Source organism: Pinus tabuliformis, chromosome 9, assembly GCF_031772625.1.
Source record: "Pinus tabuliformis cultivar Carrire ecotype Pingquan chromosome 9, CPIR1, whole genome shotgun sequence".
NCBI classification, from domain to species: Eukaryota; Viridiplantae; Streptophyta; class Pinopsida; order Pinales; family Pinaceae; genus Pinus; species Pinus tabuliformis.
Window position 1 is genome coordinate 1490807892 of NC_142307.1, and position 72089 is coordinate 1490879980.

At 37.2% G+C, this 72089-nt stretch overlaps 1 protein-coding gene across 1 annotated transcript; it reads right to left on the reverse strand.

The window, feature by feature from the left end:
- Positions 1-24450: 24450 nt before the first annotated feature.
- LOC149154251 (LOB domain-containing protein 23-like) lies at positions 24451-26453 on the reverse strand. Its single transcript, XM_089440693.1, has 4 exons — positions 26350-26453; positions 26074-26253; positions 24796-25087; positions 24451-24748 (listed from the first exon to the last, which is right to left on the reverse strand). Exons 1-4 carry the CDS (start codon positions 26356-26358, stop codon positions 24702-24704), a joined length of 528 nt encoding a protein of 175 aa, XP_089296819.1. The 5' UTR covers positions 26359-26453; the 3' UTR covers positions 24451-24701.
- Positions 26454-72089: the final 45636 nt, after the last annotated feature.

The window sequence follows — 72089 nt, forward strand, 5'->3', positions numbered from 1 at the left end:
CATACCCATTAGGATGGTTGAATGATAAAGCACAACTACAAGTGACTAGACAATGCAAACTCAAGTTTTCATTTGGGTCAGAATTTGTAGATGAGGTTGAGTTAGACATAATTCCTTTGGATATATGTGGAATTGTTTTAGGAAGCTCTTACTTGTATGACAGAAAAGCTATCTTCTATAGAGCTTAGAACAAGTATCTACTTGTTAAAGACGGAATCGAATACTTTGTAAGAGCTCATAAGCTCAAGAATAATTATACTCTCATAAACTCAGGGCAGATGAAACGAATGATAAATTCATGTAAACAATTCTTACTAATGGTTGTAAAAAAAAGGAAACCTGATAAAACCAATGTATTTGAGGGCTGTAATGCTAAACAACAAGCTGATTTTAAAAAGGTTGTTTTAGAGTATGATATCTTGTTTCAAGAACCTAAAGGTTTGCCACCCAAAAAGGAAATAGTGCATGATATTAATTTGCAGCAAGATGCTCCATTGCCTAACATTGGAATGTACAGGTTGTCCGGTTTAGAGAATGCTGAAATCAAGAAGCAGGTGCAGGAGTTGCTCGAGAAAGGGTTCATCAGACCTAGCACATCACCATGTGGGTCACCAATCATTTTGGTAAGAAAGAAAGATGGCTCGTGGATAATGTGCATTGATTACCGAGCACTGAATAAGATAACAATAAAAAATCATTATCCCCTTCCTCGCATAGATGATCTTTTGGATCAATTGAAAGAAGCTGTCTATTTTTCCAAGCTAGACTTGCACAGTGGATATCACCAGGTTAGGGTTGCAGAACAAGATTCATGGAAGACTACTTTCAAAACAAAGTAGGGATTGTATGAGTGGCTGGTTATGCCTTTGGCTTAACTAATGCTCCTGCTACTTTCATGAGAATGATGAATGATGTACTCAGACCTTTTCTTGATGATTTTGTTATTGTGTATCTCGATGGCATTCATATATTTAGCAAAACATGGGAAGAACACTTAAAGCATGTTAAGCAGACACTAGATGTTTTGAAAAGAGAAAGCTTTATGTTAAACTCTCAAAGTGTGAATTTGGCAAAGCATCTCTGAATTATTTGGGTCATATAGTAGAGGGTGGTGAATTGAAGATAGTTCCCTCTAAGGTGGTAGTCATTGTAAACTGGCTTAAACCCAAATCTGCTATAGAAGTTAGAAGCTTCTTAGGGGCAACACAATATTGGAGAAAGTTCATTTTTAACTTTTCCTACATTGCAGCTCCCTTACATGCTTTAACCGGATTGAACAAGGCGTTTCAGTGGGGGAAAACAGCAGAAAGCCTTCGACACCTTGAAAGAAAAGATTAGTACAACACCTGTACTAGCACTACCTGATCTTCAAAGACCATTTGAGATCCAAACAGATGCCAGTGACTATGCCATGGGAGCAGTGTTGACACAACACGATAAACCCATATGTTATCATTCTGAGACATTTAAGTCTGCAGTAGTTAACTATCCTACATATGATAAAGAATTGTATGCATTAGTACAGAGTGTGAAAAAGTGGAAACATTATTTAATGGGCAAAGAGACAGTAATACATACTGATCATCAACCACTTCAATATCTACACTCCCAAACTAAGTTGCAACAATCAAGACACTATAGCTAGATGGGTTTTCTACAATAGTTTCATTTAGTCATCAGATATGAAAAGGGAATTTATAATAAAGTTGCAGACATGTTATCTAGACCCATTATAAATGCATCTACTATACTTAAGCATAACTTTGTGTTACATGAGAGTTACATTGAACAATATGCTCAAGATATAGATTTTAAAGATGTATATGCAACCTTAAGTCAAGGCAAACGAGTAGAAGAATTGTATTATCATGGAAAGGACTGACTCTTATATCATTGTGGGAAGTTATGCATTCCACAAACTGAAAGAGTAAAGATAATTCGAGGAGCACACACTTCTCTAATATCAGGTCACTTTGGGGTAAGTAAAACAGTTGCACAGCTGCAAAGATTTTGTTATTAGACAAAAATGAACGAAACAGTTTCTAGATATGTAAGAGGGTGTACTATGTGTGCTAAAAGCAAGCCCAGAAATAGAAAACTAGTCTTGTACACTCCATTACCAGTTCCTTCTCACCCTTGGGAAAGTGTTTCCATGGATTTTGTTGGAGGACTACCTAAATCGAGGAAAGGTCATGATTATCTGTATGTTGTTGTGTATAGGTTTAGTAAAATGTGTATGTTGATACCTTGCAATAAACAGATTACAGTTGAACAAACTACAAAACTATTCTTTAAACATTTATGGGTTCATTTTGGATTACCCACTTCCATTGTATCTGATCGAGACACCCGATTTGTGGGGAAGTTTTGGTCAAGTCTGTGGGAATTGATGGACACCAAATTGAAGAAGAGCACAACTTTTCATCCACAAACTGATGGCTAGACAAAAGTAGTCAACGGGACAGTGATCCAGTTGCTCAGGGGATATTGCAACAAACATCCTAAGCTTTGGGATGAACATTTGTGTTATGTGCAACATGCTTACAACAGAGAAAAACATTCTTCTACACAGAGATCTCCTTTTGAGACCTGTTTTGGTTTCACACCAAGGTCTCCTTTAGATTTTGTCTTTGGTAAAGACACCACAGTTGAGGGACACAGTGATGTGGACAAGGCAACTAGGTTCTTTGAACAAATCCAAGAGATCCACTAGGCAGTATAGGAACAGCTGGAAAAGTGCCAAGACAAATACAAGGCAAGGCATGACAAGCATCGAATGGAGCATCGTTTCCCAGTTAATGACCAAGTCTAGCTGTATAAGGACGGGATGCAAGGTGAAGGTAAAAAGCTAAAGCCTATCAGGTATGTACCTTTCAAGATACTTGAGAAGATTGGTGAGAACACTTTTCACCTTGATCTACCAGCTTGCATGCACATCTACTCAGTCGTAAATGCAAATTTCTTGAGATTGTTTGAACCATCACTAATTGAGGATCACGAAGAGCAGAGTCAATTGCCTTCTATTGATGACCTGCTACCTGAATATCTTAATGAATTGCAGGAAGACATAGTTCTGGACAGGAAGGTGAGGATGATGTGTAGGGGAGATGTTGAGTACCTCAGAATTGGGCTCAAGGGTTCAAAGCCAAGCAATGCAAAGTGGATAGAGATTGGACAAGTGAGACAATTGTACCCTCACTTAGTCCATTCTTGAAAACCAACTTTTGGTGGTCTAAAAGCTTTTTCAGTGGGAAGGCCGTGATCCGAATTGGATCCATGAAAATTATCAAAGTGCCATGACTACATCAAATTAGGACAGACTTCGAATTTATAAAGAAAGAGCTATCACAAAGACCTTTGGACAGTGGCAGTTTGCAGCCAGCAAGGAACGACGAGGACCTCGGTCAAAGTGCGCTGACCGAGGCCCATGGAGACCGTGCAGGAGGCAAAACTGGCAGTTAGGAAGCCTATATCAGGAAATGGAGGCCATTTCTGATGCGCGATTAGCACTTAGGGAAAAACCCCTTGAGAAGGAAAAACCCTGAGCGCTCGATCGCATGGGAAGCTAGGAAACAGTAGGGAAAGCGCTAACGTAAAAGGCGGGTCTCGCGCTCCCAAAACCGGCGGCATATCAAAGACATATTGGGGTGGTAAGCAGATTTGGCAGAAAATGAGCGATTCCATTCATCGCATGACATGTGTTTGGCAGATGAGAGAGAAAACCACCTCTCATCGCGGGCTAACGGTTGAGCAAGTCAACCACGCAATAAGAGTGAACATCGTCGGATCTGGGAGCTCCAGATCTAATGGTGGAGATTGCGTCTGATGAAAATTTGGATTTGACAGGGGAATTAAGCACGACATATAAAAGTCTGAAGTCCGATTTGACCATTGAGTTGGCAGATGAATCATTTCACATTGTAACCGAAATACCGAACCGTTGAGGAAGAGCTGGTGCAGTTCGTGAGAAGACAAGTGGCCACTTCCCTATGAGACATTGGCGATAACGCAGAGGTAGGGAACTCCAAGCGAACAACAACAGGTGATCCGAAGAGGTGGAAGAGGAAGCGAAAAGTCAAGGGCAAATTGGCTTTAAGCCATGAATAGACAATGAATAGAACAGAAGGGAAGAACCAGAGAAGGGAACAGTGGAAAAAAAGACGAAAGAGACAATGAAGTAAGAGGTAGAAAAATAGAGAGCCGAGCTGACCTGTAGCGTAAGGCAGCATCGAGCAGACAGAAGGCTTGAGAGGTTTGAGCAATCCCTGTGAGGATCTATCAGGAATTGAGTACCACATTGGGCTCCTCCCATTAAAGACTAGAGAGGTCGAGACTTGGTAAGGAAAGAGTTTGTACACTCTAGTGGCTTGGGGAATCCAAGAACCACCCTACTAAGAATCCTTTGTTTTATGAGACTCAAGTTGAGCTCCTCATTGTAAATCTTTGCTTTAAAGATACAATAAGAAAAGGCCACCACTGAAAGCTGGACTGGAGACATAGCCCTAGAGGATAGGGTTAACTCCTTATTAAACTTTTTGTGTTCTTGTATTTGCTTACTGTGTTTCTCTTACTAGTTTCCATTCCAGTGCCTATGTATTTTGTAATCTAATCGATCTGTTGCCTAAGATAACATAGACACATACCAGCACATGAGTATGTAATACCTTCATTCATTAATTAATTAACTAAGGTCACTCAAGAGTTATTTTTAGATCACAACTTGTAGGTCACTTTTCATCAAATTTTCAGACTATACCCACTACCATCATTTAAGCCCAATACCAAATATCAAAACTGAAACTGATCACTCAATCATTGAACCAAATGAATCAACCAATCATTGAACCAACTGAGACCCAAATCAATCAACGTATTCTCAAATAACCAAAGCAGTTAGATCACTGTAACTAGAATACCAATACTGAACCCAAACACTCCATCAAGTCACTGAACCAACTGAAAACTATGATTAATAAAATGTTAGAATATATATGCTACTTTACATTAGAAAATCCACATGTATATGCAGCTTCTTTGAATCAAACCTAGGTACATATGGTTAACATCTTATGTTAAATACATTCTTTTTTGGGGTAAGTTGCATTGCCTTTTAAATTGCATGTTATAAGATAATACTGATAATCTTAGGTAAGTCTCTCACTAGGGAGATCAAACCAAATGAAAAAAATTACTCTTCTTAGAGAGGAAAGAGATAACTGAGTGCTAAGATAATTAAAATTTAAAATAAAAAAATAGAGTAGATGGCCTAACCACCCATGGAAATAAACAACAGGAACAAAAGACTGGTAAAGTGTAATCATGACATAAACTATGCAAAAGGATCAAAGTTCCTAAATGGGAAATTTTTTGTCCTTGGTAGTGCCTCCCATTAATGGCAGAATGTTGAGATGACATTGAATGTGATTCATCCATCAATCTAGGTATTTCATGTGACAATGTAGGTGCTCAACGAAATGGAAGACATCTTCCCGATGCTTGTGTCGATCCAATAGGGTTCTTCCCAATAGGAACTTCATGTGTTAATGGAGATCAATTGTGTACATATATTAAATGAATCATCCCTGAGTGTGCCCAACTTCTGTTAACCAATATTCCAACTCAGAAAGGACCTTCATGTCAAAAATTTTGAGCCTATGAGAGGGGCCTTCACCCTTAGTATGGTTTAGCTCTTCCTAGATGGGTCCCGACATGAAATCTCAAAAGCAGGAGGAAGTTTCCTCAAGGTGGCGATGCATTGATCCATATTGGATCATTATATTTTTTGTCATCCATATCGATGAATTCAAAGTGGAAAAAGTGGAGGAATCAACTCATGGGACTATTTTTACGATGGGACCTGGTTTGGTAAAACAGGGTCTAAAACCTTCTAGGAGTGTTTTGAGGCATCAAACAGAATTTTTTAGTACTAAATATTTACCGCATTATTGTACAAATTTCCATGTTATTCTACACACAAATATCTTTCCAATGGTGCAAGAAGTGCGTTAATAAGAATTTGTATGCAAAAGTTATGCCACTAGGAAGTTGACCTCCCTGTTTTCACACCTATAATTTGGGAGGATGTCATGTCAAACCCCATTATTCATGGAAAGGGGGCTAGCCACATGTTTTTGACGTAAAATACTCTAGAAGGGTCTATATTCTAACTCTAGTTAAGAGTTGATGTAATCAAACTTAACCACTAGTAGGCTATCGGGTTGTGTTATAATCGAGCCACTAGGAGGAATAGGCATTCCATTCTTTCGAGATAATTTTGTTCCATAGCTGAGAAAAGATAACCAAGAGAGATAGGAGGTAGAGAACATATAGATGATATGTGAATTGTAGCAGCCCACAGGCCACAGGCATTACTTCTTTGTACATGCAACCATATTTCCAGACAGAGAAAGAGAGTGAAGCGACCTCACCTTCCTGCTCGGTTTTCTCCCAAAAGGGTTTCCCAGAGCTTATTTTGCGTCTTATTTGTGTGTGAATTTATTTTTCATTCTCTATTTTTATTCATGATTTAAATTCATGTGAAAGCAATCATTACAGTTAAACTTATAGATCTAGAGTTTTAATAAAACTATAAAAATGTAGAAATTCAGAATTTTAATATATTATTATCAGATATGTTGTGATGAATTGTCCGGTGGAATATCCATGATAGTTTACGAATCATGCATACATGTGTTACCTCAATGTGATCACTCTTGATAATATGTTGGATCCTTGCAAACATAAGCACGTTGACAAGGGATGAAGGAGGGGTCAAAAAAGAGAAGAAATCTAAGAACCAAGAGGGGGGGGGAGGAAAGCAAGGGTTGTAGAAGGTCGAGGGAAGCCAAATCACATAAGCATGGGGGGAAGGGACAATGAAATAGGAACCAAAACCAACATATGCCACTAGTAGTGTCTAAAATAAGAGGGAAGGAATATTGTAGGAGAGAAATAATGCACATATAATGAAACTTATGAAGGACAAACACCAATGACATAAACCCATGGGTGAAGACTTAGGTAGAGGAGTGAACAAAGTAGAGATGAGTTGAGTAGAAAAAAGAGGGATACATAAGGGAGGTGATATGATACCAAAGGGCGAAAGAGGGGATGTAGCTCCAAAGAAGGTTACTATGCCAGGAGGAGACCAACAAAATTGCACCTAAAGCCTACTACCAAGAACCTTGAAGTAAGATTTGGAGATGAAAAACTTGAGAAAAAAGGAAACTGGAATTCTTCCTAAAAAGACATAGGAAGGTAGGAGAAAAATAAATTAAAGAATGTAGAGAGAATGGAATCTACCATTTGTGTGCTAGTGCCATGGAGATAAAAATGAAGCATCTCCCAGAATTGGTAATTTCCCAATTGTGGAAAGCGACTTTTGCTAAAATATAGAGCAGAGGAATGGGTCAATGGAAAGTAATAGGTGAAACAACTACATGCCATTGTTTTCAAGATTGTAGAGTTAAATTGACCACCTTTTGATGCAGAACTAAGCTCAAGTGAAGCTAAAATACTTGGACCCATGGTTAAAACCACCTCTCGCTCGAGATATGCATGAGTAAACGCCTAATTAACATAATGAGCACATGAGATACAACTAAGAGTAGAATGCAGGGTGCTCAAAATAAGATGGCTTGAATGATGGTTCGCATGTGTTGAGAGCTATGCATTTAAATTTACAATGGGGGTGTGCTACCATGTCCCCCAATCATTTGGCTAGGTGGGTTGGTGGCATCCCTCCCAACCTACTTTTGTCTCAGTAAGCACCCCATTTTGGGTTTATGTTAAATGCATTAAGGTTAATGATATAATTAATTGATTAATGTTGTTATATGATGGGGAAAAATTGATGCTAAGAATATGTCTAAGGGTAATTAATACTGCATGAGAGTACTTGTTTAGTAAGTGATGGGAGAGGATTGAACACATTTATGAGGATTTTCTTAGTATAAGTAACACTCATTTATGAGCATAGTAAAAGGAAAGCTTACGCCTATCATTTTATATATGTATGTGACCCATGTAAGAGCTAAAAATGTCCTAAGTTTCACTAATGAACCTTGTGTTTCATGTTTACATTTTACCATATCATAATGGTCAGGATGTGAGGGAATCGAGGCTAAGGAGGGTCGTGACAAGGACCACCTCCACTAGAACCATAATTTCCATCACCAAAGTTGGCTCTCATATTATGTTTTGTGGAGGAAATTTAATGAAACTTTAAGAAGGCACCAAACAATTGAGGTGTAAGTAGAGTACCCTCCATCAAGGGTAGTCAACCTAGAAGGATCAAGGGACTTCAATAGAGGACCTAGAATCGGGGAAGTCAATAGGGAGATCCAGAAAATTAAGCTCCCACAATTTTCTATAGGTTCCAATGAAAGAGTGGAAACTTTATTGGCAGGAATGAAAACACGTTTTCCACTAAGAGAGTATACTTCCTATTTAAATGCTAAGATAATGATATTTTAGCTCAAAGATAGCGCACTGAATTGGTAGGGTAACTTTGAGTGACAACTACACCTCACTCCCAACATTGTCACCTAGGAGTTATTTGAGGAAAGGTTTAGGAAGAAGTACCTAGTAGCTTATTACAAGGAACAACAAATAGGATCATTGCATGCTTTGGTGTCAAGAAACCACACAAGAGAAGAATGTGAGATAAGATTCATGGAATTTGTTATGTCTCCTACATGGAAACTAGTCAACATAAGGAATATTTTATTGTATGTAGATTAAACCCTAAGATTAGGGAAACAATTCATATGTGGAAATCATCCTCAATTGATGAAGATATTGAAAATTCTCACCATTTAGAAGATAACTTGGACTTGAAAGGGAGAAACAAAGTTGTTTTTCCATAATGACCAAGGTTTCTGGGGAAGGCCCCTCAGACCTTTTCTATGGGAGGAAGATTGAGGCAACCTCCATATGGAAATAGGGTTGTAGCAAGAATAATGGAAATGAGGATTTTGATGGTTTCCAATGCAGCTGACAAGCAACTTCAGGGACTTGTGCATGCAAGTAAAAGTGAGATGTGTGGAGCTCCAAGTAGATGTAGGGGTCCTAGGGGAAGGAGCTCATTTTAGAGGGCCCAAAATAATTCTATATAGATTATATGATGCATCGTTTATTTAATGGGACATGGGGACGTTAGTACCAACATGATTTCCCTGAGTTACAACCTCATAACAGTCATATAGAAGGAAACACACCTGTGTAAGGAGTAGGAAGCCACCATCATATTTATGCAGTAGTTGATAACCACCAATTCGAACACCAATCTGCCATGGTATAGAACTTAGGTAAGATAAATCATGTGAACATTAAAATTTTGTTTTATTTTTCTGATACAAATAGTTTCATTTAACCATTTAAATTCAAAAAATGTGGGTTAGAATCCTATGAGCATGGTGACTTTAAACAAGTCGAGATGGATTATGGGGTAAGATAAGTAGTATGACCTATGTTTAACCAATGTCATTTAAAATTTTGGGTTTATACAACTAAGTTGAAGGCATATATCATTGCACTAGGGATGTATGATGTAATCATTAGAATGGGTTGGCTAGAAGCTCATCGATATTTGCTAGATTGTTAAAAAAAAAGGTGATATGTTTAAATAATGAAGGTAGATCAATGGAGATTTATGGTATCAAGATAGGAGTGTCCCTGTAATTAAGATCAATAATGAGGGTAAAATTTTGCTTCATGTGAGGCTGTAAATTATATGTAATTGAGGTGGTAAGTGACATGAAGGGACCCTCCCTAGATCAACAACCAATTCAGTTAGAATTTGGTGATGTTTTCCCCAAATAGTTTCCAAGATTACCCATTGATAGGGACCTTGATTTCATAGTCAATATAAAAATTGGTGCAAAGTTAATAACCAACACCCTACAAGATGAGAACTCCAAAACTTTGTGAGTTGTAAATGCAATTAAATGAGTTGTTAGATTTAGAACTTATTAGACCTAGTATTTCACCTTGGGGTGAGCTGTTGATTTTTTTCAAGGGGAAAGATGGTTCCTTAATATTGTGCATATAATATAGGGAATAGAATTTAGCCACAATAAAGAATAGGTACTTGATACCTAGAATAGATGATCTCTTTGATCAAAGGAAGGGAGCAATAGTTTTCTCAAAAAATGATTTGTGATTCGAATACCACGAGTTAAGGATGAAGGAAGGTGATATCCCAAAAACCACCTTTCAAACTCGACTTGGGCACCATGAGTTCATAGTAGTGCCATTTGTTTTGACCAATGCACCAGGAGTGTTCATGAGTCCCTTGAATGACATGTTTCAAAAGTTTTTGGATCACTTTGTACAAGTCTTTCTAGACTGTACTCTCGTGTATTCCAAAAATGAAAAGGAGCATGATGAGAACTTGAGGGTTGTGTTGACATACTTAAGGGAAAATAAGAATTGTATCACAAATTGTCATAATATTCCTTCTTTTAGAAGGAAACTCAATACCTTAGGCACATTATTTTAGGAGAAGGATCTCAATTGACCCAAAAAAGGTGAAGGCCATAATGGATTGGCCAATGTTGAAAATTGTTCATGAGTTGCATAGCTTCATGGGGCTAGTAGGTCATTATGGGAGGTTCATGGAAGGGTTTTCAAACATTGTGAAACACATAACCAAACTACAACTCAAGGGAGTTATGTATGAATATATAGATGAATGGAACATTGTGTTCATTGAATTAAGGATATTACTAAATAGTGCTCCAATCCTTCGAATGCCTGACACAAAGAAGGATTTCATACTTTACACAAATTCTCCAAAATAAGGAGTAGGACATGTGTTGATGCAAGAAGGGGGGTAATAGCTTATGCATCTAGGAATTTGGAGAAATATGGAAAGTTGTACACTACACATTACTTAGAATTAAAAACATTGATACTAGCCTTGAAACTTTGGAGACACTACCTTATTGGGAGGAACTTTGAGCTAAACAATGATCATGAGAGCCTAAAGCATTTCTTAGTCAAAGGGATCTAAATGCTAGACAAATGCGATGGCATGAATTAATCAACGATTACAATTTTTGGATTTCATTCATCAAGTGAAAAGAGAATATGATAGCTAATGCACTAAGTAGAATACTTTGGATTTTCTCCATAGTACCCTTGGGGGTGAATTTCAAGGAGTATGTGTTAGAGAAACTCTTTGAATATACTTGTTATATAAAGGTTACATCAATTCTCTAACATGGGAAGTAGATAGAACCAAAGTCTGAGGGATATGCTCTTAAAACAAATGAATTGTTGATATTTAAAGTTAGAATGTACATTCCTAGAGAAGAGAGTATATAAAGAACCATACTCGAGGAGTAACATCGAGAACTTTACTATGCACATCCTAGCATGAAGAAAATGTATGAAGACATGAATAAACTTTTTTTGGGTAGGCATGATGCGTGACTTGGTCAAGTTTGTTGCCAAGTGTGTTGAATGTCAACTAGTGAAGGATGACCATCACCACTCAACAAGACTCCTACAATTAGATGACATTAATATGTCTAAATGGGAGGTCATTTCCATGGATTTCACTATGGGTTTTCCACTCACATCACAAAGACATAATTCCATATTTTTTAAGATGATAAGTTGACCAAAAATTCTAGTTTCATCCTTGTGAGAGACACTTGTCATTTCATTGATGTGGCATGAGTATTCATGAGTGATTTTATCTAACTACATGGGTTACCCACAAAGATTAATTCTAACATTAGAGGAAATTTCAGCCTAAAAGTGGACTCTAAGGAAAAATAATATAATAATAGTTAAAATAATAAAATAAGAGTGATGAATTTTTGAGGGAAAAGAAGAAAATTCTATTTTTTTTAATTGTATTTTTGGCTTATGTCCTTATAGGTTTACTCAAATTTCAAGTGTAGACACTCGTTGTATGTTGAATTAAATTCCACATCCAACGATTACTCATTATGCCTACTTTTGAGAGGATCCACAATGATAGAATTTGAAGATACATTTAAAAATTACGTTGAACAAGTCTTTTATATGTATCTTCAATTTTTATTAATGTGGGAATTCTCAAAAGTATGCTTAATGGTTACTTGTTGGATGTGGAATTTAATTTTGTATCCAACGAGTGTCTACAATTGAAATTTGAGTAAACCTATAGGGAGATAAGCCAAAAATACAATTTAAAATAAAAAAAAAAAAAAAAAATAAAATAAAACAAATAAATAAATAAATAAATAAAAAATTCCCTCCAAAATATTCACATGTACCTCTTTTTAAATTTAAAGGACTTTTATTGATTTACATATTATGACATGGAAATTACATGAAAATTTCATGGGCACTTTTAGGTTGAAATTTCCTCTAATGTAGGTAATCTCGGTTTACATCTATGTTTTGGATAAGTTTGCAGTAAGAATTAGGGATGAGACTAAACTTGGGTATTGAATATCATTCAAAAATAGATGGTAGACTTAAAGAGTAAATTGGATTATGGAAGACATTTTGAGAATGTATGTTATGGATAACTAGACTTAATGGGAGAGGTAGCTACCATTGGTAGAGTTCACCTACAATTACGGCTACCACACTTCCATCGAGATGCCTCCTTATCAAGCTCTATATGGGAGACCACGAATGACACCACTGAGTTGGGAAAGGTTGGAGGAAAGAGTAATAGTATGATTGGAATTGGTTCACGAAATGGAGGAGCGGGGAAGGAATATTAAACAAAGGTTGAAGGAAGCACATGATATAAAAATGAGTTATGTGGATCCACATAGGACTAATAGAAGTTATGAAGTTGGAGACAAAGTTTTTATTTGTATCCAACCCAATAAGAACACCATTTAGTTTCTAAAACGGATGAAGTTGTCACCCTTATTTATAGGACCATTTAGGATCAAAGATAAATTGGATTAGTTTCCTATCATCTTGTACTGCTCCCCCACTCACATAAAACAAATGATGTTTTTCATGTATCTGTTCTATGACATTATGTGTCTACTGAACCTCATAAAATTAATTCGAGAGAATTACGGGTCTCAGATGTGGGAACTCTTTGGCATATTGGCCTGTAGAGTTCAACAACTTAGGTATTGATTGGTGGACCAGGTTAAGGTCTAGTGGGAGAAGTATATCCCATGGTTTGCTACCTGGGAGGGTGAAAAGACTATATATAGTGACCACCCCTCACTTTTTGACCATATGAGATGTCAATTTTGACCTAGATAACTACTCATGTTGAGGACCTACTTGTATTTTTAGGATGTTTTGTTTATGAACACTATGTAAAATTGATGAATTTTGATTGGACATATTGACTTAGTTATCTGAAACACTTGATGAATTTTGTTTATGTTGATTAAATATTTGATGAATGGCTTATCTGATGTATCATTTATCTAATGTAAGACTTATTTGATTTATGATTTATCCAATTTATGATTTCTTTCCAACATCTCAATATCAATTGAGAAATTTTGATACGTGGATAACGGATCTAATAATATGATGATTAGAATGACATTTCCTTGTATATAATTTTGTTGTGTATATGCTTGGATGATAACTAACCTAAAAATTAGAAGGGAGCTATGTCATAGCCAAAGATCTATGCTAGTAGCTAGTGGATTTTGAGACAGCCAATGAGGAATAGTATGATGTAGGTTGTTCTATTATATTTTTTATTTACTTGATATGCAATATTATGACATGGGGTAAGGTGTAGATTGCAAGTGACATGACAACCCGACCAAATGATTCGACAACAAGCATTCAAACCAATGTTGCAATGTGGTTCATGCTAGGGTGTTAACCTTAGTTCTTTAAGGAGGGTTCGAGGCATTTCCCACCACGTAACCTCCAAGCCTAGAATTGAGGGAGGATAGCGATGGAAATGATCCCCTAGGCATGTGATGATGATTGGTAGTTGTATAATGGGGTATTTAGGTTGATATAGTTAACTTTTCTACCATTTTGGTTCTATTAGTGTTTAAATCAATATAGTTGATGTCATCATATATTATAACAAAGGATGGATATAATGGGAGTGGAAGTAGGTTAAGGAGGTTAGGAGGTTATAAGTTAATTGGGGACTCTAGAATTACTTAAATCTACTCCAATCCACTATAAATTATGGCTTGATTTACTTAAATTTGGTTAGTACATATTTTCCCTTGTTTTTTTATACCTTATTGTCATACCGTATCCCGACTGTTCATATCCTATGTACTTTAACTTTAGAATGATTTTTTTGGAGGGGTGTATGTAATGCCCACTCCTTAATCCAATTACCTTATGTAAGTTTGTTAATGATTGAGTGTTTTATCTTTGATTACTTCTTAAAACTATTATTAGTATACTTGCGAGGCATGCATGTGCTAGCTACATACCCATATCTCACATAGATATATTATTATCCTATGATTAGTATTATTAGTTAATTAATTGATTAATAATTAATCATGATCGATGATTACTTAATGATTATTATGATTAATTAAATGTTTAATTAATTAGGATTCTCATGAATCCATTTTGATTTGATGGATTTGTAAAAGTAAATACTATTAATTTATTAATTTATTGTTCTTTTGACTTGATACGTTTGAATTCCTAAAATTGATTTTGGGATAAATTAATAGGTGGGGAATGGAAGGGGCCATTATGGTTGATTAGTGGCTTAAGAGAATAAGATGGCATAGGTAACATTCATGAGGGAGAGATAAGTGCAGCAAAATGGGAAGGAGATGGGTATTCTTACAGGGAGCTTTGGGGGAAACTTGGATAAGACAACAAGGGAATTTTTGTTTTTTTTTGGCACGTGGGAGTGTAGAGGTTTGGCTGTCATTGAGAGGTGGTTTTTGGTGTTGGACACTAGAGGGGTGTTGGCACATGGATCTGAAACACACTACGGTTGTGATTTGGAGTTTGGGTCAGAGGGTTAGGGAACCTATGGAGGTTCCTTAGGCTAGGAATTCAAATAGTCATTCCTAGTTGGTAGGGCCGCATATTCAGTTGAGTGATCGAAACAAGAGCACAACTAAGCCACCATAACTAGGTATTCTTCTCACTTTTGTCTAAGTTATGTAAATTGTCACAAATCAAATCATTTTACATGTTTTTAATGTTGCACACACACACACACACATATATATTTGTTAAATATGTTGCTTTTTTTATATGTGATGAAATATTGGAAACTTTATCAAATTAAAGGACTAAAGAATAATCCTTGCAATTAATGTTGTATTTTGTATTAGTTTATTATGTTTAAAGGTGTTTTTATGACTTAATATTATGTGTATGTTGCAATATGGAAAAGGATGTTGTGATATCACATTAAGTTTAAGAAAAAAACACATTATATTTTCTTTCTAAAATTTTTCAAACAATAAGTTAGCAAACCAATCAAACCAAGCCTAATAGGGGACACAATGGGAGAATTTAAAATGGGTGTGGGGACTTGGGAGGATTTTAAGAGGGTTGAATTGGAGGAGACAATGGAATTCTAAATCTTCCCATTATCTCCCACCCACAAGGGCTTCATTGGGGGAGCAATACCATACCACGTGCATTTATATTGGGGGATATATATTGAGGAAAAAAAGACATAATATATTGAGCATATAATAGGGGGCAAAGGGTTTTTATATTAGAAGATATAAAAAATGGAGCTCAAAGTTAATAAAAAAATATAAAGGAGTTGAAAAAATGTTAATGAAAAAATGGATACCTACAATATCTAGTGAAAGTAGGGGTTTTTAAATTGGAAAGGTGTATTGGGTTCATATTGGTAGGGGGTTAAATAATGTGGTTTTTAGAGGTATTTTCCAATATGTAGTCAAATTAAGGGTATTGTTTAGTTTGCCACGAATGCACGTGTTATGTCACAGGTTCATTGAGTGAAGCCCTCATGCTCCCACCACCACTCTCCTTAATGGCCACCACTCTTTAAAATTCTCCCATTGTTTAAATTTTCGCATTGTTTTCCCCCACCACTACCTCATCACCCATTGCCCCTTAAAATTCTCTCATTGTTTATATTATTTCATTTTGTCTCCTATCAGCCCCCTTAATTCCTACAACCTTTTATTCTTCCAATGTTTCTTACAGTGTCATCGTCAATGTCTTCTCCCAACCCCACCCTCAATGTACTCATTCTCAATATAAAATTCTCTGATTCTCTTCCCCCACCCCCACCATTGAATGTGTGAAGCTGGAAGTAATATTCTTTTGTATTTTTCTTGTTCCACCCCCAACCCCAATCTACCTTTATTAAGGGAAGGAATGGATATACAACTAAGTCACATGACATGATGACGTGAGACGTGGAGGACATAAAAATACGAGTATACTACATGTGATACAATAAGCCCTAATAGGATATAGAGGAAACTTTATATACTATATATTAAAAAGTATCACAAATTAGTGAAATGCACATAAAAAATGAAATATAGAAAAAGATTCAATTTAGAAAATAAAACAATACATGATGATAGAAATGAAATCATACAAATAATGCATATAACCAAAATAGAATTGAATGCAATCAATATCTGAATTAAAAATACAACAACAAAGAGGCCCTAAATGTCATGTAGAGCCCAAAAAACTCATGCTGCAACAAATAACTAGTACTACATAGCATCAAATTCGTTTCCTATATTCAGAATCTCATCATCAATATCACCCTCTAAGCATTAAAATAAGATATAAAAAGATTAACATGTCAAATTGAGATTTTATTTGAGCAATAGTTATAATTTTACTAGGGTGATGATAGATGATTTCAACCCTCATTGCCAACAACATAGGGGTATATAGAGGGCTTGGTGCTCTTGATTAAATTCTTTTCATACCCTCATACATGATAGAGTCAAATGGAAATATTTCAATCCCACAAATCTTGAAAACTATTGAGTTTTGAGTGGGATCTAGAATTCTACTTTCTCCATATGATTTCCAATGAGGTTGGAACCACTCAAAAATGTTGAAACAACTATTGATAATGTTAAAAATTTAAGTAAAATGATTTCATCCTCTACTTTAAGAGGCCAATATTATGATTAATTGGATAACATTAGTAAGTTCTGGATAAATCCACTTCCCAAACTTGGAATATCTTCTATCATTCCTTATTTGAGCTTGAATTTCAAGAGAATGAGGAAAAAAATAGATTTTAAGAATTTGTGGGATGTTTCTTCACCAAACATGTGTCCAAATTTAGGGACAACAATAGGGCTCATGTGTGACACAAGTCAAACTCACATCATGCAAACATGACACAAGTCAAACTTGTATTGGACATGTGTCACACGTGTTGTGTCTGACATGTGAAATACATGACTTTGGGAGGCTAGGGTGTTATGACTTGTCATGTTGCTTAGATATACAATCAATGTAATTGACACATTTGTAGATTCATTGAGATGTAATAACACAATTGAAATATAGATTAGGTGTTATTATATTAAATTGAGTAGTACTTTGAAAATATGGTAGAAGGTATAAGATTAGATGATAAGGATAATCTAATAATTATATTTTCCTCTTTATTTGTATCATTTAATAATCAAGCCAAACATTTAATTACTCTAAATATTTGTATGATTGATATATAAGAGATGTTTATAAATCAAAATAAAAAATAAAAAACAAAAACAACAAAACAATTTATTTTTCTATTATTCTATTATGTATTTGAAACTACTATAATATTAAATTTTAAAATATATCTATGAATTTTTTATTAATTTTAAAAAATTTTATAAAAGGATAACACAGAATAATTAACACGCAATGCAAAAAATGAAACAAAATAAAATATTGAAATTAAAATGATAACGTCATATCTTAAATTTTAAAACACTGTATAAAAATCTTATAGATGTGAGGTTAGTAAAAATCTACGATAATAATTCTCCATGAGTCTCTCATGCCATCCTAGAATATATGGGGAGGGCCAACCAATGTCAGATAATGCAGCGGTACAATACGACATTCAAAAATATTCTTTGAAATATCCAAAGGAATAAGTTACCCAATCCGCTAATTTTTATTAATTCTCAGCATGATAGATAAAAAGTATTTCTCAATATTGTGGATAAATCTTTAGTATACTTTTGTTATCAATTAAATTGATAGGGTGTGGTTAGAAGAGCGGTGTCACGCCGTTACACTGGTGGTAATCTTCCAACCGCACTATAGTGAGGTGCGGCACTACCAACCATTTTCTTTTCACCAATACTTACGATTGTAGACTATGCTTAACATTCTATACTTATTTTATTTTTCATTATCAAGTATTATTTTTGTCTTTTATACAGTGAAAGCCCATAACATTCACATAAACAACATTATACAATAGAAATGCACAACAGTATAAAAGGAGGGGCAACTCCCTACAATATGAGTCTGCCCAAATCAATATATATAATCTTCTTTTATAAGTATAAGTTAAATCTTGGGAAACCCCAAATTTACACTTAGCTAGATTTCCAACTTCGGCAAACTTGGTTGCCCAGCTCGTCGGCGCTTCCACACAGTCACCGCACGACTCACCAACCCTTCATTCACCTCCTCGCATGATCATGTTGTTTGCCCAACTTGGGCTTGCCCCATCGTAACCAAGTCGCCACACACGAGCGCATCCGCACGAGTCACACCTCCGTTCACAACTCCAACACTTTACCATTTCCACTATTTTGTCATGCACGGCGCACCCTACCCAAGTCGCCCGTCCGCACGATTCTTCGTTTTGTCATGCACGACACTCACCCGGTCGCCCGTCCGCACGTCCACCCGTTCACCCAAACTCGTTCGCCCGAACAATTTCACCCGAGTCACCACACGACTTCACCCAGCTAGCCCGAATGACTTCACCCAGCTGCCCAACGACCTCACCTGGCTCGCCCAAACGAATTCACCCGGGTTGCCTGACGACCTCCCCCGGCTCGCACGAACGGCCTCACCCGGCTTGCCCGAACGACCTCCCCCGGTTCACCCGAACGAACTTGCTCGAGTTTCCTGCCCAACAACCTCGCCTGAGTTCTGCCTGAATGACCTCGCTCGAGTTCTGCCCGACGACCTCACTCGAGTTTTCTACACGATTTTCCTCATGAGTTGTTCATCTAAGTTTTCTGCACGAGTTTTTCACCCGAGTTTTCTTCCTGAGTTTTCTGCATGAGTTTTTCACCCAAGTTCCACCCAAAGTGTGGGCTCGTCCACGCACTACAGAACTCCTTTGATCGAACTCGTGATGATCGAATGATGTATGTCACCCGACCGACCAACGCCCAATGCCCAAGCCAACTCGTTTATAATGTGTTGTCTCGCCCAGGAGGAGGGTCAGCCCACCCAGCTCGTGGGACTGCCCCCTCAACTCACCCAACACCTTATAAACTCATCCAAAGTTCATTTACTTGCATTTCGCACAAGTCCTTCACACGGTGGCGTCACCCTGCCCGTCGTACGGACCACAGGTCCTTACATCCTCCCCCACTTAAAGTCATTGTCATCCTTGACAATATCTCATCCCAGCAACCATTTGTCACCAAGATCTCCATACCAAGGCATACACCCCATTGGTATGTCATATATCGAAAATAATCTCAATCCATGATCATCAACCACCTTGTCACAATCTCCACATGTTGCTCTCCATCGTGGAAGGCTGGCCCCTCCATCTCAAGCTACATGCTTCTTCAACATAATGTGTCGACCTCATCATGTGTCGTCATCATGTGAACTACTGCCATGATACTCCAAAAATGCTAACACATCTCTTCACACTTCTCGAGCCCCATAATTTGAGCTAGTTGGGTAGCTAATCCAACTGTATTGCACTCAAACCATGAGAATGCACATCTTCATGCCACCATCAGTTGTTTCTCAGAACATCCCGTCACATCCTCAACTCGATCAAGAGCCCATCTCCATATAAGTGTAAGCATGCTCAGGTCCATGAAGTAGTCCTCATCTCATCTGCAACATGCTGTCCATGATGTTTTCTGTCCAACATCATCATCCATCTGCAAAACATCCATCTCCTCAAAGTGAAGAGATCATCTCTTCAAACTCCGACTCTTGATGTGCCACATCCAGGTCAATGAAGAAATCTCCATCATATCTGTATGTGTCATCCCTTAATTCTGCCATAGAAACAAGTATACACCTGTCTCATCTATCCATGTGTTACCCATGATCATAGATCAATTAGCTCCCATATGTCAAAAGTGGTTAAGTCTCAACTCAACCCATGCCCAAGTGTTGCCACCAAGGCATCATCAGTGTTGTACTCCATCACTCCAAAGCATCTCATATCGATCCTCCACATCAAGTCACTCTTTCAAGCCACACCCATACATGTACTTGAAAGTATGCATCCCATTTTACATCAATGTCTCTAACCTCAACTCCTCAATGCATTGGATCCTCCAAGTCCACCATATATGAAGTCCCCAAAAGTCACAACCTCATGTCATCATGAGCTCCATGAGCCATCTCCAACCAACATCCAGCAAGCATACAAGCCTCGGCCCAAAGGTCTCTACAAGATGCCTCAGCTCTCCATGTAGTAGGACTGCTCCATAGTACGCTCACAACTCCATCCAAGTCCATGTCCTTGTTGTACAAGAGTGCACAACCTCTCCATCGGCTCATAAATAAAACATCTCCATGTCACACAAGAAAATCCACCTGCACAATATCGCTGCCTTAGTACTCCTCGTTGGATGCCCATAAGTGACACCTCTACAAGTGCTCCTGCATAATGTCCCTGCATAAGACTGCCATGCTCTATGTCTCCAACCTAATGTCCATGACTAAGTTGCCCATGTAGTCCAACCAAGTAGACCCATCACAACAATCAGTCATCCCCATCCAAGTTTGCAATTTTTGGTCTAGTGAACTCGGTCACCCAACCATATCATCATCACATGAGTCTCTCCATCATAGCTCCCCCACTAAAGGTTCCCACAAGACTTCCTCTTGATATCGGCCATGAGAATTCCACCTAAGCAACTCAAGTGTGTGCCCTCCTCAATCTATCCATGAGTCATGTCGGGCACTTAGCCAATTTTCCATATGGCAAAAGCATGACCCATTCTCTCGTAATGATCATCATGTTCCTCCCTTGTCACGGGCCTTTGTACCTTCTACTATAAGGTCACAAACAACCCAATAAGTCCTGCAACAATCAACAATCCTTGCTTCTCCATACAAGGTTTTATTGTAGACATCCATGGTAAGATCCTCCCTTGCATCGGCAACTTGGAGTTGCTCTTCCCTGCATACAGTTCATCTACCAAATGCTCAAATGAAACACAAGTATCAATACTTACTTCATTATCATGAGGCTCCTCCATGTGAGTATCCCTATCCATCCATGTCTGCAAACTGCATGATCCTGGTCCAACTTGATCATCCTCAAGTTTGTCCTCCATCGTTATCACATCTACAACATCCTCAATCATCATGGCTTCCTCTTCCTTGTTAGCACAATCTACAGCCTCAACCTGCTCCATTGTCCAACCAAGTTGAAGAAGTTCGTCTTCAACATTCCTTTCCAAGACTTCAAGTTCCTTTCGAATCCGGGGGTTCTCTTCTTTCATCCGCTTCAACCTGTATAAGGTAAGGAAGAGCTTCCCTTCGCATCCTTCCAAACTTTCCATGCCTTGTCGTTCAACTTGGCCCAAGCACTAAGCTTCACCTCTGCTAAACCTGTTTCACCATTCACCTGAATCACCTTGATATTCCACCAGTCACTTGCAAAGCTTGAACTCCCTTTCAAGTCTTCGGTCTTCGTAGAATCAACTCCTTGATTCAGTTCACCAAGTTTTTTGCAAAACTTGGACTAGCTCTGATACCACCTGTCACGATAGTGCAGTGGGATTAGCACTTCATCGTCAACCCGATCAGCTTTCTGATCATCAGCTCTGATACCACCTGTCATGCCCTACACTGGCGGTAATCTTCCAACCGCACTATAGCGAGGTGCCGCACTACCAACCGTTTTCTTTTCACCAATACTTACGATTGTAGACTATGCCTAACATTCCATACTTAGTTTATTTTTCATTACCAAGTATTATCTTTGTCCTTTATACAGTGAAATCCCATAACATTCACATAAACAACATTATACAATAGAAATGCACAACAATATAAAGGGAGGGGCAACTCCCTGCAATATGAGTCTGCCCAAATCAATATATATAATCTTCTTTTATAAGTACAAGTTAAATCTTGGGAAACCCCAAATTTACACTTAGCCAAATTTCCAACTTCGGCAAACTCGATTGCCTAGCTTGTTGGCGCCTCCACACAGTCGCTGCACGATTCACCAACCCTTCATTCACCTCATCGCACAATCATGTTTTTTGCCCAACTTGGGCGCCCTCGTCGTAACCAAGTTGCCACACACGGGCGCCTCCGCACGAGTCACACCTCCGTTCACAATTCCAACACTTCACCGTTTCCACCATTTCGAAATGCACGGCGTGCCCTACCCAAGTCGCCTATCCACACGATTCTTCATTTCGTCATGTACGGCGCGCCCTCACCTGGCCGCTCGTCCGCACGTCCACCCGTTCACCCAAACTTGTTCGCTTGAACAACTTCACTTGAGTCGCCACATGACTTCACCCGGCTCGCCCGAACAAGTTCACCTGGGTCGCCCAATGACCTCGCCCAGCTCGCCGAACAACTTCACCCAAGTTGCCCAATGACCTCACCCGATTCGCCCGAACGATCTCACTCGGTTTGCCCGAACGATCTCACCCGGTTCGCCTGAACGACCTCGCCCGAGTTTCCTGCCCGTCGACCTCGCCCGAGTTCTGCCCGAACGACCTCGCTCGAGTTATGCCCGACAACCTCGCCCGAGTTTTCTGCACGAGTTGTTCGCCCAAGTTTTCTGCACAAGTTTTTCACCCGAGTTTTCTGCTCGAGTTTTCTACATGAGTTTTTCACTCGAGTTTCGTCCGAAGTGCGGGCTCGTCCACGCACTGCAGAACTCCTTTGATCGAACTCGTGATGATCAAATGTTGCCTTTGCCTCCACAAACACATGCCAATATATATGGCCAGGTGGCTGGTTATGTCACCCGGCCGACCTACGCCCAACACCCAAGCCGACTTGTTTACAATGTGTTGTCTCGCCCAGGAGGAGGGTTGGCTCGCTCAGCTTGTGGGACCGCCCCCTCAACTCACCCAACACCTTATAAACTCGTCCAAGGTTCATTTACTTCACATTTCGCACAAGTCCTTTGCACGGTGGAGTCGCCTTGCCCGCCGCACGGTCTACAAGTCCTTACAAGCTGGGTGGAGTGAGATAATGGAAGAAGATTAGAGGAAGAAGAAGCACTTGGTAAAATTTTAATTTCAAAATTCTCCTACGGTATCTCTGGGCTCTAATAGACTTTACTATTAAGATGGGTTTTATTAAAATTCTCTCCCTAGTGTTGGTTGGTTCAATGCAGTGGAATAAAAATGCACACAAAACTAACATGAGACCATTGACATGTAAATATATATTGTTTGAGTGGGCCTAATAGTTAAGAGCATGTGTTTCCTCTTAAGAGGTCACAGGTTCAAAACAAAAGGGGGGTAGAGTATGTATGCCTTCGTAAACTTAGCAATCAAATCGCTACGCAAAGGTGGGTCCCTTGTCCCACAAACAAAGGGTCTCATACACCAATTTGGTCTCTGGCTTGGCTTTGACCTTAAAAATGGATATTATTATTATTATTATTAACGAAACAAAAAAAATACATACAATCTTAAAGAATTTTAACATGGTTTTATATTTCTGAAATTAACAACTTATTGAAAAATTATTAACTATCTTAAAGAGTTTTAACATGGGTTTATATGTATGAGATTAACACGATATTAAAATTATTGACCATTTTTATTTTTATTTTGCTAGAAACTTTTATACATCTGAGACAGACATGGATCTCACGCTTATAGATCATATAAGAAACCAGACTGACAGGCTTGGTGGACCATTAAATGATTGAGATCAGCTCACGGTACCAATAAAGTTGAAATTGAGATGATAACGTCATCTCGTTACATTTATAAAAAAAAAGTTGGGGTCCTTTTAATACTTTAGATTTTTATATTTATAAATTGTTTTCATGTCCTGATACGTTAGATTTTTATATTTATAAATTGTTTTCCTGTCCTGATAACGTTATCGCCTTAGATTTGTACAACTTTTTTTGGGTCTTCTTAATACTTTATGTTTTTATATTTATAAAAATTTTAATTTCCTACAGCACTTTATAGATCTGAGATTAACCTAAACCTTAACCACTTTATAGATCCGAGATTAACATAAATATTTAACCAGTGGATATGCTTCTGCATCACTAAGATAATGCATTGAAACCTTGAAAATACTCAAAAAAATATTCAAAAGAACAAGTTACCAAATCTGATAACTTTTTATTAATTTGACTGTACTGTAGATATTCCAGCTAAAATTGGTCCAGAAATTCAGATCCAACCACACAGTCCACTCCCTTTCGTTAGGAGAACTGGAAAAAAAAGCCTTAGTGTTGGAGACACGTACATTTACATAGAGCTACAATGAATAGCAAACAAGACACAGGGATTGCAAACATCCAAACATTTCTCCAGTATTTACTCTCATCAAAATTCAAAGACCGTCTACTTCTGTAGTCGTTCTGCCTATCTCCAAATTGATTCCCAGAACTGCAGAGGATGATCTTGATCATCTAAAACAGATTTGATTCCCAGAACTGCAGAGGATGATTTTGATCACCTAAAACAATGGACTGCGAATCCGTCTCTTCACTTTCTTGCGGTGATACGTTGTAAAAATTGGGGTCCGACGCTCCATGATTTCCCATAACGAGAGTGAAGAGATTGGCATGCTGCATATTAATGCTGGCCAGCTCTGCTTGTGTGAAGGCCAATTGCGACTGCAGCTCTGCTACTTTGTTCTTCAGCTCATTGATTATTCCTACGCAGCCATGCACAGGATCTTGGAACCTTTGACTTGCTTCGTAGACCATGCTGTTTACTGCATCGGCTCTCTGCTCGGCCGGAAGTTCCTGCACAAACAAAGCAACTTATCACACCACCATCCCATCATAAATAATAATTGGTTTTCTGTTAATTCGGAGTACTAGCTAATAATTGGTTTTATGTTAATTCAGTGTGTTGTTTAGTTCGGGCCGAGTTCAATTCACAATTTTTGTGATAACGCAGTGTTATGTATAAAAAATTCGAAGTTGAAATAACTAAGTGTTATGTATAAAAAGATTCAAAGTTGAAATACACAGATAAAGAAATTATAATGATAATAATAATAATCCGAATTGAAATTACCTTAATATTTAATTTATCTAATTAAAAAAAACCAATAGCTAATTTACTAGTAACATTTAGAAATAAACCCAATAGCTGATTTGTCTAGTTACCAAAAAAACAAACATTTTTTTCCGATTTCTCCACATATTGCAAAGATCTAAATTCAATAAAAAAAAAAACAGTGTTTACCTATCATCCTTAAAAATTTATAAATATATAAATAAATAAACATTTAATTCAAATACTATCCACTCTATTTGAAAATATAGAACTATAAAGTATATTTAAAAATATGCAACTATAAATATAAGAGTGGTTTAAGGATGTCACAATTTTGTTAAGATGGTAAATTTCTCATAAAAATATGCAACTATAAATATAAGGGTTGTCTTAGGATGTCACAATTTTGTTAAGATAGTGAATTTTTCATTGGAATTTAGCATTTTTTTTTTTAAAAGAAATCTTCACTGCTATTGCGAGTGTTTAAATTATTTTTCAAAATAAAATTAAATTCAACATCATCAATAACCACTAACCACTGAAGCACCCAAAATCTTGAATTTTCAAAAATTTCTATCAAATTAACAAAATTTTAATATCAAATTATTATCTCATGAACCTAAAATATATTTATAAAGACTAATTTCATTGTATAGAGTTAAATTTAAACAAACATTTCTGAACTTCAAATATTCCCTGCTCTGCATTCTTTAGCAACAGAACGAACCTGCAGTAATTTGATGACATGTCCATTTCCGAAGACTCTATGTACCAACAGAAATTTCTCGGGATTATTCTGCGGGAAATAAGGCGCAAGCACGCATTTTTCCGAGCATCTCTTTCTCTGGATCTTGCAACCAGCGCAGGGAGACACACTATCTGGCTTTGAAGCATTGCTCCTCATGTTCTGCATAATTATTCAAAGTGAAATCGGTCAATTACATTATCAGTGTGAAGATTACGTTATACAAAATGCTTGGATCCAATGATCAGTTCTACCTACCTTTGCCATGGTGGTGGCGGGGCAGCTTTCTGAAAAAATGAAAGAAAGAGCGAACAGAGCTGCGAAGAATAATGAAACGAGCTGCTTGATCTCAAACAAACTGCGAGAATGGTTGTTATTTATAGGCGGAGTGGAATGTACAGTGACGCGCAAGAAGACCCGCATTGACTGAGAAGCAATCTGTGTGTTAAGCGGTGAAACATAATTTAGTGTTTTATAGGAATTTCCAGGTTAGCCGCCTGACTGGGACCCACAGTTTGTGTTGACGCTGCACATTGGTTCACAACGTTAACAGTACAAGCCGTGGCCGGTGCTTGCACCTGGGGTGCCACTGCCGGCCATGATTACACAGAAACTGCGTCGAAATAGTTTGCCGGCCATGATTACACAGAAACTGCGTCGAAATAGTTTGCCGCCCAGTTATCTGCTGAGTGGGGGCGTGGAAAGCGACGGGAGAGAGTGGGGGCGTGGAAAGCGACGAGAGAGAGTTGGGGCGTGGAAGGAGACCGTGAAAGCGACGGAAAGGAGGAGGACCATATACCCGTGGTCGGCGCAGCACCTGTGTGATGAATGTTGTCGAAACCGCGAGACTTTCCATTGGGTCCGCTTGTTCACACTGGGAAGGCTTTGCTACAGGAGAGAAAGAACACACTGTATTGCCAGTCAAAGATACATGTTGATCAAAGGAAGTTGTTTCCATTAGAGAGAATTGTGTGAGGTCACCATTGAAATGGTCGAAGGCGAGCACATATCGCTGTGGGTCAATCGGTCAGTGTACAAGAGAATCAAAGTCATAGCTTTGAACGATGACGTAGAGATAAAGAGATCATCTTACAATTTTGTGTGAGGTAATGGTGTAAGATCTAAGATACACATAATCAACCATACGTAGAGATGAATCTGCAACACTCTGTACTTATTCCCCGTAAATCAATGGGGATATAAAAAGGGACAAGTCTACGACCGTAAATTTCTTACAGTTGGCAGGGCATCTTTATTTTATAGGGCATCTTTATCTTGATTGTCCATTTTTTTACAGGGCATCTTTATCTTGATTGTCCATTTTTAGAATATTAGGTAATCAGACTGACATGGTAATTACACTGATTTGGATGGGGCCAATTTTTTTTATCCCACATGGCAATTAGACTGATATGGATGGGGCCAAATTTTTTGATGGCACTTATGTTTGTCAGATTGTCAAATTTCCCAGAATATTAGGCAATAGGACTGAAATGGATGGGGCCAAATTTTTGAGGGTGCCTATGTTTATCCGAGAATATTTTGGGAGGGCCATTGGTAAGAAAATTAAAAAAGAAATTAATTTTAATTTTTAAAAAGTCTGAGTGTTGCAGTTTTCAAATAGGTTTTTGATGGTGAAAATGGATTCAAGAATTTTTTACGCACCCAAAATACTGAAGCTGTCAATTTTAAAAAAATCTGATTCTATTAAATAATTTTTTGATGGTAAAATAGATTCATTACTATCAAAAAAATCTTTAATCACCCAAAATACTGAAATTTAACAACTATAATTTTGAATTTCCAAAAAAATTAACCAAATTTGATTAAACCTTACCAAAATTTCTATAATTTTTTACCTTAAAATATTAACTTCTTAAACTACTCTGATTAAAAAAAAAAATTGTTAATTGTCACGGGGAAGGCCTAACTTCTCTAAAAAGTGAAAATTATTGATTATGATGATTCAAAATTGAATTATTGATTATGATGATTCAAAATTATTAATTGTCACGGGGAAGGCCTAACTTCTCTAAAAAGTTGAAATTATTGATTATGATGATTCACGTGTTCACATATTTTATGTGAAAAACAACTGAAATGGGAAAAAGGGGATGATGGCAGTTAATAATGATAATTCGCAGAGACCAAAATAATATTTAATAAAAACAAAAATATTCAGGATGTTGAGAGGATTCACGCGTTCGTATCTTTTACCTAAGAAACAATTGTAAAGTTGCTTAAAAGATGCTTATGAGGAAAAAACAAAACAACCAAATACGTGTCTTTTATTTTTGTCGACCAAAAGGAAAACATCCAAACACATATCCTCCTCCACTTCTGTGGTAATCACATTTAAAAACCACGAGAGGTTAAATACTATACAAGTTTTAATAACTATGAGTTGGGAGGCAAGGCATTTCAATAACTATAAGAGGTAAGGAGATTATTCAAAGGAAAATGAAACGATGTGGAATAGTCAAAAGGAAAATGAAATTATTTTATTTGTGGTCGGTGTATAGTTTGTGGGAGGAAAGGCCCATGAAGGGTGTATAGTTTGTGGGAGGAAAGGCCCATGAAGGGAGAGCCCTTTGATGTGAATGTGTGTTAATTATGGAGAGTGATAGAAAGTTAAGTGTATTTGTTTTGCGGGTTGAATTTTGGTGATAGAAGAAGTGAATGTGAGTTAATTATGAAGAACGATAGAAAGTTAAGTGTATTTGTTTTGTGGGTTGAATTTTGGTGATAGAATTTTTGGTGAGATTGTGATTTTTTTGTTGGAAATGTATTTGTGAATTTTTTTAATATAATTTTTGGTTAATTTTTTAAATTTTGGTAGGGAGTTTTAAAAATGGTAATTTTGTGTCATGTAATTGATATAATAGGAACAACTTAGACATTTTTAAGGTTTGAATTCATTTATATTTGAAAACAAGTAGAGAAAGCCAACAACAATGATAAGGAGGAGACAAAATAATTATATTGAATCATTGCAATAATGACAAGGTTGTTCAAAGTGGTAAGGTGGAGGAACAATAAGAGTATATTGGATTGTTACAATAATGGCAAGCTATGAGATAGGGTTGTGTGTATTTGTTAAGCGGAGGTTATATTATGATTGGAGTCTTATAATAATTAAGTCATGGTAAACTTTGAGTAACAATAGAAGATATTTAATAAAAATCCATTTATATTTGTTAACAACATACAAGTTCAGAAATTCAAGGTGAAGTACAAGTAACAATGTAGAAGATATTTAATAAAAAGTCATTTATGTTTGTTAGCAACATATCACTGACCATAGTGTTAAATACTTAGGGGCCATTGTTTTGGGGAATCAACATCCTATTTAACTCTTGAATTCCCATGTGACTGAGTGTGGCTCAGAATGGGTTCATTAGCAAAGCTAAATGCAATTGCTAAGAATAGAGTGTTGAAAGTGATTCAATGCAGATGGGTGATGTGGGTGCTTTAGGTTACACATTATCAGAGCTTTTGACTAGAAACATAGTAAAGTTTAGGGAAATAGTGTGGTTCAATGCAAAAATATAGATCTCTAGCAAGGAAGGCCTTCACTACATAATAAAGCTCAACTTAATCAATGCCCAAAGAATCCTTGCCATTTGATCAGGCAAGATCATCTTCATGGATATTGTTGAGGACTACTATGTTGTAGGTAGCCCTTTAAGAGAGGTGACTAACCCCATATATGTTGAAAACAAATTTAACCCATTCCCCTAGTCAATGACGTGAATTGTTTCACAAAAATGAAGGTGAAGGAGATTAAGAACCAATGCTTGATGTTTTCCGTCTTCATCCATGCCATTGTGATGGGAAAATGATTTGAGAACTTCATTGATTCATTGTTCATCCTTGCTAACAACAATCCCTAGGTCTTTGTCAACAACATCCTCCCTAACAACTGAAACATTAGATTATCTTTCATATTCTTCTCAAATCATCTAAAAAATGCAATATGTATTGTAATTATATTAGTTAGACTTGTTTATTCTTAAAAAAATTTCTTAGTTTATACCAAAATAAATTTATGAGTTTTTTTAAATAATAATTATTTATTATAAGAATAATAATTGAATTGTAAGGTCATGGAAATGCTAGATACCAAATTAAGATGGTGTATGAGATTCCCTTGTTTTTTAGACAAGGGAGCCACCTCCATGAAACTATTTAATTGTTAAAGTCTATGGAGGTGTACATACTCTATCCTATTTGAATTTGAACTAATGTACTTATATAAGGAAGCATATGTTCTTAACAATTAGACCCACATACATATAACTATAACTTACATGTTTTCATTTTGGGAAGATATGAGTCTAAAGATAATTTTGTTAAAGGTTTTCATATTATTTTTTATTACGGAAAAGTTTAAGAATACATAATAATGTTTAAGTGTAAAGCCTTTAACAAATCTTATTAATTCTTAAAATAATTTTTTTTGTAAGTCTATCAATTTTATTAATCCATCAAAAATGAATTACATCACATCACAGTACATCAATCTTCCCCCAATCATGCTACACACTACACAACTTTATATTTTTCTTTCATGGACTTAGTCTCCGAGATTATACATTTGCTTGTCCTTCTTGCCTTTCCTCTTCTTAATGTCTATCCAACTTGAGGGATTGTCTAAGACAACCACCTCCTTTCCTTGAGATGTTTCCATTGTTGAGTGCTCTGATATATTTGTTGGCTCATTGTCACTCTTTGAATGGTTTGATTCATGGGTACGATTTTTCCTACTCTTTGCAGATACCAAAAGTATGGTTGAATTTGGTGTTGGAATAATTGATGATTGAGCTTCCTCACCTGATGGTTGCGATGGAATATCATGAGTCTGAGTTGGGTTTGCAAGAGTAGTGTTGACATCAAGAGTCTTCAGATTTAGATAATTTCTCAACCCAGGAGCCATAATGGACTTAGAACCATTGGGTCCTTTTAGACCTTTCCATCCACGATTTCTCTTCTTTGTTTCAAGATGTGAAGAGTTTCCTTGTAAATATGGTAAAAATTATGTAGGTGTCCAAGCTGTTAGAAATATCTACAACAAAAAGCCATATTTTCATAATCCACCAGTTGAGAATAAACCACATTTACCCATTTAATGAGGATTTTATTCGACAAACCTTTATTGAGGTCCACTTCAACACAAAATGTAAATGAATGTGTGAATTCATTTCAAAATACTTTTCAAATCAATCTTGATGAAGTGCCTAAGAAATTTCCCGAATCTTCTAAGACAATTAGATGTGCCAAATGGATGGGAAAATTGGGAAACCTCATCCATACTGAAGCGGGTAAACTTGAAATAGTTAGAGGATTAAAATCTAGAAACTAGAGTTGGAGTGAGAGACCTTATCGACCCCAAAGCCAACGTCCTTGATCAAAAACCTTCTTTCGGTCCTCTATCTTCTGAAAAATAACCATAAAAAATTGAGCAGAAATGTACTTCGTGATTTGGAGACCAATTTTGGTAAACCCACTCCTTGAGAGCCACTGAAGAAGGCCAAAAACCATTGAAATGGAAGGTAAGTTCTTTTTGTTCATAATTTGCAGTTATGAAACTAGTTGCAATATTTTTCACCTCATGAGAGGGGGTTTCAACTAACTGCTCCACCAAAAATGTAGATCCAAAGAGAACTTTAGGGCTTGGCATATGAGGCCTTGGTTCTAGAGCATATTTAAACGATCTTAGTGGGGTTGAGGTGGATGCACCTCCCCCTGTGGCTCCACCTCGAATTCCTGCTACCGTGTAAACCATGCAATCCATGGAGATGTCATATTCATTGAGGATATTTTGATCTCGAAACTTCTATCTTTCATGAATGAGATGAAAGAATTCATGAGTAATGTGCATCTTCTCCTGTATTGTTTTTACAAGCAACAAACCAAGATTTGAGTTTGAAACCTGCAAATAAAAGAATTCCCCTGAGATTGGTTTCACTAGGATCAGGAAACCCTCTAGACCTAAGCGCCTGATCACTACAAGCCCTACATTTCCAAACCCTTCAACACCAACCATTATTGAAACCCTAGAATAGCAATTTCTTTTGACTCTTATTAATTTTGAAAATATTATTTATAAAGTGTTTGGTAATTTTTTATGAAATTATTTATTAGGTTAAATTTACTTGAATAAATTAATAGATAATTACATTAATTCCAATTTCATAAAATTGACAAAGTAAACTCACTGTATGTGAAAGAATTAGCTTAGTTTTTTCCAAAGATGTCATTTAATGAATACTAAAAATTCTAAATAAGCATAACTAAGAATTAAATTCAAGTTATCAATTATAATCAAAGTATGAATGTTAATCAAATCACTGTAGTGGAAAATTGTAAATTCTAACTTGATATTATAAGAAAACTAAAAACTATCTTCACTTAAGCTATTGTAATGTAAGATAATATTTTAAATTGGCAATATATTTTTCAAAGAAAGAAAAGAACTAATCTTTCTAATCTAAGGCTACCAAAACTTTCATAGGTAAGAAATGACTCTCACAATAATACTCTATTCAATTGTGAAGTTCCTTTATTGACAAAGAATTCTAACTTTCATGCATCAAATAGAAAGATTCATTGAATCAAATAAAATGGAAGCAACATGGTAAGGCTAACTAACCCATTAACGTCCATTGGGGTCTTAATGAGTAGAAAAGCATAATATAGTGTATTAATTCAACTCATGTGGTTGAAAGAGGCTTGTAGAAATAATATGCAAACCACTCTAATACTTGCTAAGAAGGAAGTTTAGACTTGATTAAAAAGAAAACTCTATTCAATGAAATTAAATGCTTGTTGCAATAGTATTTACAAGAAAATTATTTCAAGTAAAATAAGAAATATGTACACATGAACAATGAGTATACATGCCACAATTTGGGGGCCCTCTAAACTTAGGATTCCATACACAATAAAATCTATTGAGTGTAGAATTCCATAAGTAGTAAAATTTATCGAGTGTAGAATCTCACAACTGCTATATATTAATGGTAGAAACTAGTACAACACTTAATTAAAATATTTTTTGTATGAATGAATTTAATCCCTACTCTCTACTCTTTACAAATATTTATACAAACAAAAATGAAACTAAATAAGCAATCAATGCTTCATGAATTAACTACAATGGAGATTTAACATTTAAATATAGGCAATTTGATCCCTCGAATAACTAGATGCATTCCTTATTGAATGATTTTCTTGTTACCACAAGGTTCACTAGACCCTTTCTAGTAGATCCAAAAGGAAACTAACTATTCCATGAACCCAAGGATCAAAACACATGTCTTTGTTATGCTAAAAAAAACGTATGCAAATATCTAAATGAAAGATAATTTACCAAATTAATTTCTTTCCTATAAAAAATAATAAAAAATGAATTTTCAATATTTATATTTTCTAAACAACCAAAATTAAAAGAAAATAGTAAAATACTTTTATGAGTTTGATTATCTTTATTGGAGAAAAACTTCAAAATGTACAAAAGTGTGGAAAAAAAGGGTGAATACAACAAAATGAAGAAGGTTTATGTGGTTTCCTAGTGATGAAAATAAGGCCTAACAATATTCAAAATTTTAAGGAGTTTGTATAATGTTAAAATATTTTAGTAATTAACCCTCGAGGAGCTAACTTAGCAAGCTACTAAAAATATAAATCAAAGGTGAGTACCAGATCACATGTTCAAATTCTTAGTTGCTAACCCATGGCAACATGTTGGGGGTGGCATGATTCACCTAGGGTTTATAGTGGCAGCAGTTAGAATTGACCCAATGTCAGGGGAGTACGAGACGAACCCAACCCAATTCCTTATTCGTATAACAAATACATAAATAAATTATAGAAATTTATAAGATAAAATAATTTTATTCTATATTAATATATTATTAAAAGAAAAAAGAAAAAGAAAATTACTAATGTAATCGAAGAAAAGAAAAATTAGTTGACATGTAAAATTTTACCCCTACAATTTTCTATGACTACCATTTTAACATTGTTAAAATAAGAACAAATTCTCATATGTTCCATAGTGAAAATAAGCATAGGTTAATGCTCAAAATGCAATGAAAGGGCCTCTCACCTTTGTGACACTAAGAGGATTGAAGATTAAAAATGCTTTGTCTTAAATTGGAAACTTATACTCAAATTAAATTTAAATTTCAAAATAATATATATCAAACTACCAACCTTCTTGACTTTTTAACTTGAGAACTATGGAGATCTTAGAAAGCTTTTTAATTCATTTCAGGTTTAGAAATAAAATTTTAAAGAATCTCCATAAATTCTTACATTCTTAATGTTGAATAATGCTTTTGGGTTTGGCATAGTGAAACTATTTTGTCAACTTCTAAATCTAATAATTTTTAGGTTTAAGAGATTGTGATTTTTTTTTGCTTAAAATGTGCTTTTGAATACATAAAGTTTGAATAATTATAGTAGGCTTTTGGATCTTAGTGGAACTTTATCATCATCATCATCATTATCATTATCTTTACCATTATCATTATCTTTTGAATCGTAAGAGACCACCACCATCATCATTATTTTTCCTTTTCAATTTAAAAGAATATTAATATTATTTTATAGATATATTATATTAAAAATATTACACTTACATTAAATCCAAATTAAAATATAACATATTCACCTATAATTTATTCAAAAATAAATCTTTACTTTATTATTTAATCATGTTTTCAATACTCTGAAACATAAATCCAATTATTTGTGCGTTAATTTGAGTGAATGAATGTTGTGGATTATAAGTAAAAGATTATAAATAAACCCTACCAATTTTTTCATATATATGTTTTCTAAATTTGTGAATTAATTTGAGTTAATAAATATTCTAAATTACAAATAAAAGATAATAAATGAAGCCTATGGATTTTTTCATTTATAAATATTATTAACTTTCACTTAATATCCACTAATAATCCACTAATTGACCATTTTTGAAATAAACAAAAAATTCTAAAATGTGTCTTTATGATGTACATTTCCTTAAAAATCTTCAATTCAAAATTAGAAAATGGGACCATAATCTGCATCTGTTAAATGATATCTTTTAATATTATTATAATTATTATGTATATTAAATTAATGCATTTTTTCTTTTCATTGTACTTTTCAAACCCTTTTCCACACCATTATTATTTAAAATTCAAAAGATTCTAAAATGTGTCTTTATGATGTACATTCCCTAAAAAATCAGTTAAAATTAGAAAATGGGACCATAATCTGCATCTGTTAAATGGTATCTTTTAATATTATTATAATTATTATGTATATTAAATTAATTCATTTTTTCTTTTCATTGTGCTTTTCAAACCCTTTCCACACCATTATTATTATTTAAAATTCAGGTGGTCTAGGTAAGAAGGCCTCATGGCCCAGCCCAGAATAACTTGATCCACATTCATTGGGAACATGAATGGATATTCTTGAACGCAAGCTTAAAAAAAATCAAATCTAATAACATACATGTGGTCTGTGACCAGTAAAATGGACCAATGATTAGGATTCGTATTTTTGGTTTGGAAGGAAAAGTGAAAGTCAAATGTCTTTTAATTTTGATGTGACTAAAGAAACACAAGAAGCACCCTTGGTAGTTGTGGTAGTGGTTGCGTGAATGGTCTTCTTCTCATTGTCAATTCTCAGAGGGAAAATCATTTCAAAAGTGATTGTGATTGTGATTGCGATTGCGGGAAGAGAATGGGTTAGTATCGTTCTACACTACCAACGCTTTAGATACTTCAAGATAACTTTGAATCAATAAATTTGATATATTGAATCATTAAATTTGATATATTTATATGGTATTTTAATTTTAATATTTTAAAGATTAGTTTATTAGATACTTCAAGATAATTTTGAATCAATAAATTTGATATATTGAATCATTAAATTTGATATATTTATATGGTATTTTAATTTTAATATTTTAAAGATTAGTTTATATATTTATAAAAAATAATGTAAATTTATTTTATATTAAATATTTAAAAATTCAGAAGAAATTAAATGATATATATATATATAAATAAAATAGAAATTATCACTACATTTTTTATAAATTATATTTTTTTATTTTAATATATTTACTTAATTAAATAAAAAATCCAATGCATTCTAATTGAGAGTTATATATTCAGAGTTGAATAGGATGTAAGTGTAAGAATATATTTTTCACATTAATTAGGAAGTAAGGAGGTTTTTGACTCCCTTGCCAATATTTACATCCAATGCATTCTAATTGAGAGTTATATATTCAGAGTTGAATAGGATGAAGGTGTAAGAATATATTTTTCACATTAATTAGGAAGTAAGGAGGTTTTTGACTCCCTTGCCAATATTTACTTGGTAATTTTGATATGACTTGAAATTGGATAGATTATCTAGGGTGTTTAATGATTTTTTTGTTGTTATTAATGTTGTGATATTTTGATATTTGTAGTTGTAACCATATTTATTTGGTGTAGTAGTAATGGTTGATGAAATATATTTTTAGCATTTGTATTTGATAATTATTTTTTAATATCACTACACTTGCAAGTTTCTTTAGATATTTAATATTTTTTTTACATGGTCAATATCATATATTTTTTTTCAGTTGGTTTGAGCCATAAGAGATTTGAATCTTAAATTTCATAGTTGACATATTACTTCATAACACGAGATCAACAACTAAGTTTTCTAGTAGAAATCAACAAAATATTCTTTTGAATAAATAAATTTGATATATTTATATTATATTTCAAATATATATATATATATATATATATATATATGAAAATCCGAGCAAATTCACTCAAAAGGATCACATCCTATTGGCTAAACTAATCAGAGCCTAACCGCGAGGGTGTTGACGAGAATTCACCCTTGACCTCCCAATGGCAAGGTGCTTTAGCAATGGGACCTCAACGAATTGAGCTAACCCTTTGGGGTGTATATCTATATATATATATATATATATATATATATATATATCTATGAATGTAGATATATTTTATATGAAACATCTTAAAATAAATATTTATTCATTTAAAATAGACTTAATTTATTTTTTTTCCTTAGAAAAAAATCATCATTTCTTTTATTAGCACCATGATGCAAAATTACATTCTTCACATGCAAGGATCTACATTAATGTACGATCTATTGATCCCCTATCTAAGTGAATCATGGTCACTTGATACCATAAAAGATACTACAATTTAAACAATAAATTCAACACCCGCGTGAGATTCTTTGTTCCCATAATGTACAAAACAATTCCTTCCACCAAGCTTAATTCTTTTACTAAGCACCTGATCCAGATTTATACAGGAACGCAACAAAGTACAGAAATAACCATAAATACAGAGATGCAGCAAAAATAATACTTCATTTCATTAATGTAAAATACTGAAATATGCTTACAAATAGAAATGGAAATAAATCAGCTAGGGCGATGGTAGCTTATCTTTGAGAAGAGATGTGGAGGCTACGTTCCTCTGAACTATGTTACAATGAGGCTCAAAAAACTATTTATTATTGAGAAACAATGGAAAACCCTAAACATCCAAAAACCTAGCCCTAGGAGATGAAGCGCCACACTATGGGGCCCGTTTGGCTAAATTGGTACATCAACTTCCCAGTGTCATAACTTTGGCATATGATCTCCGTTTGACACGCACAATATCTTGCTAGAAAGATATATCTGAGGACTACATCCTTGGGAAGAGAAAAATTGGCCCATTGACTCATGTTGCTCCCAGTTTTCCCAAAAAATGTCATTTTGGGCCTCAAAACGACTCCAGAAGTTCAGGACCCAAAAAACTGCTAAACATAGTAAATTGTGCTACAATTAAGGAAACTGAAAAACTGAAAGAGACAGTTGTGGGGGTCCAAGTGGGATAGGTGGGTGGCCACCAACATCCACTTGGATCATTCCTCCCCCCTCAGGAAGCAGTGGTCCCCATTGCGTTGAGTTCCTCCATGAGACGAGGAAACTTCTGCTGAACTTGGTCCCTGGTGACTTGTTCTGCAACCTCTGATGTGTCCAGCAATTGTGGGAAGCTTGGTTGAGGGCGGTCCATATTGAACACTTGGTGCAAGCGAAGGAATGGGGGACTATCGTTCTCTAAAGCATTGTTTCCCACATCCTTGGTACTGGTGTAAGGACCATATCGGAGTGGTCGAAGCTTTTGATGGGCTCTTGTAAGGCATTCTTTCTGCAAATGCAACCAGACTTTGTCACCCACCTGAAACTTGTGTGGAACCTGATGTTGATCATGTCAGTGTTTGTGCTTGGCATTTTCCAGAATGGAGTGGCGATAGATCAGCCCATTAGATAGAGGTGCTTCGGAAGTCAGATCGGACGAATGCTTGACCTGACAGTGCAATGGTACCCCTATGGGTGAGGAGAAGATGAATGTATCCCTCTTCTACTGCTGCTGCGTGGAGGAACCCTTTGTGGGGGTCATGGATGTGGCGGTGATCTTCCCCTTACTTTGGTAGCGAACTAGATAGAAAATGAATTTCCTAATTTGGGAGATGAGCTTGCTGCATTTCTTAGCAGTGATTAAAGAGGTGGCGGTAGGTGGGGCTGCCTCCGGTATCTTGTATAATGAATTACCCAAAGAAATAATAACAGCGCAAGGCCTTAAATCATACACAACATGTCGTCTCCATAAGTATGGTTGGCCTAATAGTACATCACAAACATCAAGAGGTGCAACATCACATAATACCTCATCTGTGAAGGGCTTGATGTTGTAGGGAAGGTGGCACTGCTAGCAGACTCAGAGATCTCGTCCTTGGTGAAGCCACCCGATACTATAAGGCTACGAGTGTGGTGTAGTCGGTAGGCCCAACCGCTTCATGACCTCTGCTGAAATGAGGTTCTTTTGGCTCCCATTGTCAACAATGAATTGCAGCAACAAACCCTTGACCCACATTTGTGAGTGGAAAAGTCGCTCCCCCTCCTCTGGATCTTGGCAGTGGCAATAGTGGCATTGGGCTCCGCATCAATGATCTGCTTCCCTTTGCCATTCCCCTTGTCGGGTTCTGACTCAGGGTCGGAACATACATCTGGTTCTGAAGCCTTCGAGTCAGCCACCAGCGATTGCTTGGTTCGACACTCACTTGTGTTGTGAGTGGGGCTCTTATGGAACTCACACCACTTTCCTATGTCCTTCTTTGACTTCATGTTGTTGTTATTTTATTGCGGCTTCAATGGGTTTTCTTGGGTCACCCCGCCTTAGCTTTGTCCTTTGTTCATCGGATTCACAGATCCAAAGTCTTGCTTCTTTTGTTTAAACTTATGCTAGATTTTGACAGCGTATCGATATGCCATCTCGAGCGAGGAGATGTTCAAGAAATCCATCTCGTCCTGTATGTATCTGTGTAGGAAACTGCGGTAGTTGAGTACAAAATGTAGCTTAGGATCCTTGATACCCAATTGTGTGCGAAGGGTATGAAAAATGTTTGTGAACTCCGACACATCTTGGTCCCTTCCCTGCCACAGCGTGGTCCACTTTATGTATTTTTCCTCATAGCTTTTGACATGGTAATACTGTTCCTTCATGGCATTCCAGAATAAATTCCAAGTGGGTGCGACTGAAAATAGTGAGCACGTACTTTCATCCTTCTACTCGCAGTAGGCTTCCTTCCAGTCCTTGACGTGGGGGGCTACTTTGAGAAGAGCGAAAATAATATTTTCCTGTCTGGAAAAATCATGAACAGAAAAATACCTTTCTAGCATATTTGACCATTTATCTACGACATCTACGTCAATTTGAACCTCGAATATGGGATTTCAAAATTAACTTGTACCTTAAAGGGTGTGGCGCTTCTAGAGTAGCTGTTGGAAGTCGATGCGTCGCCTCTAGGTAGCCATTAAAGGATCTGGGCAAAGTTGTCTATCATCATGTTCCTTTGCCGCTCGAGGGCTTCTTTGAGAAAGATTTTGATAGGATCTCCTGCCCCCTCATCTTTCATTTCATTCGCCATGGGAGGCTCTCGAGATTTGCGAGGCTGTTCTTTCAAAGGTTCAACCAGATCGAGCCCTAGCTCCTTATATCCCAACCTCGTTGGGGACATGCAAAGAAAAATAGAGAAAGAGAAGACCGCTCTAATACCACTGATCCATATTTATACAGGAATGCAACAAAGTACAGAAATAACCATAAATACAGAAATGCAACAGAAATAATACTTCATTTTATTAATATAAAATACTGAAATATGCTTACAAATAGAAATGGAAATAAATCAACTAGGGCAATGATAGCTTATCTCTGAGAAGAGATGTGGCAGCTACATGCCTCTGAACTATGTTACAATGAGGCTCGAAGGCCTATTTATTGTTGAGAAACAATGGAAAACCTTAAACATCCAAAATCATAACCCTAGGAGATGAAGCACCACACTATGGGCCCCGTTTGGGTAAATTGGTACATCAACTTCCTGTGGTCGTAACTTTGGCATACGATCTCTGTTTGATGCACATAATATCTCGTTAGAAAGATTTATCAGAGGAATACAACTTTGGGAAGAGAAACATCAATAAATGAACCCATGTTTCTCCCACTTTCCCCAAAAAATGTTGTTTAGCGCCTCAAAACGGATCCGGAAGTTGAGGACCCAAAAAACTGCTAAAAATAGTAAATTGTGCTACAATTAAGGAAACTGAAAAACTTAAAGAGATAGTTGTGGGGGTCCAAATGGGATAGGTGGGTGGCCACCAACATCCACTTGGATCATTCCTCCCCCTTAGGAAGAAATGGCCCCCATTATGTTGAGTTCCTCCATGAGATGAGGAAACTTCTACTGAACTTGGTCCCTAGTGAGTTGTTATGAAACCTATGATGTGTCCAGCAATGGTGGGAAGCTTGGTCGAGGGCGGTCCATATTGAACACTCGATGCAAGCGAAGCAATGGGGGAATGCTGTGCTCCAAAGCATTGTTTTCCATAACCTTGGTACTGGTGTAAGGACTATATTGGAGTGGTCGGAGCTTTTGATGGGCTCTTGTAAGGCGTTCTTTCTGCAAATGCAACCAAACTTTATCACCCACCTAAAAATTGTGTGGTACCTGATTCTGATCATGTCGTTGCTTGTGCTTGGCATTTTCCAAAATGGAGTGGCGATAGATCGACCCGTTGGGTAGAGGTGCTTTGGAAGTCAGATTGGACAAATGCCTGACCTGACAATGCAACGGTACCCCTGTGGGTGAGGAAAAGATGACCATATCCCTCTATTGCTGTTGCTGCATGGAGGAACCCTTCGCGGGGGTCATGGATGTGGTGATGATCTTCCCCTTACTTTGGGAGCGAACCAGACAAAAACTGAATTTCCTAGTCTGGGAGATGAGCTTGCTGCATTTCTTAGCGGTGATTAAAGAGGTGGTGGTAGGTGGGGCTGCCTTTGGTATCCTATATAATGAATTATCCAAAGAAATAATAACAACGCGAGGCCTTGACTCATACACAACATGTCACCTCCATAAGTATGGTTGGCCTAATAGTACATCACAAACATCAAGAGGTGCAACATCACACAATACCTCATCTGTGAAGGGCTTGATGTTGTAGGGAGGGCAACACTACTGGCGGACTCAGAGATCTCGTCCTTGGTGAAGCCATCCGATATTGTACGGCTACAGGTGTGGTGTATTTGGTAAGCCTAACCGCTTCAGGACCTCTGCTGAAATGAGGTTCTTTTGGCTCCCACTGTCAACAATGAATTGCAGCGATGAACCCTTCACCCACATTTGTGAGTGGAAAGGTTGCTCCCCCTCCTCTGGATCTTCAGGCTCATTCTTCTAGATATTGGTAGTGGAAATAGTGGCGCTGGGCTCCACATCAATGATCTGCTTCCCTTTGCCATTCCCCTTGTCGGGTTCTGACTCAGGTCGAAACATGCATCTGATTCTGAATACTTCAACTCAGCCACCAGTGACTGCTTGGTTCGACACTCACTTGTGTTGTGAGTGGGGCTCTTATGGAACTCGCACCACTTCCTTGTGTCCTTCTTTGACTTCGTGGTGTTGTTATTTTCTTGCGGCTTCGACAGGTTGTCTTGGGTCACCTCGCCTTGCCTTTGTCCTTTGTTCTTCGGATTCACAGATCCAAAGTATCGCTTCTTTTGTTTAAACTTTTGCTCAATTTTGACAGCGTATCGGTACGTCGTGCCGAGGGAGGAGATTTTCAAGACCTCCATCTCATCCTGGATGTATCTGTGTAGGCAGCCGCGATATTTGAGTACCAAATGTAGCTCTGAATCCTTGATACCCAGCTATGTACGAAGGTTATGAAAAATGTTTGTGAAATTCGGCACATCTTGGTCCCTTCCCTACCGCAGCATGGTCCACTTTATGTATTTGTCCTCATAGCTTTTGACAAGGTAGTACTGCTCCTTGATGGAATCTTGGAATGAATTCCAAGTGGGCATGGCTGAAAATAGTGAGCATGTACTTTCATCCTTCTACTCGTAGTTTGTTTCCCACTAGTCCTTGACGTGGGGGGCTACTTTGAGAAGAGCAAAAATAATCTTTTCTTGACTCGAAAAATCATGAACAAAAAAATACTCTTCTAGAAGATTTAACCATTTATCTACGACATTTGCGTCTATTTGACCCTCAAGTATGGGGATTTCAAAATTAACTTGTATCTTAAAGGGTGTGGCATTTCCAGAGTAGCTGTTGGAAGCCGATGCGTCACTTCTAGGTAGCCGTTGAAGGATCTGGGCAAAGCTATCCATCATCCCGTTCCTTTGCCACTCGAGGGCTTCTTCAAGTAAGAATTTGATAGGATCTCCTGCCCCCTCGTCTTTCTTTTCATCTGCCATGGGAGGTCATCAGGATTTGCGAGGCTGATCTTGCAAAGGTTCAACCAAATTGAGCCCTAGCTCCTTATAGCCCGACCTCGTTGGGGACATGCACAGAAAAACAGAGAAAGAGAAGACTGCTTTGATACCACTTATCCGGATTTATATAGGAACGCAATAAAGTACAAAAATAACCATAAATACAGAGATGCAGTGGATATAATACTTCTTTCATTAATGTAAAATATTGAAATATGCATACAAATTGAAATGCAAATAAATCATCTAGGGCGATGGTAGCTTATCTCTAAGAAGAGGTGTGGTGGCTACATGCCTCTGAGTTGTGTTACAATGAGGCTCGAATGCCTATTCATTGTTGAGAAACAATGAAAAACCCTAAACATCCAAAAACCTAACCCTAGGAGATGAAGCGCCACAATATGGGCCCTGTTTGGGTAAATTGGAACATCAACTTCCCGGGGTCGTAACTTTGGCATATGATCTCTGTTTGACGTGCACAATATCTCATTAGAAAGGTATATCCGAGGACTACAAATTTGTGAAGAGCAACATTGGTCCATGGACATATTTTGCTCCTAGGTTTCCAAAAAAAAATCGTTTAGGGCCTCAAAACGGCTCCGAAAGTTCAGGACTCGAAAAACTGCTAAAAATAGTAAATTGTGCTACAATTAAGGAAACTAAAAAACTGAAAGAGACAGTTGTGGGGGTCCAAGTGGGATAGGTGGGTGGTCACCAAAATTCACCTAGATCATTCCTCCCCCCTTAGGAAGCAATGGTCCCCATTGTGTTGAGTTCCTCCATGAGATGAGGAAACTTCTGTTGAACTTGGTCTGTGGTGAGCTGTTATGCAACCTCTGATGTGTCCAACAATGGTGGGAAGCTTGGTCGAGGGCGGTCCATATTGAAAACTTGGTGCAAGCGAAGGAATGGGGGAATGTTGTGCTCCAAATCATTGTTTCCCAAAACCTTAGTACTGGTGTAAGGACCATATCGGAGTGGTTGGAGGTTCTAATGGGTTCTTGTAAGGCGTTCTTTCTGCAAATGCAACCAGAATTTGTTGCCCACCTAAAAATTGTGTGGTACCTGATGTTGATCATGTCGCTACTTGTGCTTGGAATTTTCCGGAATGGAGTGGTGATAGATCGGCCCGTTAGGTATAGGTGCTCCAAAGGTAAGATCGGACGAATGCTTGACCTGACAGTGCTATGGTACCCCTGTGGGTGAGGAGAAGATGATTGTATCCCTCCGCTGCTGCTGTTGCGTGGAGGAACCCTTCGTGGGGGCCATGGATGTGGTGACGATCTTCCCCTTACTTTGGGAGTGAACGAGACATAAAATGAATTTCCTAGTCTGGGAGATGAGCTTGCTGCATTTCATAGCAGTGATTAAAGAGGTGGCGGGGCTACCTCTAGTATCCTGTATAATGAATTACCCAAAGAAATAATAATAACACAAGGCCTTGACTCATACACAACATGTCGCCTCCATAAGTATGGTTTTCCTAATAGTACATCACAAACATCAAGAGGTCCAACATCACACAATACCTCATCTGTGAAGGGCTTGATGTTGTAGGGAAGGCGACACTGCTGGTGCACTTGGATATCTCGTCCTTGGTGAAGCCACCTAATATTGTATGGCTGCGGGTGTGGTGTAGTCGGTAGGCCCAACCGCTTCACGACCTCTACTGAAATGAGGTTCTTTTGGCTCCCATTATCAATAATGAATTGTAGCAGCGAAGCCTTCACCCACATTTGTGAGTGGAGAAGTCGCTCCCCCTCCTCTGGATCTTCAGGCTCATTCTTCTGGATCTTTGCGGTGGCAACAGTGGCACTGGGCTTTGCATCAATGGTATGCTTCCGTTTGCCATTCCCCTTGTCGGGTTTTTACTCAGGGTTAGAAGATGCATATGATTCTGAGGCCTTTAACTCGGCCACCAGTGACTGCTTGGTCCTACACTCACTTGTGTTGTGATTTGGGCTCTTATGGAACTCACACCACTTTCCTATGTCCTTCTTTGACTTCGTGGTGTTGTTTTTTTCTTGTGGCTTCGACAGGTTGTCTTGGGTCACTCCACCTTGGATTTGTCCTTTGTTCTTCAGATTCGCAGATCTAAAGTCTCGCTTCTTTTGTTTAAACTTTTGTTCGATTTTGACAGCGTATCGGTATGCCATGTCGAGCGAGGAGATGTTCAAGAACTCCATCTCATCCTGGATGTGTAGGCAACCATGGTATTTGAGTACCAAATGTAGCTCAGAATCCTTCATACCCAAATATGTGCGAAGGGTATGAAAAATGTTTGTGAACTACGCCACATCTTGGTCCCTTCTGTGACACTACATGGTCCACTTTATGTATTTGTCCTCATAGCTTTTGACAGGGTAGTAATGCTCCTTGATGGCATCTCGAAATGAATTCCAAGTGGGTGTGGCTGAAAATAGTGAGCCCGTACTTTCATCCTTCTTCTCGCAGTAGGTTTCCCAGTAGTCCTTGACGTGGGGGGCTACTTTGAGAAGAGTGAAAATAATCTTTTCTCGACTGGAAAAATCATGAACAGAAAAATACCCTTCTAGCAGATTTAACCATTTATCTATGGCATCTGCATCTATTTGACCCTTGAAGATGGGGATTTCAAAATTAACTTGTACCTTAAAGGGTGTGGCGTTTCCAGAGTAGTTGTTGGAAGCTGATGCTCTGGGTAGCCACTACAGGATCTAGGAAAAGCTGTCCATCATCGCGTTCCTTTGCCACTCGAGGGATTCTTCGAGCAAGATTTTGATAGGATCTCTTGTCCCCTCGTCTTTCTTTTCATCTGCCATGGGAGGCTGTCGGGATTTGCGAGGTTGTTCTTGCAAAGGTTCAACCAGATCGAGCCCTAGCTCCTCATATCCCAACCTCGTTGGGGATATGCAAAGAAAAAAATAGAAAGAGCAGACCGCTCTAATACCACTAATCCAAATTTATACAGGAATGAAACAAAGTACAGAAATAACCATAAATACAGAAATGCAGTGGAAATAATACTTCATTTCATTAATGTAAAATACTGAAATATGCTTACAAACAGAAATGGAAATAAATAAGCTAGGGCGATGGTAGCTTATAAGTGAATGTATATTTATTTTATTATCTATATATATATATATATATATATATATATATATATATATATATATATATATAAATGAATGTAGATTTGTTTTATATGAAACATCTTAAAATAAATATTTATTCATTTAAAATAGACGTAATTTATTTTTTCGTTAGAAAAAAATCATCATTTCTTTTAGTAGCACCATGATGCAAAATTACATTCTTCACATTCAAGGATATGCATTAATGTAGGATCTATTGATCCCCTATCTAAGTAAAGATACTACAGTTTAAACAATAAATTCAACACCTACATGAGATTCTTTGTCCCCATAATATACAAAACAATTCCTTCCACCAAGCTTAATTCTTTCATTAAGCACCAAAAATATAGTTTAGAGGATTACAAATACCCACTGAACATTACATTAGTATAAATATTTTCAAATATAATTTGGTAGCTACAATATTATGTTTCCAGCTAAAAATAACACAAACATAGAAGAAGAAGATAGATCAATGACTAGTTATTAATCCAATTCGAGGGGGAGACCTTCTTTACATCACATAAATGGACAATTATTGGATGATTCAAATTACAATACTTCCTTGGTATATATAAGAGTTTAAGGGGTCAAAATATAATTAGGATCTACATAACAATAAAATGTAAGGCTACAACAATAACATTTGTGGGCTTCTATGGGGCACAACAATAACAATATGGGGCCTACACTAGTATTATAGGGACCTAACATGCCTGTCTTCTTCAAAAAAGTGTCATCCTCAATGCTTGAGTAGTTTTAGATGCTTCTAAATAAAATATTCATCCTCCTTTCTGGAGTTTTCAACAGGTAAGTTCTTCCACTTAATGAAATACTCTAAAATTGATCTGTTTTGTAGGTGTTGGATTCTTGTTTTTGTGATTGCTTCAGGCTCCAATATGGATTTTCCTTTGTCTCCAAGTTCTGCCAATTTAGTTTGAATTGAAATCTTGTCACCTATAACCTTATTTAAGCATGAAGCATGGAGATACGAGAAACTCCAATTTGTATGTCATATTATCAATATTTTGTAACACCTTGTAAGGGCCATAATGCTTGGGTGATAATTTAGTATCATTCTTAGCTTTCTTGAGGGACATTTGTTTGTATGGTTGTGGTCAGAAAAATACCCAAATTCCCACACCAAAAATTCTTTCAATATGATGCTAATCTACTTGTTGTTTCATTCAATTATGTACCAGAGTCAGGTTATCCTTTAAGAGTTGGACTAGTTGTTGATACTCGATATGATCTTCCACTACTTGAACCTAAGAATTATCTATTAAAAACAATGTGATGGATGGTGGATGATATCCAGAAATCACCCTAAATGGGGTCATTTTTTTTGCAATATGGAAGAAAATGGTATACCACCATTTTTCCAGGGGCAGCCACTTGATCCATTGTGTTTGTTTATTAGTTACAAAGAAATGAAGATATCTTTCCAAACAATTATTCATTATCTCAGTTTTCCCATCAGATTGAGGATGATAAGATGAGTTATGAGCTAATTTAGTACTAATACAAGAAAATAATATTGTCCAAAAAATTCCACTGAAAATGGGATCTCTATCACTTACAATAATCTCTGGGTTTCCATGTAGCTTTTGAATTGTTTCCATAAATGAAATAGTGATTATACTAGTTTTGAAAGGATGAGATAGTGTACAAAAGTGTGCATACTTGGTAAATTTATCAACTACCACCATGATGAAACTCTTTCCTTCAGACTTTGGTAAACCTATGATAAAATCCATTGAGACCTCTTTTGAATGCTATCTTGGAATGCCTTATGGTTGTAAAAGATATGGGGTCTTAATTGTCTCAACTTTATTTTGTTGGAAAACCAAACATTCTGCCACAAACTTTTGAATATTAGATTTAAGTCCAACCCAAAAAAATTCCTTCTTGACCCTGTTGTAAGTTTTTAAAAATATTGAGTTCCCTCTTATAGGAGAGGTGTGAAATTCCAAAAGAACCTTTAGTTTAAGTTGGGAGTTCGTATATAGATATAAGCAACTGTTGTACCACAATGAATCATTTTTCCAAATAAATGAATCAGATACACTGGAATCTTGCGACAAATTTTGAATGAGTGTCCATACCTCTTCATCATTCTTTTATTCATCCCTTACTTCAGTTATCCAATCAAGTTGGATAATAGAAATGACACAAAGAAATGCTTCCACATCCTCAACCCTTGTTGAAAGTGCATCTACAACAACATTTTGCTTCCATTTTTTGTAGATTATTTCAAAGTCATAATCCAACATCTTTGTGACCCATTTTTTCTACTCTTCTGAAGATAATATTTGTCCCAAGAAGTATTTAATACTATCATGATATGTTTTTACCTTGAAGTGTCTTCCCATTAGGTAAGGACACCATTTCTTTAGTGCATGTATTATTTCCAACATTTCCTTCTCATAAATAGGTTTATGTAATTATTTTCCCTTAATTGGACGACATTCAAAAGAAATGGGTCTTCCTTATTGCATTAAATCGACACCAATGCCATTTCCTAAGGCATCACATTCCACAATAAAGGTTTCTTTGAAGTCTAGTGTAGCTAATACCAGAGTTCGACACATTTCCTGTTTAATATGTTCAAAGGCCTTAGTTGCTTTTCAAGTCCAAAAAAATGCATATTTCTTTAGTAATGTTATTAGAGGTGTTGCTATCTTCCCATAATTCTTAACCAATTTGTGATAATACCCTGTCAACCCAGGATATCCTCGAAGATGCCTTAAACTTGTGGATATTTTCCATTCTTTGATGGCTTTACTTTATTTAGCATCTGCCTTCACACTCTCATGGGATACACTATGGCCCTAATATTCCACTTCCTATACTCCAAAGAAATATTTGGAGGATTTTGCACACAATTGTTTCTTCTCCAATAGTTTGAGCACCTCGTCGATTTGTTGAACATGATATTTCCAAGACATTCTATGGATTAGTATATCATCAAAAAACACTAACAAAAATTTTCTAAGGAAAGGTTTGAAAGTAGAGTTCATCAAACCTTGAAATGTGGAAGGTTCATCAGTAAGGACAAAAGGCATGATAAAAAATTCATAATTACCTTCATTAGTTCTAAATGTTGTTTTCAAAATATATTTTGTCTTCATTCTAATTTAATGATATCCTGAATGAAGATCCAACTTCGTGAAGTAAATTTCTCCATGTATTTCATCTAACAATTCATCAGTGACAGGAATGGGAAACTTATCTTTAATAGTGATATTGTTGAGCTCTCTATAAATCATACACATACAACTTCATCCATTCTTATTGTGCACCAATACTACTAGAGAAGAGAATGAACTTTGGCTAGGTTGAATTATACTCACCTCTAGCATTTTTCAAACCATACGATCAATTTCACTCTTTTGGGAAGAAGGTTATCTGTAAGGTATAATAATTGGAGGAACACTTACTGAAATCAAGTGAATATCATGATCATGATCGTGAATAGGTGGGAGACCTTTGGGAGTATCAAATACCATGGAATGATTGTCAAGTACTCTTTGAATATTTTGAGAAATGGATGACTTAGAAGATTGAAAATTTAGTGATAATTGTGAAATTACCCCTCGTTGTCCCTTCTTCAAAATATTGGTCATCCCATTAGTGATGATTATCTTTCTAGGTTTCCCTATGATACCAATTAATTTAATTACCTTTCCTTCCGAGAAAACATTCAAGAAACATTCTTGAATATTAAAAGATATCATCCCCAAATATTGTAGCCATTGGACAAATAATATGACATCTGCACTACCCATTGGAATGGTGAGCATTGGACTATTCAATACACATCCCCCAATGGCTAGATTGATATTACGACGCTTCCCTGAGAAATTTATAGTTCCTCCATTTGTGACCATCACTTGACACTCTGGTGCTGGGTATAGAAATAAATTCAAATCCTTGGCTATCTTACAATGAATAAAATTATGAGTACTACCTAAATCAATCAATGCTATTACCAGTTTCTTCTTGATATATCCCTCTATCTTGATATTTTGAGTAGTGGTAATTCCAACCAATGCATTACAAGATATCGTTGGATTCATTTCTTATTTTTTAGCCACTGGGGTTGGTTCCTTATGTTTCTTTTTATGTTTCTTGTTCCTTTTCTTCCTCCTCTTCAAAACCTATGTAAAATTATTTCTTCACATCACCCTTATGACCTTTAGTGTATTTTCTATCACAACTATAACAAATCCCTTTTACTATCTTTTTCCTCCAGTTGTTGTGGTGTCAACCTTGTAGGTCGTCAGAAGCTAGGAGTGACAACACCTCCATATTTATAGTTGTGAGTGGTAGACCTCCTTATTTCCATAATTTTTCTTTCAAGTTTTCTTGCCACCCTGAATGAGTTCTCTAGTGAAATAGGTTCCCAAAGGATAACCTCATGTTGGATGTTATCCTTTAAGGTCCCTATGAAGACATAAATCAAATATCAGTTACCTTGATATTCAATCTCACGAAGTCCTCAATGTTCCCCCCCACTGAACCCTTTTGTTTGATATTTACCATTTGGCTAAAGAAGGTATTTCTCTTTGTATCCTCATAATATGCTATCAATTCCTTAGTAAAAATTGTCTAAGTGACTAGTGCTCTATGAAAACAAATCCATTGATACCATACAAATTGATTGGGTTATAACTATAAAGATGCAATGCGTACCTTTTGTATGTGTTGCACATCATGTAGATCAAATAATTTCTCCATCTAAGATGTCCATCTTACCAGATCCTTACCTTCAAACTTCCTCATATCAATATTTTGAATGTGTTTAGTCTTCAACCCATTGTTGGAGTCTCTAAATCCATATTCATATTCCTTTTATCCTCACCCTTATTTTCATGGAATACCTTGCCACCACTAGGAAGCCTTTCTTGATACAATTTTTTCAAACCTTCATTTAACCCTTCCATCTTGACATTCATCATCACTTCCATATCTACTTTAAACAATCCTTCAAAACTCCCATGTCCCCTTTTATTGTTTATTTAAACCATCTAATTCATTTTTGGTTTTTTTCTTTGTGATAGTGAAAATTGTTGCACTTGGTCCTATAACTTTGATATATCATGTTGCATTTCACCCTCTTCTTCACGTGTCATAGTAGGGCTTTCTGGCCGCTTATTGGGTGTATCCTTTTTTTTGTTGCATGGAATATTAGAACCAAATAATGATATCTATGCTTCACAATGCCCTCTGAATCACTTCAAACTGATTTTTCAAATTCAATTTAAGCAAATTTAAAAAATACACACATTTTTTCTTTCTTTGTGGAGCTTGACCTTGAAATATTGTATCTTTATAGTTTTGGCCTCCCAAGGTCTCAAACTTTGTCTTGAGATAGATTTATTTGCCTTCATTCCAACCCTACAAGTTAGACCGAAATTGGTGATGAGGCTCATCAATAGGTACATTATAAGGGTCATGATGCCATCCTCCAACATTAGAACTATCTCTTTCTCAAATTTATTTACATTTTTTGTTATATCATGCATAGTGAGAAGGATACAAGATGTTTGTTATGTCATGTGGCATAATATGGTTTAATTGCAAGAAATGGAGCAATTTGTGAGATGATTTCTATATAGGGGCTCGAAGTAAACAACAAGGAGAGAGTCTAGGGGGTTGTCCACCTCTTCAACTCCCTCAATCAACCCAAGATCACAAAACTCTCTCTCATAAGCTTGAGGTCATTGGAATCCAAGAAAGTGAAAGTAACAAGGTCATTAATATCCAAGCAAGTGCAAGTAACAAGGCACAAGATCCACAATTCTCAAGTTGTGGGAGAAAAATATTCCTATTTTCTACGGAGTTGGTAGTAGCTACCTTCTTGTATAAATTAGCATGTAGAAGAGCTCATTAGGATTGGAGTTTTGTTTTCATCTAGGTATCTATTGAGCTCAAGAAATTAACAATGTTAATTTTGAATATTATGTGATGTATTAGACATTGATTCAATGATAATGAGAAGCTACTTATTGATTCATCACTGAGTTAGTTCGAGAGGGTCGAGGCTCTTAGGTTTGGGCCCAACCCCAGTGGCTTAGGTCCCTCTTATGTATTTTTATTTCTTTTAGTTCAGAGCACCTATAGTTTCTTGGATTTTAGTAGAGAATAATACATCAAAATCTGTGATTGAAACCTCTACCTCATCTCTCTCATGGGAGAATGAATAGAAGGATTTACAACCACAGTCCAAAAGTATTATGTTTATGCTTTCTTGGAAGAATATTTTTGTTAGTCATATTATTTTTCATGTGCTTTCTGTAGCTTAGGAGTTGGTTTATTAATTAGATTAGAGTTTTGGCATATAATAGATAACATTTAAATTCAACTCATATATTCCACTACTAGTTGTTTCATTTTGCCAATGATAAATGGGTATATGCATGTGGTGATTGCAAGATTGTTTGAATCTACAGGAAAGGGCACATTCAGCACCTCCATATTGGAATTCCTCACCTCCTCTTGTGAACCCCAAATTTTTTCCTAAAAATTATGTTCATGAGATCATTTTCCTAGGATCACTGAGAGCATCCCTCCTAGTGAAAAACATGCCTTCAAAACGCTTTGAGATTGGATAGGGGTTTTAACCACCCTTCACTCATCTACCTCAACTTCAATCCACCTTTCCATACTCTGAAACCATCATTTCCATCTCTTAAACCTTCTCAGCATCCCTCCTGTAGCATTACAGGCCTTCCTATAGCAATACAGGGCACCTATAGCAGCCTCTTGTAGCACACTTGTAGCAGCCTATTTCTTCACCAATTTTTATCCTTGCTACAATTTGGACTTAGTTTAGAAGGATGTTGACCCCCAATTGTGACTTCATGATCAAGGGAAGCTCCTAGGCCACTCCAAACCCTCCTTTTCCTTCACTGCAAAAACATAATATTGTTAGTTTCCTTATCACATATTTGGCACAAATAGAACATTGATTTACATGCAAGTGTGAGCTAGTTAGATGGTACATAGAATATTGAGTTATGGTTTGGTAGGTTAGCTTCTTTTCTGCAAGTAGATTTGATAACTAGATGGATGATTGCAAGATAATGTAGTTTCCTTTCTGCAAGTAGTTTAGCTCTTGCCTTTTCATGAATTGTTTCTATGGCATTTGCAAGTTGAAGTTAATAACATTTTCCTTTTCATAGTTAGAGGTAGCTTCTAAATTGCACCTTCATTAGCTAGCTTTCATTCTAATTCAGTAGGAGGAATGGTCTTGGAACACTATTGATCAGATGTCCTAGTTGAGGGTGGCATGAGTAGAATCCCATCTACTATGCATATAGCACTGTCACCTCGAAGTTTGTATGAACCCGGGTTGATAAATATATTTGAGGAGCCCTTGGTAGTTGCAACACTCTTGGTGCAATAGCAGGGCTCACCAATTTTTTGCGCCATTTCTGGGGAGGTGTCTAGGTAGATATTATTTATGCTTAAGCATTGTTTTCTATTGTTCATACGGTTTTGAAGAAGCAACATAAAAGGAAAGCTAAAAAAATACTTTCATGCCTCGTAGGAGTAGATATACTCAAGGAAAATTCTTACCTAAAACCCCCACACCCTCAAGAAGTCAACCTCCACTCTTCTTCGGTGACTGTCAACTTCCCTCTCTGACTATAAGGGAATTAGAAGACCCTCTAGGTGAGGAACCTGAAATATTTGAAGAACCTATTAGGAAAGAAGAAGAACCCACTTCACCTACCCAACCTATGGTTGAAAATAGGAATGAGATTTTCCCTATCAAAAATACTAATGGAGTGGCTAGAATGAAGAATATAACCCCTACTACCCTTCCACACTTCCATGGCTTAACCTATGAGGATATTGGTACCCTCATGTTTGCATTTGTTGTTGTCTGTAGGACTTATGACTATGCCTCTGATGACTAGAAGTTGAATTTATTCCCATTTACCCTTAAGGATTTTGCCTTGTGTTGGTTTATGGGTTTTCCTGGGGGTAACATCACTACCTGGCCTCAAATGCAACAAGCCTTTAATGAAAAATACAGGGACTACTGTAGGTCCAAAGAAACCAAGGAAGAAATCTTTAGAATGACTCTTGGAATTGACAAATCCCTAGAAGACTATGAGGAGAGATTTCAACTCAGTTATAGGAGGGCCAAGCGCACCCTTGATCCTGAATCACTCAAACTAGTTCTTCTCCGAGGGATCAGGGAAGACATGTTGGAGACCCTCAACATGATGTTTGGGGGATATATCTATCAGTTATCCTATGATGACATTAAAACTATGTTCAAGAATCACTCTAGGGCTACTAGAAATAAGGGTAGGGCTAGTCAAGGCTTGGTCAGTTCCTCTCCTTCCACAACTTCCATCAAGAATGAGATTGGGAATATGTTGGAGGACTTTAAAAGTGAAATGTTTCATACCTTACCTTTGCAAATGGGTACCATGAAGATTGTTGTGGCTAAAACCTGCATATGCAGCACAAATGCAAAATAATACAGAGAAAGCCCCTTATAGACAACCTTGGATTGCTGACAAGACCAGTGCATAGGGTCATCCAGATCAGTGTGTCTCAAATGAATTTTGAATAACAAGAGACATCACCTATGTTTCAAACATGAACACGAGAGAGTGGTTCTTCTTCCCAAAGATGTAAGACAATGATATAAGCCTTGATACACAAAAGTAGATTTCAGAAATAAAACAGGACAGTGGAGGCCTTGCCCTTCAAAACTTCATAGTTAAATTAGATTTTTCTAAAGTAAATGATAACTGACAAAGTGAGGAAATAAACTCAGAATTATAGAGCTGACAACACCAAGAAATTCATACACATAGCATGGTCCTGGAACCAGAAAGCTAATATACTTTCTGAGTTAAAAAAGGAGTGTTGAATAGACAATAGAAGAAATATGACTTCGCATAATACAGTGCTACGAATGTAATTTCGAACCCTCACAGAGGCATGTGGATTTAAATAAATATAAATGAATCTGTAGGAGAATTTAATGACATTATAATGATTATTGATGCATGAATAGGAGGACTGAGGAACAAACAAACAAGTAACTTTATAGGACAAACAAGCTAAAAAGTTCAGAAGGAGGAATCACCAACAACCTGTGGCATTCTGAAGATCTATAAGCTATCACAGGAGTTACAGAATCAACCCTTTTCTCTCTATATTTTCGAACCCTTTTACAATATCAAGACCCCCTATTTATAAGAAAGGGAGGATCAAGGCATTAATGATTATTATAGGAGAATTCATGGGCTGAGGGCTTCTGTTTTCATATTAGATTTCCTTCTCAGCGGAGGAAGGGTGTCATCTCAAGCTGTGCTGCCTCTTTGAACTCTTAAACATGATATGAAAATCTTTCAGTAAATGAGCAGAGAGAAGGATATCGGTGAGAAGGAGGAGGTTTCAAACATTCCTTTATTGTGAAAGACTCTTGTGAAGGTCACGTCATGCTATAATGGGTGATTTAAGATGGTTGATGTGAAAACGGGCCGACATAGTCACTTCAGGTTAAAGCTAACTTCAACGCCGACCGTGTTGCACGCTGTATTTCTTTAAAAGCACTCCTATTCCTCATAAGGTGCCTAGCTACCGACCCATTAATCTATCAAAGCTCCGTTCAATGTTTATTAGTACATTATGGCATTGGATTAATTCATTTAAAATAGGCGAATCGATGAGGATTTCCTATTTAAGTCTTAGGCCCCCTTTGATAGCCCCTTTTATGAATTTCTACATAGGACCATAAGCGGAGACCAAGGGCCCATATATAAAGAACTTAAGGTTTTGAATAAATGTGCGAGGGGATTTTCTTTATATTGCAATAAATCCTCTTATCGGTCGATTTCATATTTTATCGCAAATTGGCGTTTTGCACCCCAAACTGATGATAATCCTTAAGTGGGAGCTTATGATTTCACCGATTGCGATATGCGATATCAAAAATCATAATCAGCCCCTAGCATTGCCGATAAGTCTTAAACCAAATACCTTTATTTCGCCTATGGTCTAGATTGCGATATCACTGGTGGAGCAACACGTGGAGGACAGAGAAGGAGCTACCCTAGCCTTGTTTTGTAGTGTTTTTCTTTATATTTTGAAAATCGGCCTCACTGGAAGTTTGGTCCATATTGCAATTGGTGTTTGGCTCCGCCGATAATCCTTAAAGAAGGATCCCTTTGACTTCGCTGATTGCGATTTCCCACGGTATTTGCGATATTATGGTATAGTACCCCCACCGATGCCGATCTGCAATATGTGATAAGTCTTTCGGCCCAATTTGGGATTTCTGTCCCATACTTAGCCATTTTTAGGGGTTTTCTGAGTTTTAAGAGGGGTTGATTCAACACTCTCTATCTTCTCATCTGAGAACCTATTTTCAAACTCAAATATACCCTCAAAAAGCTCTTTCCAAGCACTCTGCAATGGAGGGGGTCCCATCAAGCTCTGGTGACTTCCATGAATCAGAAAATGGACTTTATTCCCTTCTATCCTACATCTTGGACCACTGACCAACAACATGACACTGAGTGAGCTACGAATACAACAAAGATCAAGAGTGATGCAGGAGCATCCAAACTTAGCCAGAAATGTGATTGTATGTTCACATGTTGTGGCTAATGAGAGATGAATTTCATTGACCTGAGTGGTCAAAATCAATTATTAATAGAGAGGGTTGGATCTCTCAAAAATTATCTTTACTCCATTATTGTAATAATTAGAATATTGTATTATTTTTAGAATAAGAGATAAGTTTTTAGTATAGGTGTGTATCAGAGCTTGAGAATAGGGATTTAATGGTTGAGTTGATAAAAATAAAGATTGAGTTGTCAATGCAGTTAGGATAGGATTTGATTCATAAAAGAGGAAAGAATGTAATGACAGAGAGAGGATATGATCAAGAATATAGTAAGTGAGAGGTGTGTGAGAGATAGGGTTGGAGAGTGAACAAAGGTCAGAAAAACTGTTGTAACCGAGCCAAGAGGGCAAGACTCTGTAAATTCTATTTTATTGAATAAATGATTAAGTGTGGTGTTGTGTGTTAATCCTGGTGAAGAAATTCATTTGTATATGTGTTTCAACGTTCTGGACCCTAATTGGATATTTTTCTCTGTTTAAACATTTTCTTTATAAATCACAGCCAATTAGTATTAAGCGTTAATATTGAGCTTAACACTAAATCTTTCCTTAAGCATCTTTCTTAAAATTATGAATTAAGTAGGTGGGTAGTATTCGATAAGTGGGAAGTGGTATCTCACGCGCCCTAAAAGTGGTAAATGGTATTTCTAAAATTCACGCGATTAGCCTAAGTGGGTGACACGTAGCACTAGAAAAATATTTTTCTCACGCGCTCTCAACCTGATATTGGTCGTGCAAGATTTCACCCGAGATTGCGCGATAGTCATTGGATCGAGCAGGATTGATCGATGGTGGAGATCAGTCGAGCTAGTTGGTGAGCAGGTGACGTGATATCCATTAAATCAGAAGGAGTTAAATCAATGACGCAGATTGAAGCGCCTAACAAAGGGAAAAGTCAAAGAAGGACCAACGGTGATTGGTCAAGTAAGCAGGACCCTCGTGAAAAATCCACGTACAAGATCCATCAACGCGCAACTGATTGGTTACAAAGTTAACTAGTAGTCTAATTCTAGACTACCACCCCATTTTTGTCAACCTCCTACATCATTTTGGTATTAAAGCAAGGATTAAGTTTTGCTACTGTAAAGATGTCACCAAGGAGAGGAGCTGGCATAGGTCAGGGAAGACTTGTAGCGAATGCAGTTATGCTGGATGAGATTCGAAATCTGCGTACAAGGATGGAGACAATGGAGACTACTCAGAGGAAAGCACATGAAGGAGATGCCAGTGCTGCAGAAGAATCTTCTTAGGAAGAAGAAGAGGATGAAAGTGAAGTTGCCAAAGTTCTCAAGATATTTGGAAAAGCAAGTGGAAGACCAAAGGTGGAAATACCTTTGTATGACAGGAATCTCAATGTAGAAGAATTGATGGACTGGATTAGTTCATTAGACAAGTATTTTGACTGTGAGGAGGTTGATGAATAAAAGAAGGTGAAATTTGCAGTTACCAGATTGAAGGGTCATGCAACTATCTGGTGGGATGAATTACAAACGTCTAGAGGGAGAAAGGGAAAGCCCAAGATCAAACAATGGGATAAAATGGTAAGTAGATTGAAAGCCAAATTTATGCTAAAAGATTATCAGTTAATTATTTTCAGATAGTTACAAAATTTGAGGCAAAAAGGAATGACTGTCAAAGAATACACAAAAGAGTTTTATAAGCTGAGCATTAGAGCAGGACATGTGTTGAGCACTAGAGAAGGTATGTAATTAGCACTTATTTTGTCATATTTTTCTTAAATTCATAACTTCCTTGCATTCTGAAATGAGCATATGGTGAAAGATTATGATAAAGTTTAGAAGATTTGTGTGCAACGTAAAATGACTAATAATTACCTTTTCCTATGCAGAAAAAGGAGAAAACAAAAGATCGCCATTCCAAAGGAAAAGACAAGACAAAATTAACTGCTGTCCCTTTGACAGGGAACCGCATCCAAATGAGGCAATCCAAATTGGAGCTTATAAGCCAGGAAAAGGAAGAGGAGATACCAAATTAGTGCAAGATAATGAGAAGATAATTGAGAGCTAACAATATGGTGAATCCCTCAGGATCCTTTGATCCTAAGGGATTGATACCTTAACGATTATCTGTATCGTTGATATCTCCGCTCGGCTGCTATAATAAGGGACAACATCACTAGCCCAAAGGAGGAGGAACTATTGTTGTTTTTATGAAATTCATTATTGTAACTAAAACTTTGATCATTGAATCTTTTTAAAGAGGGATTACTGTAACTCTGTTTTGATGCTTAATATAGAAATTCTGTTGCCATTCCATCTTTGATTCTGGAGTAATCATAGCAGTGCGTCCCTGGAGGCTAAGGGCTCGGCCCTGGTGGATCACTTGCTTTCTGTACCACTATTTCCGATTCCAAGTCATGTGTGGTTTGATTTCTTTTATCTGCTTTGTTCAGTAATCTGTTGTTCCTTATTATTTCATGAATTAGCTCTGTTATATTTTGTTCCTATTTGAATAGTAAGGTTATTCTCTGCACAGGAATGTTGTGCTACTCGTTCTAAAGTTATATTGTATTACTGTTCCTTTAACAGATTGATATTATTGTATAACATTGTTGTTCCTTCCAAATTGCCATTGTTGTTCGATTATAGAGTAACAGTGTTGTGTATTTATAAATCGGTATTATGGTGTATTCTATGGTTTACTTCCAACGTGATTGTTGTTCATTTAATATTGTTGTTCCACTGTGACCGCAATTGCTATTTCTTCATAACCATGATTAATCATTGTTAAGCCGAAGCTCAGATTACTGTTTCTTTTGATATAGATGTGCTGTGTGCTATATTCGATTTAGTTGCTACACATTTACATTTGATTCAGCTTGTTGTTCCATAGTTCATAACTTCCTTTAGTTTGCTGTCCCATTTCTGTTTACTGTTCAATTCATTTATGAGATAAAGATTGTTGCTTAATTCTTGTAGATTGTGATTACTACTTCATTCATTTCTGTAGATTAAATATTTGCTGTTCAATATTGTTAAATAGATTAGTTGTTGTTCCTTTTTCTATTATTCAAATTATCATTTCTTTGGTGTGCAGAACAATCTAAGACTATAGTGAACATTGACAGATGTTGTCCAGTTCCCAGGTTGATGATCGTTTCCTTTATTGCTTCTCAACTACATCAGTTTACAAAGGGAGGAGTTATTGTTACTGCACCCTTGACTGATGAAGTATTGTAGTTTCTTCATTGAATGATTTTGTTACAAGCATTTTCAGTTCTTGCCATTACATTTATAAGTTTGTTTTCAACATTTAGTTACTTTTGCAGAAGCACTATACTACTAGCATTACTCTGACAAATGACCGCCTCGAACTAAGTACACTCTTTAAGATAACAAATCATACCTGGATTGATAATTAATGTAGGGTAAATAGAGGTGAAAAAGACCCTTTTTACTGCTCGACATTTTGGCGTTGTTTCCAGGGAGAGTGTAGCTATTTGTTTCTTTTCAGAGTAGTGTAAGTACCTGCTAGGAGAGAATTGGGTTTTGAAAACGAAAGGTAAGAAACTGCATGCAGAGCATGTAACATCCCTGCTCCCCTGCCCACTTTCCTACAAATTTGTTGTTGTTTTGGGTAGAAATTAGTATTTGATTTGTGTGCATGACTAAGTAGAAAAAGCTTGAAAAGAATTCTAAACCACTACCCAAGCCTGATAAATCTAAGGGGCCGGTGACCCTTGGAAAATCGACCTTTATAGATGAAATCCTTAAGAAAGAAGAATCTCAGCCTTTAGTAGGACCTAGAAAAGTTGCTTCTAGACAACCTACTAGTTCCCTTTAGGCCACAGGATCACCATCTGTAGCCTTTGCTGAAGTTCATAGCCAAACTGAGGAGAAAGACTTTCAAGAAATTGAGAATTCTAGCCCAAAATCATTGCAAGAAGGGAACCTTAGTAATCTCTGTGAAGGGAGAGGAGAAATAGGGGAAACTGAAGAACCAAGATCTCCTCTTGGAGTAATTCAGCCATTAAGAAGCGCAGTTAAGGGAAGTGCTACAAGAATAATTCATAACGAAGTTGAAGAGCCTCAGGAGCTAAAATCCCCCTAGACATTAGGAACTCTCATCATCCCAGACAAAGGAAGTGCTGTTAAGGCCATCCCTGCTTCGTCTAACCAACCTAAGAATACCCTCCTAGAAATCCCAGAAGATTATTGGCACATATTTGACCAAATGGCCCAGAACCAACCAAACACTCAAACCTCCACACTGCAATATCCCATTGTAGATACTGCAGTCAATGCACCTATGAAGGAAATTCCTCTCTAGCATATCCCTACATTTCATGGCCTAACATCGGAAGACCCAGATGCATTTTTGTTTGAATTCGATGTGCTGTGCAAAGGATATGACTATACCACCGATCCCCAAAAGATAAAACTATTTCCCTCTACATTAAAAGGAGCTTCCTTACGATGGTTTATGGGGTTGGGTGGAGGTGTTATAAATGAATGGGAACAGATGAAATGTTCTTTCCTGAAGAAATATCAGGATTATTGTAGATCTAGAGAGTTAAAGGATGAAATATTTCAGATGGTAGCTAGACCTAATGAAACACTAGAAGAATATGTTGAACGTTTTCAGTATAATCTTCAAAGATCTCCTTATGCATCATTACCCTTACCTAATAATGTACTAAAAACAACATTAATTAAAGGTATGAAGGAACAATGGATTGAAACATTGAATATTATGGGAAAAGGAGACATCTACCAAGAAAATTTTGCTAACATCATTGATTTATGTATCAGGAGCTCACGAGGAAGTACAAGGCTAAGACCAGTGGAACATGACAGGTTTACAAGGGACAACAAGATCTTTGGAGAAGGAGTAACTCGCATGAAAATTGGAAATTTATTAGAAAATTTCAAAACTGATATATTGGGAACTCTGACAACGCAGCTCGATATTATGCAAGCCAAACAGAAACAAGCAGAGGCAGAGAAAAATCTGGCAATATTCTGTCCCAGATGCAGAAAGAAACACAACCAAAAAGAGTGCCCATTAGATGCAGTTCAAGTTTGCGCCATTTGTACAAAAGACCACTCTACAGAAAGTTGTCCCTCACTTCTTGGTTTGGAAGCAGTATACAAAGAAGCGGAAGAAGAAACAAAACTGGTGTACCTACTTAATCAGCACCGTCAATGGCAGTCGTGACAATCAGGGATGTTCCCTGATCCAGCTTCTTCTTTCCAGCCTTCACAATATCATGCTCAGTAATATAATACAATGTGGCAAAATCAACCTCCCTTCTCAAGTTGGTTACAACAACCATTTCCTTCATCATCACCGTGGCCGAATCAAACAAGCCAAGCTAATTGGCCAAATTTTCCCTACACCCCACCATATTGGAAAAACAATGCTTATCTAGCACAGTGGTCCCCTCCCACTTCACAAAGTCAAGCCTGGAAGAAAAACTAGAAAAGACCGATGAATTAGCCAGTAGGAACCATTCTGATCCGTCAACCTACATTGCCAGCACTGCAACAAAATCCCCAGTCCAATTTAAGACCGCAACTTCCAGCCCAACCCAACCCAAATCCAAATAATAGACCGGTCCAATCTATTCAAATAATTGAAACACCAAACCTAGAAATCGATCTAAGGGAGTGCAAAGATCTTCAATTAAGGTCTGGGCGCATTATAGAAACAGAGGGAGATAAAACTGTTCAAGTTGAAAATCAATTACCTGTAGAACAACCATTACAAGAAAAATATGTGGCTACAAAATAGAATCATAACCAAGCAACCACATCTTCTCCCCCATTCTTAGAACGATTAATTATACCGCACCCTATAGAACATCCTGACTTTGATATTCTGGGAGAACTTAAGAATTTGTACATAAAAATGCCACTCCTCCAAGCCATCCAAGATATCGCAATATATGCAAAGACCATCAAAGAGATATGTATAAAAAAACCAAGGAGGAGAATAACAAATAAGCCAACAGTCCAGGTAGTTAGCACCTTATCTGACCTGTTACCAGGAAGAGAAGCACCTGTCGAATATGAAGACCCAGGAAATTCAATAGTGACAGTACAAATCAATGGACAAACCTTTTCAAATGCCTTAGTTGATTTAAGGGCTGCAATTAGTATCTTAACAACCACCACTTGTCAAAAACTGGGCATTACATCAATAGAACTAACTTCCACTTTATTAGAATTGGCCGACCAATTAGTGGTTAGGCCAGAAGGCACACTACATGATGTCATGGTATCCATTGATTCCTGGGAATATCCTACTGTATTTCTGATAATAAACCCCAAAAACTGACTTGATGGACATCCGTTAATTTTAGGTAGACCTTGGCTTGCAACCACTGATGCTTACATTGGTTGTCGACAAGGCAGTATGACCATAACTAGAGGAAGTAATATCAAGAATCTAGCCCTATAATCTAGCCCTATACCCTCCAGCCCAGCCAAGTGTAACAATAATAAAAACTAACAAACAACCTATATCATACCTTATTGAAAATATTAGATCCCCATTAACTATAGAAGATGCCCTCGATTTCAAAGATCAAATAGAGGATGATGTTATTAACAACTTTATTAACCAAGCTGAATCCAGATCCCACGTACAATGTCACATGATAGAGGCAGCATTTGATAATGAATTAGAAGAAGATCCTCTCAAAGACACTCATGATCAAACAATACCTACTACCTCTGTTTCAAATAGCAAAACTGTAGAGATTGAGCCAGGAAAAAATTTAAACATCAATAGTAACCTGACTCCTGAACAAGAAGAGAAACTGATCCAACTACTGAGAAAATACAAGGAAGCATTTGCATGGGATTATCCAGACATGAAGGGAATCGATCCCAAGTTATGTACGCACCACATTTATGCAGAAATTGATGCAAGACCTGTTCGCTAACCCCAAAGAAGACTTAACCCTCATCTAAAAGACATTGTGAAAGCTGAACTACAAAAACTTTTAGATGTAAACTTTATTTATCCTATCTCCGATAGCAAATGGGTCTCTCCACTTGTGGTGGTGCCAAAGAAGAATGGAAAGTGGAGGATTTGTGTAGATTATAGAGAATTAAATAAAGCAACCTAGAAATACCACTTTCCCCTTCCATTCATTGACCAGGTATTAGATACATTAGCAGGAAAGAAATTCTTTTCTTTCTTGGATGGCTTCAGTGGATACAATCAGATTCAGATTGCCCCTGAAGACCAAGACAAAACTACTTTTACCTGTCCTTGGGGAACGTTTGCCTACAGAGTTTTACCCTTTGGCCTATGCAATGTCCCCACCACATTTCAAAGAGCTATCCTCAACATCTTTTCAGATTTAATAAATGAAGGGCTCGAAGTATACATGGATGATTTTACACCATACGGAGATGATTTCGACCCAGCACTGGAGACATTGGAAAAGGTGCTGCAACGATGTATTGCTACCAGGCTTTGCCTGAGCCATGAGAAATGCTATATGATGATGACTGAAGGACTCATCCTAGGTCATTATATCTCGGTAGCTGGAATACAAGTAGATCCGGCCAAAATTCAAATAATTTTGTTAATACCTACTCCTACCACACAGACAAAGGTACGTAGTTTTCTTGGATTTTCTGGTTATTATAGGAGATTTATAGAACATTTTTCTCACATTGCTACACCTCTATATGCACTAACAAGAAATGTTGACTTTGTTTGGACAGATAAATGTGGTCGTGCTTTTGAGGATCTGAAAAAGCTTGTGTCAACAACACCAATACTCAGAGGTCCAAATTGGGACCTACCATTTCAAATTTCATCAGATGCTTCAAACACAACTATTGTAGTAGTCCTTGGGCAGGAGAAAGACAAAAAACCATATGCAATCTATTATATTAGCAAGAATCTGTCTCCTACTGAGTTGAACTATACGGTTACTGAAAAAGAATTTTTAGCTGTAATACATGTTGTATATAAATTTAGGCATTACATCACTGGATATCCTGTTGTTTTATATATAGATCACTCTCCCATAAAATATTTAGCAAATAAACCGATTATAAATGGTAGAGTAACAAGATGGCTGATTTTATTGCAAGAATTCGACATCACAATAAAAGACTGACTTGGAAAAGAAAATCCTATAGCTAAATTTCTCTCACGAATGCCAAAACCAGTGGACGCATCAGCAGTTGAAGACCAATTTCCAGATGAAAATTTGTTCACAGTTACTGTCAAAACACCCTGGTATGCTGATGTTGCGAATTATTTAGCAGTAGGCAAATTACCAAAACATCTAACTCCCAATGAACGAAAGAAGATTGTCTAGCGTAGTACCCGATTTTCTTGGATTGGGGGCTACCTATTTCATACAGGAGCAGATATGCACATTAGAAGATGCATCTGTGAAGATGAAATTTTTGACATTTTGAAAGCCTGTCACGACGGACCATGTGGCGGACATTTCGTAGATCGAAGAACTGGTCAGAAAGTTCTGCAAGCAGGGTATTATTGGCCCACAATCTTCAAAGATGCAAAGAAATTTGTTCAAGCCTGTGATAGTTGCCAAAGAGCAAGACGCCCTGGACAGTCTGCCGAAATGCCTCTGAACCCACAATTAGTCATAGAACCATTTGAACACTGGGCACTCGATTTTGTTGGTCCGATCAACCCATCATCAAACCAGAAAACATATATTTTGGTAGAAACGGAATATGTGACCAAATGGGTTGAAGCAGAGGCGCTGCCAAGAGCTACAGAGGATTCCATCATTCATTTCCTGTTTCAGATATTTGTGCGATATGGTCTCCCAAGAGACATAATCATAGACGGGGGACCGCAATTTGTTGGTAATAAAATCGCTGCAACACTAAACGACTATCATATTCAACATAAAATTACCTCTCCATACCACCCGCAGGCAAATGGCCAAGTAGAGAGCATGAAAAAAGTAATAGAAGCAATACTGACAAAATCCATTGCGTCACAGAAATGTGATTAGGCTACAAGATTGCCAGAAGCCTTGTGGGCATACAGAACAACATGGAGAAGCACTATTGGTTATTCACCATATCAGCTAGTATTTGGAAAGTAACCCATCTTTCCAATAGAATTCAAAATACAGACCTTGATAACAACACAAGAAGTCAATCTAGATTTAAACGAGGCCCAAATTAATAGACTACAACAAATCAACGAGCTGGATGAGATCAGGCTCTCCGCTCTTCAACATACCACGTTAATCCAACAATAGAGAGCCAAATGGCACGACGCCCTCATCAAAGAGAAAGTCTTCTATGAAGGAGATTGGGCGCTCCTATACGATTCCAGGTTTCAAGATTTTCCGGGGAAACTTCAGACTCGCTGGCTGGGATCATACGAAATCCATAAGGTACATGATAATGGCACCATTACTTTAACCACCAACGATGGACTAGACATACCATTAAGGCAAACAGCCACAGAGTTCGATTGTACCACAAACCACTTGAGAATCCTTCTACCAGCAACTCCCCGAAGACTCCGACATGCAGATTTTGGTTGAGGAAGAGAACTCTTCCTCACCTTTGGTTCATTAAGTGATTTGATTGCTTTTAAATTTTGTACATAATTCTTTTGTTTTGTTTGTGTAAATTACTTTCTGCATTTCAACAACTTCTGCACTTTGCTGTTCCTTTCGGATGGAATAACATTTTCATCGTTCTGCTGTTCCTTTTCAAAGGAACAAAAATTCTTCATTTTGATATTCCTTTTCGAAGGAACAACAGTTCCACCATTTTGTTGTTCCTTTTCGAAGGAACAACACTTTTGCATTCTGCTGTTCCTTTCCGAAGGAACAACATTTCTGCCATTTGTTGTTCCTTTCCGAAGGAACAACATTTTTGCATTCTGCTGTTCTTTTATGAAGGAATAGCATTTCCGTCGTTTTGTTGTTCCTTTCCGAAGGAACAACCATTTCATGTTTTGTTATTCTTTTCTGAAGGAACAACACTTTCACGTTTTACTGTTCCTTTCCAAAGGAACAACATTTCTGCATTTCTGTTGTTCCTTTCCGAAGGAACAACACTTTCATTTTCTGCTGTTCCTTTCTGCTGTTCCTTTTTGAAGGAATAGCACTTTTATGTTTTTTTGTTCCTTTCTGAAGGAACAACACTTTCACATTTTACTATTCCTTTCCAAAGGAATAGCATTTCTGCATTTCTGCTGTTCCTTTCCGAAGGAACAACACTTTCATTTTCTGCTGTTCCTTTCCGAAGGAACAACACATTCATTTTTTTACTGTTCCCTTCCGAAGGAACATCATTTTCACACTTTTTGTTTGCACTTGTTTTCTTTGCTATTCCAATTAAGGGACAACTGCTGTTCCTCTCAATGAACAACAATTTCAAGCATGTTTTTCCTTTTACTTTTGGTTTTGTGTACAGTAGCTGTTCTATCTTGAGAAAAACATTTTTAGAGTGCATTTTCTTCTTTGTGTGTTTTAGCATTTAGACCATTTTTGTGAGTCATGGTCATTTAAAGCACAGTTATACATTTATGCAACGAATACAAAAACTAGAGGATACTGAAATCAGCAAATTACATAAAAATCGTTATCTTTAGAAGAAATTGCTTTGAATTGATAAGAGAAAAGAGGAAAGGACACAATTATTGATCACCTTGCTGTCATTATTTTACTAATACCAATATGATTGATTATTTTTATCATGATGGTTCTTCCTAAATCCCCATAATTCTCTTTGATCATTATTATTGAATAAGAATAAGGGCATATTTTTCTCTATTGAGATGTTAAGACTTCTTCCACCATCCCTACTCTTAAGGAGTGTTGAACCACCCTTTGTATATAAATAGGAAAAGTGCTATATAAAAGAAAAAAGAATAAAAAGAAAAATGTTTATATGATTGCTAACATGATTTGTCAGATGAAGGATAGGGGGTCTCATCAAGAGCCAGCCTACCATGATCATAAGGAAGAAAGTGAAGTGGCATTCCCACTATGGCCACCACATCAGGGATATGATCCAAGAGGCACATCAGAAAAATAAAAAGTCCTTGGAACAGGAGGTCTCATCACGATCCGGCTTGCCCACCTTTAACTCTTTCCTGGTGAATGTCATTGTGATTCATCTGGTTACCAAGCTAGCATAATGGCCTCCATTTTGACACTACACATCACTTTCCTAGGCATACACAAAGGATTATGGTTCCAAGGGTGAAATAAACAACTTTGTCAAGGTTATGGACACCTGTGGGCAACATAGCTCTGTTGATGGTATTGAAGTCATATTTCTTATACACCAATAGCAATTATAAAACCCTTGTTCTTATATCTTTATAAATGGTTCAAATGAGATTATGTATATAACCCTTTCGAACCTTTGATACATGAAAATCAATTACAAATCAATTATGACGGTAAAATTCAATAATGACCGCATAGGACCTTTTATGCACGTCAGCTGTCCTATCCTCCAATTCTCACATCATATCACGGCATTTCCTTATTTATTAAGCGATTCTATTATACGCCTCAATTTCGGAAATCTGCTCGTCATTGTAAACATGGCATTTCTGTATACGATGTTCCTTTATGACTCTGTACGATTGTAGTTCAGCATGCTGCTCCTTTATTTGATGGCCGAGGACAGCCTATCACATTGCAGGGGGGCACAGGTGATCCCCATAATTCGCTGACATACGTGTCAGCTCATCATTCGGAAGAATTAATGACTCGGGAATAGCAATGCTTAACGGTATTTTGTTTCCCAATATGCATGGCTTGTTGTTCCAAAGCTATTTCCATATTTTGCTCTGCAAAAATTAGCAGTAAGTTAGAACTTTGAACAGCTTGCTATTCCGATGACTTCTCTGTGTTTTCCTAACAGCTAGCTAAAAATTTGAACAACCTGTTGTTACATTATCATCTCTGCGTTTTTTTACAGTGTGCTAAGCATGGGAGGAAGATCAATTCGCAGTGAGCCATAGGTGTTGATGGTCTCCGATGTTGCATGAGAGATCCTAGCGAGGGCAGGATGGATAGTTTATATTAACCGTCTACAACAATCCAATGAGACGGTGGCAATTGAGTTTCTACAGAACTTGCATGAACATTATTCCATGGTGAGAGGGAGACAGATAGCAGTCACTGACGATATAATTGCAGAGGTTTCAGAACTACCAGCCACTAGACCTGTGTGGACTCTGGAAAAGGTGAGACTATGAGACGCCATAAAAATCTTCCAGGATGAAGGGTAGAACTTGACTGTAAAAGGGAAGGAAATTTTAACGGCAACCTTGGGAGAACCGTGGGCAGAATTGGCGAGAATTATCTAGAGCTACATCACTTGTGATGGAAGGAAAGATGTGGCAAGACCACGCCATCTTAAACTTTTAGCTATCTTAAAGCAAAAGTGCGCTGTGAATTTGCCTGTGTTTTTAAATTCTTTATTACACGATGTTGCCCGAAGTATGAAGAAATCTCGCCATTTAGAGTCAGTAGTAAGCCACCATGGGTTAATACTGCTGATAGTTAGCCACAATCTTGCCCAACAATTGAGAAGTTGGGAAGAACTGATCTTTGCAATAGATGGGGGATTGGCTTTGCCAGCACCAAAACGAAAACATGTTGCCTGTACATCAAGCAGACCATTGAAACGAAGGAAATCTGTTAGACTGGCAAGGATCAGGGGAATGCTGAGAAATCGCCTGGAAGATAGTAGTCAGCCTGTGGAGATACACGATTCAGGAGATGAAGAACCCAAACAATTGGAAGGTGGGGAGAATGAAAAAGAATTGGACGAAAATGATGAAGGAGAACCGGAGGAGGAGACTGAGCAATTGGGTCAGGAAAAAGAGGAAGTAGAGCAATGAAGTGAAAGTCCACTGCAAAACTCGCTACAAGAAAATGAATTTGGCCCAGATTTTGACCAATATGGGCGAATATGTCCAAGCTCATAGCCCACTTAACCCCCGCACTGAAGAAGCACCCTGAGAAGAAAATCAGGAAATTGGCCAAGACGAAGGCACAACACTTGAGGTACAAAGCCTAGGCCCTAGTAAATGAATGGTTGTTCCCTCCAAGAAAATAGAGGAAATTAAAAGATTACGAAAGGAACAGCAGAGATTGCTTAGTGTGATCAAGCAACTTCGACAACAGATAAGGGTTTTGAAAATGGGGAAGAAATCAAAAGGAACCTTTGTGGTAAAGCATGCAACCACCCAGGCAAAACCCCTTAAGAGAAAGATCAAGAGGACTCAAGTCCAACCTGCCATTCAAAACTGAAAGGAACAACACCTGGCTATTGCCCACGTCGAAGTACAAATCGAGAACGTATCGGCATGTGATAAGGAAATTCAGACAGAGGCACCTTGAACCATAAAGATGAGATGTTGTGATAAGAAGATCTAAGTAGATCTCCCGCCTACAACTATTATGTTGGATAATCACCCGAGGATAGTAACTCTGCGAAAGGATTTGGCACAAGCCTAGCAAACAATAAAGAAACTTACAGAGTAGACTGTCCCTCAAGAAAAATATGAGAAATTACAACAGCAGCTAAGGAACGTTAACATATCCGAAAGCCAAGCCTTTGAAGGATGGCGAAAGGCAGAAGAAAGAGTAAAAAAGGTAACCCATAGACTAGACATAGTCATCAAACAAATGGATACCTTATGTTCTCTATATACTGACGTTATAGCATGTAGGGCACCTGCTAGAAACTATGCTTTGTTTTTAATGGAAAGATATTTACAAGTGAAAATTAAAGCTGTCAAAGCAGGAGTACCTATAGAGATAAAAACCATTGATGACTTCATAAACTATTGTAAGCATTATGGGGAGAAAGTTCAGTGACTGTTATGTGAATTCTATTTGCACAATCTTGTATTAGATGGAGAAACAGATCAGAACCCTAGCCCTTTTGTGGGTGATGTCTAACTGCAGGCATTTATTTCTTTTGGTGTTAATCAAATAAAGTGGCTTAAAGCCTACAATGTCTTTCAAAGACAGGAGAATGGATTAGATTTATGGGTGAGAGGTGAACCTAGAGACCCACAACAATTATGGAATAAACATAGGAGCCAAATGAGAACTCAGGGAGTGATCAAAGCATTGGGACCTATTCATACAGTAGCCATCCGGCAAGGGATAGAATACTTCCTTACCATCAAAGACCTTGCCATAGCAGCAGCCAAATTCTGATACGAGACTTCTAATCGGAACATCCAAAACCGAGAACCATTCAGTTATGAGAAATTTTAAGCTAACTGCTGACCGCTTAGGTATCTATGGTGACCTCATTTTGAGAGAAGGACCATCTTGGTTAGGCTGTAGGTTCAGAAGTCAAATTATTTGGCACCCTACACCAGGATATCAAGCCTTATATGAAATGCCTGAAGATCAGACAGGACATTTTTTTGAATTCTTAGCTAGCTATCATGGTTGTAGACCACCTCATGAGATCCCTTCTCCAACCTATTCCATAACTGCCTTGCATGTCAATACAATGTTTTCATGAGGGCATGAAAAAAGGTAAGCAGGGGGGTGTGTTGAGCACTAGAGAAGGTATGTAATTACCACTTATTTGTCATCTTTTCATTAAATTCATAACTTCCTTGCATTATGAAATGAGCGTATGGTGAAGTATTATGATAAAGTTTAGAAGATTTGTGTGCAACGTAAAATGACTAATAATTAGCTTTTCCTATGCAGAAAAAAGAGAAAACGGAAGATCGCCATTCCAAAGGAAAAGAAAAGACAAAATTAACTGTTATCCCTCTGATAGGGAACCGCATCCAAATGAGGCAATCCAAGTTGGAGCATATAAGCCAGGAAAAGGAAGAGGAGATATCAAATCGGCGCAATAGAACGAGAAGATAACTGAGAGCTAACAATATGGCGAATCCCTCAGGATCCTTTGATCCTGAGGGATCGCTACCTTAATGATTATCTGTATCATTGATATCTCCGCTCGGCTACTGTTGTGGGGAAAAATGCCTATGCAGGATGATCCTATCCACCTAAGGTGTGACAGTGCCTTAGCAACAAACAAGTACAACTATTCTGGTTTCTTCCTTTATGAAATGTGAAAGAAGAGAGATGAATAGACTTACCGGTGTCTTCCGTTTGTCCCTCGATCCGGTCTCTCTTCTCTTTGGGAGTTCATAGCTACTTGCCTTCTCACTCGCCCAGCTTCAACATGTTCATGCAAGATCACAAGAGAACAGCTACTTGCCTTCTTGCTTGTCCAGCTTCAACGGGTTCCTGCAAGATCACAAGAGAACAGCTACTTGCGACAAGAGAAGAACACTACACAAAGACAGATATTCACATTCATAACTAGTTTAGGATTAGAAA

Excerpts from the sequence above, each read along its gene's own strand:
- LOC149154251 (XM_089440693.1), bottom strand. Across the intron at positions 25,088-26,073 it reads ATGTCATCAAATTACTGCAG|GAACTTCCGGCCGAGCAGAG; the intron begins GTTCGTTCTGTT and ends TTGTTTGTGCAG. Across the intron at positions 24,749-24,795 it reads TTCGCAGTCCATTGTTTTAG|ATGATCAAGATCATCCTCTG; the intron begins GTGATCAAAATC and ends AATCTGTTTTAG.